Source organism: Amblyomma americanum, chromosome 8, assembly GCF_052857255.1.
Source record: "Amblyomma americanum isolate KBUSLIRL-KWMA chromosome 8, ASM5285725v1, whole genome shotgun sequence".
Lineage (NCBI taxonomy): Eukaryota > Metazoa > Arthropoda > Arachnida > Ixodida > Ixodidae > Amblyomma > Amblyomma americanum.
The window spans coordinates 103,117,326-103,189,414 of record NC_135504.1 but is presented as its reverse complement, the minus strand read 5'-3'; positions in this window follow the sequence as shown (position 1 = coordinate 103,189,414).

Genomic DNA, 72,089 nt, shown 5'->3' with positions numbered 1-72,089 from the left:
AATTTCTATAAACAAATCAATTAACCATCGGCCCTCAGTCTCCAGTGGCTGCGGAGGAACTGACCAAAGCGGCGGTCAGACCTGTGACGCAGCTGAGGGGGCTAAAATCTCTGGATCCAGGCATGCCGCCTTTGGAAACTGTACCTGGTAACGTTTAACACCAGAATCTTATCCAGTAAGGCTAGCCTAGCTGTGCTGCTTGAGGAACTAGCGGGAATTAAATGGGCTTTCATGGGGCTTAGTGAGTTTAGGACGACAGATGATGCGTACAGAGTACGAAAGCGCGGGCAGGTACTGTATTAGCGTGGATTAGCGGAGAAGCGTGAAATAGGTGTGGGATTCTTCATCCATCAATATATACCTGGCAGCATAGAGGAGTTCTGTGTATCAACGAGAGGGCGGCAGCTATCGTAATTAGGATTAATCAGAGGTAGAAAAATTGGAGTAGGCTTATGCTTCGCCTTTCAGAGTGCAACACGTCAGCGTGTTGCAGCGCTGCCAGGGTGTTACTCTTGTACGGACTAGAACACAAAAACACTTAGCGAAGTCAAAGACCACAACGCTTTCAGTAGCTCCACTTTTCAACAGGTCCACCGCCGCTGCGTAGCTGCGGCGTGGCGACGCAAAGCGCGAGGTTGACGGCGATGGAGAGCGCGAAAGGCTGTTCGGCGTGGTGAGCGCGAAAGGCTGTTCGGCGTGTACTCTCGACGCAGGTACTTGTCAATTTCCTTCGGGCGTTGGCCGAAGCGTGGTCGTGGGGCTTCAACAGCAAAATTTCGAAGACCGGTACGTCGGTACGGGCAGTGACGGTAAATATGGCCAGCGTCACCGCAATGGAAGCACAACGGCCGGTTGTCGGAAGTCCTCCAGGCGTCGCATTTCCTCGGGATTGAGCGTCGCTGAAAGGCTGGGCGGGCGGGAGCAGGGAGGCGGAGTTCGGGAATAAGTTCAAGTCGGAGAAGACGTAGGTGTTGTCATTAGGGCTGAGAAGTGCGTACTGACGCGGCGCGTCACGGCCTGAGGTTCTGGGGCCATTGGGGTGCCAAGTGCCTGCTGTACATCTTCCCGTACCACATCCATGAGAGTCGCTGCTTGCGGCTGTCGGGAGGATGGCAGTAATCGGCGTAGCTCCTCGCGGACGATTTCGCGGATAACTTCCCGCAAGCCGTCGCTGGTGATGGCCGTTGTGTCCGAACCGATTGCACAGGCAGAGGAAGGACGATTGTACTGCCGAGCTCGGACGTCGAGGGTCTTCTCAATCGTGCAGCTTCTTACATGAATTCCTCGAATGTTTTGGCGGCGGGCGGACGAGGCTGCCAAAGAGTTATTATTTTACGCCGCGCACTAAAAACTGAACTTTCTTTTCTTCGGTCATCTCAGGGTCGGCGCGGCGAAATAGGCGCTTCATCTCATCGACGTCACCGCGGACTGGCTCATTCGGAATCTGAATCCTGGACTCGAGGAGTCGTTCGGCTCTTTCGTTCCTCACGACACTGGTGAATAATAATAATAATAATGATAATAATAATAATAATTGGTTTTTGGTGGAAAGGAAATGGCGCAGTATCTTTCTCATATATCGTTGGACACCTTACCGCGCCTTAGGAGAAGGGATAAAGGAGGGAGTGAAAGAAGAGAGGAACAAATAGGTCCGTAGTGGAGGGCTCCGGAATAATTTCGACCACCTGGGGATCTTTAACGTGCACTGACATCGCACAGCACACGGGCGCCTTAGCGTTTTTCCTCCATAAAAACGCAGCCGCCGCGGTCGGGTTCGAACCCGGGAACTCCGGATCAGTAGTCGAGCGCACTAACCACATAGCCACCGCGGCGGGGCTGGTGAATACCTTCAATAGTTCTTTCTTGAATAGCTCCCATGTCGTAAGGGACGACTCGTAGTTTTTGTACCGCGTGCTTGCGAACCATCCAATGAGAAAAACACGTGTCCAATTTTTCCCGCATCATCCCACTTGTTGAATGACGCCACGCGCTTAAATTGGTCCAACCATTCTTCAGGGTCTTCGCCTAGGGATCCATTTAACGTTGGCGGCACCTGTGGCTGCTGCAGTATGATCGATGTCGACATCTTCGGCGAGGTTTCGGTGCTCGGAGCAGCGCCTTTTGGCTGTCTGGTGCAGTCCGGCAGGGTCGATGGTGGTGAACGTCGTTTCCGGACGGATAGCACTGGCATAGGAAGGGAGGTTGTATTGCCGAGCCCGGGCGTCGAGGGTCCTTTCGATCGTGCAAGCTTCTTGCATGAATTCGTCGACTGTTTTTGGCGACTGGCGGACGAGGCTGCCAAGAGTGGTTCTTTTACGCCGCAAATTAAGAAACTGAACTTTCTTTTCCTCGGTCATCTCTGGGTCTGCGCTGAGAAATAGGCGCTCCATCGCCTCGACGTAAGCACGGACGGGATCATTCGGAAGCTTGATCCTGGACCCGAGGAGATGCTCGGCTCTCTTTTCTCACGACACTGGTGAATACATTCAGGAGTTCGTTTTTGAATAGCTTCCATGTTGTTAGGGGCGACTCGTGGTTTTCGTACCACGTATGTACTGAGTCCTCCGGAGAGAAAAATACGCGCCCAATTTTCGCCGCATCATCCCACTGGTTGAATGATGCCACGTGCTGAAATAAGCCCAACCATTCTTCAGGGTCTTCGACTATGGATCCACTGAAAGTTGGTGGCAGCCGCGGCTTTGGCAGTATGATCAGGGTCGACAGCTTTCGCGAGGTTGTGGCGCTCGTAGCAGAGTCTTTTCGCTGTCGGGTACGGTCCGACAGAGTCTCGAACTCAGGCTTCTGTCCCTGAAGACGTCTCCTGGCTCGTCCTCCGGTGCGATCCGCAGAGGGCTGGCCTCAGGAGTTGAAGGGGGCGTCCGGAACCTGGAAGGCTACCCCGCACCTCCAACAGATGTCACGAAGGGGCGACTGCAGTCTGAAGAGCAGGAAGACGACAACGATGGCGCCTAAACAAAACTCTTTATTAGGGCTGAATTTCGCCCACAATGAACTGAATCACTTTGGCGGCGGCGTAGCAAGAAGCGCGGTCAGCAGTCGTCGAACAGAATGCCCGCAGTTCTTCGCCGTGCTCAATTTAAAGGTGATAGCGAAGTTTCGAGATAAAGCGTGCAAAGTTACTGGAAAATTCTGGAACAACGTAGAATCAGCTCTGTCTGGATGCGATCAATCGAGATAAATCTGGTTGCGTATTGCATTGCAAACAAAGCGATACAGCAGCGTTCCGGCAACTTCAAAGAATTAAAAAAAGAAACATTGCAAAGATTCGCGGCAATATCAATGATTATCATCGATACAAATGGAACTGAAAATCTACAGGATTGCACTTAGGTCATCTTCATGGCGGAAATGCGAACGCTTTTACCTTTCTTCTGTTTCTCCATTCATTTTCGCATTTCCATTTAGTTTTACTTTTTATTTGAAATTTTCATCATCATCATCATCAGCCTGACAGCACCTACTCCAAGGTAAATGCATCTCCCATGTCCCTCCAATTCGCCTTGTCCTTTGCCATCTGCTGCCAGCCTATGCGTACAAACTTCTTACTCTCATCCGCCCACCAAACCTTCTGCCGCCTCCTGCTACGCTTGGCTTCTCTTGGAATCAACTCCGTTACCCTTAAGGACAAGCGGTGATTTTCCCTACGCATTACATGCCCTGCGCAAGCCCATTTCTTCATCTTGATTTAGAATAGGATGTCATTAACACGCGCTTGTTTCCTCTCCCACTCTGCCCGCTTTCGGTCTTACGTTTTTATTGCTTTCACTCTTTCTTCTTTTCCTTTTGATTTACTACATTTCTTTATGACATGATTAAAAGTACTATCTATCTATATACTATGTATCTATATAATTTTATAATTTATTTTGACCCTAAGCAAACCTTCTCACGCACTTGCATCCTTTTCATCGAATCAGTCAGACAAATCCTGCTTCAAGGAGAATATTTATTTTCAATAATTCGATTTAATTAATTAGCTAATAGAATTTATCAACCAAACTCTTCACCATTCAAGATCTGCTCACGTACTACCTACCGCAATCAAACTTTTGCCCATTTCCCTCCACGCAACGACATAATCGTGCGGACAGAATTAGCTGACATTTTTTGGTGATGCGAACTAATATGCAATGCTTTCGCATTATTACTGCTCGCACCGGTTCCCTGACCACACATTTCCCAGAATTAGCAGCACACGTTGGCTACCGATGGAAAGAAAATGTCTGCGGGAGCGGAGATGATGAAGTGTGATGATGAAACCTCCTTGAGTGTAGAGTCAACGAGGAGGTGCGGCAGGCGCAGAAAAAAAACGAATGGAATGGGCACGGGTGCTCGTGCTTAGAACGATCAATTTGAAGCGGTAGCTTCACTATTGGACTTAACGGCCTGATATCGCCGTGTATTTCCCGTGACCTTCAAGTCTCACCCAAGGTCAAACCTTCTGTTTAGGTTTGGAGATCCAATCAAGTTCCAATGATAAAACCAATGGTGAAGGCATTGCAAAGGTGAAAGTTCATAGTCATTTCAAGGTGAATGCAAGGTCATCACGGTCACGAAGCTCACGTCAATGTAAAGTTAAGGTCAACCAATATTGGGTCATGTGATCGACTATTGGCTCGCCGATGAGCCGAAACGCGGCGTTTATGTGATAGGGCGGGACGTCGCGCCCTCAACCAAGTCTATAACGGGAGGAGCGCCGGCGCGCCTAGGAACGAACTCGACATGTGGTGTTAAGGGCTAGACGGGGACGCCACGGCCTCCTAAACACACAATAACAAAATTATTTCGGAGCCCTTCACTACGGCACCTCTTTCTTCCGTTCTTCTATCGGTTCCTCGTTAATCCCTCGTTTATCCCTTCTTTTACCGCGCGCTTCTTGTGTCCGCCGAGTTGTGAGACAGATACTGCGCCATTTCCTTTTCCCAAAAAACCAATCTTTTTAGCGGAAGGAGCGCCGGCGCGCCTAGGTAAATTGTCCACATGTGGTGTTCAGGTGCTAGGGCATGACGTCAGGCTTTCGGGCGAGCATGATAGGAGCAGCGGAGACGCCTAGCAGTCATAGCCATGGAGTCGGGCGCTGAAGAAGTATCACGCCGCACGAGGTATAGCCGACGCTTAGCGGCGTCTGACGATCCTGATGACGTCGCGATTTGGCAGGAGCGTCTGCAAAGAATACGTGAACAGAAGAAATAGAGATATAAAAACTTTGCCCAGGTAAATCATTGTGAAGCTACCGCTTCTCCCTCGGTTTAACCAAAGCTAAACCACCATCATATTTTTTTCGGCAGGGGTACATTGGAGCATGCTGCCAATGAAATTTAGTGGCTGGGGCAGCCCGGCTTCCTTTACTCCCTCTCTCTTCTTTACCCGACAGCGTCGGCCTGTGCAGAAGGCCTCAGCCAGAGAGAGAAAAATAACTTTATTCACCAAGGGATTTGGGACACATAGGTCCTCTAGGTCCCCGCACGATCCCACTGCAGTATATATACCACCATGAGATCATGAAGTTCTAGGACTTGAGTAGCCCGGTCAGTGGGGATCTTCTGCCTGGCCGGGTCTGTCGAGCGCATTAGGATCTCCCATTCCTTCCAAGTAGTAAGGAGCTCAGGCCACCGCGTGGGAGGATCCGCAGGGCATTCAAGGTAAGAGTAAGAGTAAGGTGGGTAAGAGTAGCGGGTTGGTGGGTGCACTGAGTACCGGAAGGAATGTGTGCTCCCGGTAGGATGCGAGAGCAAAAAATGGGGGAGGAAATAGTGTGGGTCTGAAGGAGGCAGCATAATCTTTGATGGTAACTGCATAGGGATTGTTCGGGTGGGGTATATAGCTGGCGTTCTGCCTGATATGCCTGGGTCAGCTCACTTGAGCAGTGCATGCGCTCCTGAGAAGAGCCCGACACCGACTCCGCCACCACCTGGTTGATAAGATCTCGGCCGTGGTCATTGACGGCTTCGTTGCCGCGGTTTTCAGATGGCGCAGGCGCGCAGAACAGCTGCACATGCCGGGCAGGGTATATGGGGGACGAGCTGAGTATGCGGAAAGCGGTCTGATGGGCTCGCCCTCGTGCAAACGTTAAGAGTACATATTTTGAGTCGGAAAGGACATACCGGGCATCAGTGTCTGTAACGGCATGCACAATTTCCGCCTGTTCAAGGGATTTCGGGGTGGATGTGGCAGAATGGTGAAGACTAGCGATTGGTCGGAGTACCTGCATGTGGTCACCGACTGCAATTGCCGCGTATTTGTCCGTGCAGGCTTCGTCCACCCATAGGGCGTCGGCTTCCGAACAGTAGTATTTTTTTCACGGGCTATGCTGCAGCCTGAGAGATAGGTTGCGTGGGTGTTCCGAGGGAAGGGTTTTTCTAGGAGTTGAGTGGGTATGTGACGAGGTATAGGCAGCAGTGTGGGGTCGGCTGCCGGCATGCTACTTTGGAGGGTGTCAACCCATAGCTAAAAAAGGCAGTGGTAAAAATGCATTTCGAACACATTTATTAATTTCATATTTATTTTTCATTTTTTTCTCCCTAAGCTTATATTTCAATGCGAATGTTTTCTAAGTACGGTCGGAGTAATATTATGAAAATTCTTATAAATTCGTCAGAAATACATTTTCTGTCCGCATAGTATATTTAGTACACATAAAGATATGCTAAATTATGCATTAAATACATTAGATATACTAGATATTTACAATGTTAGCGAAATTAGATAATAAAAATATGGATTAAATTAATTCAAAATACACAAAACATCCACAAGACACATTACGTTACATTAAAAATACATCAAAAATATACAGCTATACATTAGAAATATATTAACTTCGGCACGGCTTAAAAGAGGTGCGATAGTCGGATTGACGTGATAATACTGATCAATGTTGTCAACATCAGAAGTAATGACTGAACTGGTTATAAACATGAGGAGACATTTGTTAGGTTGGGGCAACCTATAAAGAATGAAAAATAATAGGCCCCTTCCTGCACCACTGATCTACAACAGGCTTAACGCAATCTTTAAAAAAATGAAAAGGCCCGATGGGCAAAAGGGAAAAAATGAGGGGGGTTGTAAAAGCTACATAGAGACCACAGACGGGGAGCGGGCCTGGGAAGATTACCCTGATCTCCCCTGGGTCATAGCGGAAGGGGTTGGATGAACGTGTTATGGGAATTGGGATGGGAATGGGGACAGCAATTTTTTGTTCTGATCCTTCATTTGTCTCGACTCCATTACTGACCTGCCTGATCAGGACAGGGAGACAGTCAAGATTGCCCAATTGTGCGGTCCCGCTCACGGGATTCCCGAACACCGACAAACGCAACGGGCTCCGACTGCTAGAGTTGAGTTGAGTTGAGGTGTTGAATGCTACAGGTGGGGTTAGCCTTGCTTATTCTGCCGGCAATTGTTCCACCGTAGTGTCCCTTCTAAGTAATTAATGTCCTAAAGCCTGCCGCATCTACCCCGCTATGCGCACCGTCTCTTATAATAGCACACATTCTCTCCTGCAGTCATCACCTATGTACACAATCACTCCACACAGTCCACATCACAGTCCACTCCAGAAGTCACCATCTATGCACATATTCAGTCACAGTAGAACATAGGCCATTGTAGTGCCACACTCCATATACACATTCACTCACAGTATAAAGTAGACCACTCCGGAAAACACCATCTACGCACACATTCAATCACAGTAGGCCATAGTCCGTTCCTGCTGTCACCATTTAAAAACAAGATCCCTGTTCTGCAGAAATGTTAAAAGAAGGCTTGCAGCCTCCCTTCTGCATGTCTGGTTTCCAATCGGGTAGACAATGTCCTGCACTGTGCTGTGACGGTTCCTGTCTTCTTGAAGAAAGCGAACATCACATGCCTTTCCGCGTTGTACTCAGGGCAGTACATAATATAATGTTCGATATCCCCGCACATACCACATAAAGAGCAGAGCGGAGACGATGTTATGCTCGTCTTATGCATCCAGGCAGGAGTGCGAGCAGAAGCCGTGCGAATTCGATGTAGAAGGGTCGCCTGAGATCTTCTCAGTCCCTTGGTCACACATGGCTTGTGGAACGCACTCCACAGGGTACTGAAGTGATCGAGCACCGTTTTCCTGTAGATACTTTTCCCATCTTGAGGTACTTTTTTTGATAGAATCCTTGAGAGAGCTTTATGGGCGAGACTGTCTGCCACCTCATTACCGTTGATACCTATGTGAGAGGGTACCCATTGGAAATATAGAGTAAAGCCTCTGCTGTAGAGATTCTGCATCTAGCGCAGAGAGCTTATAGACAAGGCATCAGGAGGGAATCCGCGCTCTAACCTCCGAAGGGCAGATTTTGAATCAGTTAGGATGACAACAGGTTGAACCGGACAAGACCCTAACTTCCGTAAAGCCGCCAGCAATAAAGGATATTCGACGGTGCAGAGCGCTCACATTGAAGAGGCAGCCTGCGAAACTCGCTGGATGATCACCACCGCATTTAGCGCAAGCAAAATTGTGCTTGCAGGTTTTAAAGTCTTGGTCTTCTCCGCTCCACTTACAGCGTCGATACTTTGTGCAAACTTTGGCCACGTCCCAAACCGTTGGCATCTAAAACACCGTGGAGGAGCTTCAGTGAAATCTGCAACTGCGCGTTTTGTTAATCGCAGATCAATTTTTTGTCGGGAGCTCAGAGCTGGGAGAGAATATGAACACGTTATAGTTGATAGGTTTCACAGCCAATTCTTTTCTTGGAGACTCCAAACGACGCATAGGTCGTTTCACTTCCAGAACACCTAGTGGTTTCAGATAATCAAGTAAGTCGCGTTCTGAATACCACTTTAATACACCCTTAATAACACAGGTGTTTATTATGTAGGAATGGGGCAACCGCACGTTAACTTTGATGCAAAAAATTTGAGAGCTCTGCAGGAGCTTGTCAACCTGCTCTTCCGTCGCGATATCCCGCTGAAGAGCCCTGTGCATGGTGAACCGACTACAAATCGGAGCTGATCCCAGCAGGGATTGAATGACCACAAAAAGTAAGATGGAAATCTTCTCTCTCTAATCAACCGCTTTTTCTGTGGGCTCAGCCACTACCGGGATCCCGACCATTCGTTGAAGCCCTGAAGCCCTCGTTGTCCACGTCAGCCATATCGGCCACTGACTCGTCACCATCCACAATCATTGACTCATCCCCACTGAACGATGAGGTCTCGCTGAACGGCTGGTCGTCTCCATGTTCTGGTGGATCCAAAGCCAGGGAAGCCATGACTGCCTCTGCCGAGCCAGCCTCCATAGATTGGCCTGGTGCCTTTAGGCTTACCGGCGCCGGAGCAGCCGTACTCTTCCAATAGGAACCATACTGCCTTGAAGATGCCGCCGTCCTCGAATATTTAAATAAAACTAGGTGAATTAGGTAAAATTAGGTAAAGAAACCGACCGGTCTTCCGACCGCCAGAGACAGAAAAACATAACCCGTCGTCAGCTACCTCGGGCCACTCCACGACCTTGAGGGTTTGTTTCGGACCTACCAGCTACTTGCCGTCGAGTGCTATTCGTGGTTTTTCGGACAGCGGAAGTATGTGTGGTGTGATATAACCAGTAGAAGCTTAGGTCGTGAGACTATGGGCCCTCTGCACCATGACCTAGCACCACTGGGGGACTCACCTGTGCTTCCAACCAACCAACCACGCAAATATTTTCTCCCGAGGCGAGCCTGTTGGGCTTGTTTGTGAGTCCTCCAGCAGTTCAGCTTATCGAAGAAACTCCGACCCCAGTATTTATAGGTATTTTCCCACATGGCAGCAAAATGGCTCAACAATCCGCAGCATTGTCCTAATTTCAATGCAAAATATTTCTTCTCGCGGGGAGCATGACAATACCCTCGGTTTACATAAGGTCATGAAGATAAGGTCGACAATATTGTTTACTCGAAGGCATTCGGCATAATAAAACTCACTTTAGCCATGGCATGCGTTTCATCGATCAATAAAACAACGTCCGAACAGCACATATCGCTGAAATATTATTCACTCTCACAGTACTGTGATGACCCCCATAATGCGCAGGTCCACACGGGACGGAGAGGCAAAGAGACACCGTATGGCTCAGTTTAAACAAACAGGTATATTCAATAATTACACATGATTAAGATTATACATCAGAGGCTGGGGCGTCCGAGCTTACGTGCCGACGACTTCATGGGGGCGATGGAGTGGCTCCGGAGTTGGGCTCGAGCGGTTGCTGGCAGAAGCTGCACGCCGTCAGCCTTCGGCGCTGAAGGCCCTCTTGGCGAACGATGTCGTCCTGAGCGTCCTTCTTCCGTACTGCTTCTCGATTTTTATATCCTCTTCTCCACACTCCCTACGGTGAGGACGCCCACGCCGGAGGGGAAGGAGGGGGGGCTAGGGCTTTCACTTGGGCGCACAAACATACCACCGCACTTATTGTCTCGCCCCCCTCACGTGTTTAGTCCGAGGGAAAGAAGGTTGTCTTCGCGGTAGCGCATAGCGTCGGCTGTGGTACGGCGCGCTCTGGCCCGCTGACAGTTCCCGCGGGTCACCGGCCTCCATTCTTCATCCATCAACTGACACTCGCTCCTCAAGGTAAGGCGCGCTCTGGATCGCTGACAGTTCCCTTGTCCTGGAATGTGCTCGGGAGGGCCGCCCCTGGAACCGCCACGCCAATTGGGGAGGATAAAGCCTGTTTCCCCGCGGCGGCGGCGGCGGGTCCGGTTGGGTCCGGTTGGGCTTAAACCCCTTCGTTCTGGTTGTCACTCTCAACGAGCATGGCTGGGTAATTGATGATGCCTGTCATCTGGGTCTCCGTCTACGCCGCGCCGTCGAACGTGGAACCTCGTAGCACACACAAGGAATGTACCTCGTAGCACACACAAGGAATGTACCTCGTAGCACACAAGGAATGTCACACTCGCTCACCCTCCAGAAGAATGTTCTCCGAACATTTGAGTCCCTGCAGCTCCCCTTGTCTTTCTGAATCGCCTCGCACAGTGCGTCCGACAAAACACTTTTCGCTGCACTCAACACCACTGCACAACACCATATGCCTCCGCTGTCATAACTGGCGTCTCCAGGGGCAGCACTGATCTTCTTTTACAGATAAACATGAAACTCAGCACCCAAGCCTCTCCTTTCTAGTCCAAACTGGACGAAATAAATTTACCACAGTTACAAAGGAGCTCCCACTTCTAGCACGATCACGGCACAGACAAAAATATAGATAACGAAAGGAAGTAGGGCAGGTTCTGCATGCGCTCCGCATGCTCTCCTGAGAAGGTGTTACTTAATGACAGAAAGGTTTAACTACTAACTCCGATAACTTAACACATACGCATATAGCAATGTTATGAGCTGCGGCATTACACAATTCTGACCAGTTCACAACTCCGCTCTGTTTACACCATTAGTCCGACTTAGCTTTCCGATTTCGCAGCGGATATCGGCCTTCATGAGTCATACTAAGTAAGTCTGTGACCCTTTGTCTGCTTTGGGACTCGCGAGGGCTCGTGGCAGGAGCCTCTCCTGGCGTTATCTGCGCGGCAACCTCGCGCGCTTCTTCTTCTAGCAATGCATGAAGTAAATCCGGTGGCATTCTGGCCGTCACCTCTGGAGTCTGCCGAACAAATGCAGGAGAGGGCGTTTCTTGCGAACTATCTGCGCGCTCCGCTTCACTTCTGTCCCCATCAAAATCCGCGCTTTCCCTTTCCTCATTTCGTGAATACTGAACCGGTGCCGACTTGAGGCGATTTGCGTGTATCCTTATCAAGCGCTGGTTCACGTCTCGGACTCTGAAGTTTACCGGAGAAAGCTTCTCGACAACCTCGCACGGTCCTCTCCACTTCGTCTAGATCTTACGAGCTAGCCCAATCTGCCTTTGGCAGATTTCAATGTACACGCTGTCCCCCACATTAAACGGCGCGTCTCTAGCACTGCGATCGTGCACCTCCTTCCTGCGCTTCGCCGCTTTCTTTAAGGCCTCCTTTGCGATGTCCCTCGCCACTTGCAAGCGCGATTCTAGCTCCACCTTATAGTCGTCCAGTGAAGCGTATGGGACACGAAGGGGGCCCTCTGGCACTTCACTAGGCTGGTCCGGGTCTCGGCCGTAGAGAAGAAAGAATGGCGATTCGCCCGTGCTCTCGTGTGCTGCGGAATTGTAGGCAAACATTGCATACGGGAGCCACAAGTCCCAGTCCCGCTGGTCGCGCGAAACAAAATGCGACAGGAACCCGGCCACGGTTTGGTTCAGTCGCTCCACCGCGCCGTTGCAAGCCGGATGGTACGGTGTTGTCTGCTTCTTAGCGATCTTAAGCAGCTCGCAAACTCTCCTCATTAGCTGCGACACGAAGTTCGTTCCCCGATCTGTCGAGTTGCCTCGGGGGTCCATGTCGGAGCACGATCTGTTCGACAAATGCTCTTGCAACCGTGTCTGCCTTCTGATCTGGGAGTGCTACCGCTTCCGCGTATTTTGAAAGGTGATCGACAAATACTAAAATGTACTTGTTTCCGGAAGTGGTCGTGGGCAATGGGCCCATTATGTCCATACCTGTCCGCTCGAAGGGAGCCGAAACCTCAGAGAACGGCTGAATTGGAGCTGGTCTTCGTCCCTTGGGTGTTTTTCTTTCGAGACAGGAATGACACTTCGCACAGTAGTCTCTAACATCCTGTCGCATGCCACTCCAAAAGTACAAACGCTCCACACGCCTGCGTATCTTCGCTACGCCAAAATGACCGGCGCATGGCGCATCGTGAAACGCGCGAAGAACCCTTTCTGTCCACGACCGAGGTATGACGACTCTCTCCCAAGCGGTTTTCTCTGGTCTCCCTTTCCTGGTTGGCCTCGTGCGCCGACACAGGGTGCCGTCTTTGTCAATGAAATAACCTAGCTGTTCGGGGTGAGACGGTGCGCCCTCTAAGCTTTCGATTATTCGCTTCAGGTCAGGATCTTTGCACTGCTCTCTGCGTAATTCGGCGGGGTCGACTACGGGGACAAACTCATCTATAGCTGCCACGGCAGCTGTGCGGCTGAGTGCATCAGCATTCAGATGTGTCTTTCCTGACTTGTGCTCAACTTCAAAGCAGTATTCCTGCAGGTGTAGATTCCATCTAGCGAGTCGCGAGCTAGGGTCCCTGACACTCATCACCCATTTCAGAGGATGGCAGTCTGTGACTAGCTTGAATTTGCGGCCGTAAAGGTAGCATCTGAAGTGCTTTACTGCCCAGACAACGGCGAGGCACTCCCTTTCCGTAGCTCCGTACTTTTGCTCTGTGGGGCTCAGCTGTCGGCTAGCAAAAGCAACGGGATGTTCTTTGCCCTCGATAACCTGAGATAGCACGGCACCAACTGCGAACTTTGACGCATCTGTGGCCATAACGAAGGGCAAATTAAAATCCGGGTGGCGCAACAGCGGTGCACGCTTTAGCTTCCTTTTCAGGGCCCCAAAAGCATTCTCCGCCTTTTCGTCCCAGCGAAAGGCGACATTTTTGGCTGTTAAGGCGGTGAGCGGCTTAGCGAGCTTGGCGAACTCCTCTATGTGCCTTCGGTAGTAACCGATCAGGCCGAGAAACTGCCGGACCTGGCGGACGCTAGTCGGGGATGGAAAATCCGAGACACACCTTAGTTTCTCAGGGTCCGGTCGCACGCCGTCAGCTGAAACAACGTGCCCGAGGTATTTCACCTCGTTTTTGAGGAATTGGCACTTAGAGGGCTTCAGCTTGAGACCCGCTGCTCTTAGTCGCACCAAATCCTGCTCAATATTGCGCAAATGGTTATCAAAACTGTCACTGTATATGATAATGTCATCCATATACACGAAGCACAGCCTCCCCAGAAGACCTGCCAGGATAACATCAGCGGTTCTCTGCCAGACAGCAGGGCTGTTGGCCAGACCCATCGGCATTCTTTTCCATTCAGAGTGCCCTGAGGGCGTGTTGAATGCCGTTTTCTCGGCATCTGCCGGATCCATTGCTATCTGCCAGAATCCCGCCGCCATGTCCACTACCGTGAAGTACCTGGCAGAGCCCAGCTGAGAAAGCGTCTCCTGTATATTGGGGATGGGGTATGGATCGATGCGAGTTACGGCATTTAGTTTGCGGTAGTCCACTACCAATCGATACGAGCCATCTGGCTTTTCCACCAATAGTGCTGGTGCTCCCCAGGGTGACTTTGAGTGTTCGACAATGCCGCGATCAATCAGGTCCTGCACCTGCCGCTCTATCTCCTCACGTTGGGAGTAAGGAATCCTGTACGCACGCTGGTAAACGGGCGATGAAGTGCCGGTTTCTATCCTGTGCTTTATAACGCCACAGCAGCCCAAATCCAGGTTGGACGCGGCGAATACTTCCGAGTAGTCGTTCAGCAAACCAGCCAGAGCCTCCCTCTCCCTGGATTTTACGTGAGAAAGATCGAACGACACCTTTGGAGCAGCCGAAGGACTAGCATGCTCTACAGTTGCGAGTACCGTATCGGTGGGCTCACGTTTCTCTATCGCAGAGGTGAAGAAAGCCAATGTTTTGTTCTTGGGAAGGCTCAGTGGCTGCTGGCTACAGTTAACCACCCGTAGGGGCACTCTTTGGGCGTCATTAACTGTCACGAGGCACGCGGCTGCCTTCAGGCCATTGCTGAGAGAGTCGACCGGCTCAAGCACTCCCACGGCGCCGCTCTCTACATCTGAAGGCACAAACGCGTACAAAATGTGCTCCGACCAAGGAAGGACGACCGCCTCATCGACCAGCCTGACGGCAACCCGCGAATATACCTTCTCCAATGATCCCGCTGTTTGACGGGTGTCAATATCGGTAATGCGAATCTCAGCCCCTCTCCTGTTCAAAAACGGAACTTTTGATCCGCCCGCATTAACCTCTTCCTCAGAGAATGAGACTACTACCTTCCCTTTTCTCAAAAAATCCTGCCCTAATATACCTGACACTCCGTTTGGCAGAGACACCGTGTCCGAGCATACGTAGCAGGGGTGCTCCAATGCAATTCCGCCGAGAGAGAAGTGTAACCGGTAGAGTCCACTTATGCCAAGAGGATCCCCCGTTATGCCTACAAATTTGGTTGCCATACCACCAGACGCTTCCAACACCTCGCGGTCCCCCTTCCTTCGAAGCGTGTTAAAACTGCTCTCCTTAAGCAATGTCACCTTTGACCCCGTATCTATCAACAATTCCATGCAACAACCATTTAACTGGCAACGCACAACAGGGCATGCCTCGTCGGCCACACAAACTACCACCACCTCATCATCCACTGCTCCCTCCCCACGCTCCTCAGGCTGGGGAGGACTATCTAGTTTTTTGTCTCGGTATCTGGAGCCCCGCTGTAGGCTTGCTTAGGGCGTGTCTCGCCTGCTTCTCTTTGTGGCTCCCCACGGCGCACGTTTTGGCAGAACCTGGCGATGTGTCCGCGACCCTGGCAAGCGAAGCATACGATTTCTTCAAACTCTCGCATACCGCGCCTGTAGCTTTGTGGCGGTCTCCGGTTTCCAGCGAATGGGCGCTGTTGAGCGCGCGCTTCAACCTGGCGTTCTACCTGCTGAGATAGCAGCTGTTCTAAGCGATCTAACCGCTCTGTCAAGAGAGCAACCTCAGGGTTGAGCACCGCTCTCTCTATGACGCGTACTCTCGCTGCGGCTGTCGTTAACGCCTCATTTTGTTCCTCATCCAATGCGGCCTCCACGGCTTGGTCGAAATTGCTCGGCTTGCGCGAGAGCACGAACCGGCGCACGGGGTCTTGCAGACCAGCCACGAACAAAGCGGTCATTTCCTCTTTAAGTATATCCTCCGCGTATTTCTTCTTAAGCTGGTCTCCTTCCTCCTCCCTGCTTAACGTATCGCGCGCTAAGCGCTGAAGCCGCGACGCAAACGTTCGCACGTCCTCCCCTACCATCTGTCCGGCGTCACGGAACCTCTGTACTCGCACGTGACGTGGTTCAGTGTCAAAATGCTCAAACGCGAGCTTCTTAAATTCCGCAAATGATTTTGTGGATTTTACTTTTTCGTCTCGCCATGCAAAATCATGAGCAGCTCCTGCCATCTTACACCTCGCCATTCCCAGCATTTGAGCATCGGACCATCCCCCCATTTTCCCAATCTCTTCTAGCATGGAAAAGAAATCGCAGATTGGAACCCCTGTCTTATCTCCCGTAAACGTCGGAATGACGCTTCCTAATGCCAGCATGCTTGCTCCGAGCGACGGCTGTGGAGTGGGAGCTCCCTCAGATAAAGACATTTTTTTTTCAAGCCCTCCGGTGCCTCAAGCCTCTCAAATGGGGGTAAAAGTTTCACAATCAGTCCCGTGATTACCTTTTGATTACAATTTTGAAGTCATGAATGTCGCAGCATTCAGAGGACATTTGCTTTTGAGACCCCACTTCTGACACCAGTGTGATGACCCCCATAATGCGCAGGTCCACACGGGACGGAGAGGCAAAGAGACACCGTATGGCTCAGTTTAAACAAACAGGTATATTCAATAGTTACACATGATTAAGATTATACATCAGAGGCTGGGGCGTCCGAGCTTACGTGCCGACGACTTCATGGGGGCGATGGAGTGGCTCCGGAGTTGGGCTCGAGCGGTTGCTGGCAGAAGCTGCACGCCGTCGGCCTTCGGCGCTGAAGGCCCTCTTGGCGAACGATGTCGTCCTGAGCGTCCTTCTTCCGTACTGCTTCTCGATTTTTATATCCTCTTCTCCACACTCTCTAGGGTGAGGACGCCCACGACGGAGGGGAAGGAGGGGGGGGGGGGGGCTAGGGCTTTCACTTGGGCGCACAAACATACCACCGCACTTATTGTCTCGCCCCCCTCACGTGTTTAGTCCGAGGGAAAGAAGGTTGTCTTCGCGGTAGCGCATAGCGTCGGCTGTGGTACGGCGCGCTCTGGCCCGCTGACAGTTCCCGCGGGTCACCGGCCTCCATTCTTCATCCATCAACTGACACTCGCTCCTCAAGGTAAGGCGCGCTCTGGATCGCTGACAGTTCCCTTGTCCTGGAATGTGCTCGGGAGGGCCGCCCCTGGAACCGCCACGCCATTTGGGGAGGATAAAGCCTGTTTCCCCGCGGCGGCGGCGGCGGGTCCGGTTGGGTCCGGTTGGGCTTAAACCCCTTCGTTCTGGTTGTCACTCTCAACGAGCATGGCTGGGTAATTGATGATGCCTGTCATCTGGGTCTCCGTCTACGCCGCGCCGTCGAACGTGGAACCTCGTAGCACACACAAGGAATGTACCTCGTAGCACACACAAGGAATGTACCTCGTAGCACACACAAGGAATGTACGTCGTAGCACACAAGGAATGTCACAGTACAATCAACACTCAACTATTGACGTTGCACTGGTAAAACAACGGAAGAAAAGACACAATGAGAAGAAAGGAAGGCACAATCATCTGTGTTGCATTCTTGCAGCGCTCTTTTAGCCATGAATCAGTATCAACTTGGAAACAACACTACTTTAATTATTCATATTACATGCTGGCGACCATCCTGCGAGTTTTCTCACTCACCAAAAACGGCACATGCCCATACGTGTGGTTGCTCGGATCACAAGAAACTCAACACCGTAATTGCCCACGTTCCCGATGCGAAAAGCCTCCCTTGTGACGTCGTGATTGCAATGCGGAAGACTGATGCCAGCCTACGCGACCAAGAACATTCTGCTCCTATCAGCGCACTTGCGAGGCTAAGGAAAGAAGACAGCGCACTCTCACGCCCTGAGCAAGAACCCCTACAACGATTGTAACAAAAGAACAAGCCAATCGCGATTCTTCTGGCCGACAAAGGAAACGCTACTGTCTTTTTCTTTCTCGAGTCTGCATAACATATATATATATATATATATATATATATATATATATATATATATATATATATATATATATATATATATATGTGTGTGTGTGTGTGTGTGTGTGTTGTGTGTGTGTGTGTGTGTGCGCGCGTGCGTGTGTGTGTGTGTGTGTGTGTGTGTGTGGTGTGTGTGTGTGTATGTATATGTTACGAACGTAGGTTGCGTTGGCTCCGCAGAAGAAAGATGTAAGAGAAGTGGGCACTTCTACAAACTACAAAGACACATTTATTTATCAACGTTTCGACCGCGGTGCGGTCTTCTTCAGGACTCTTCAGGCAGTCCTGAAGAAGACCGCACCGCGGTCGAAACGTTGACAAATTAATGTGTCTTTGTAGAAGAGCCCACTTCTCTTATATATATATATATATATCGAAGTATATGCTTCATTTAAGGAAACCTTTTTATTTGACTCGACGTTTCGATGGGAGGACGAATCTTTTTCAAGAGCGACCATACAGTGCATGGGCGTGTGTTCTTATAGCATGGGACTTGACACAAAGAAGGCTTAAAAAAAAGAAATAAAGAAAAGTAAAGGAAATAAAAAGGGGGGAGGGGGCGGCCGGGAGAACCGAGCACAGCAGACACCCATGGCATATTAGGCAAGCAAAGGTGGCGCGTCGCGTATCCGTGAACTCACTGCACACACACACACACACACACGCACACACGAGGCGAAAGAGGGAGGCCGGGCTGGGTGCGCAAGCGGCTACTGCGACAAGAAAAAAGAAAAGTAAAAAGAGAGAGAGAGAAAAGCAAAAGCAGAGAAAAAGGGAAAGCAAAGAAGAAACGTGGTGGGAATTAACAAAAGACGGGATGCGTCCGCCAATTGTGGGTTTCGGTATGCCTCTGGCCGCGTATGTGCGGCCCCGTGCGACTCCGAAAGATGGCCCGGACGAGGCGGAACAGGTTGAGACCGCCCAAAGTGGCTCCACATGGTGACACGCGAGCCGCTAAAACCAGATGAGCTTCCCATAGGAGGACCAGACGGAAAGGCTTGTGGACAGGAATGCAAAAAACAAGAGATATAGCACAGATTATTTCAAAAAATAAAAATATGAATAATGGCAAAAAAAGAAGAAAGAGAAGGGGACATATGGCCCTCGCGGGACCAAAGAATGAGTTGAACGGCAGATGGAAACAAGCCGAAACTGACATGCAACAGGGGTATGCATCAGACGACTCAGTCAGTGGTGGTACTTTGTCTATTAGGGTTGAAATTTTCTTTGGTTTCTTCCGTCGAAAGAGACGATAGGGTGCCATGGTTTTCGTTGATGCCCTTTTGCACTGTGTTAAATTTTAAAATAATGTATGATTCGCGTTGCTCGCATTCCCGAGTGTTTCTAAAGCTACTCTGCAATATCGTTACTTTAAGTTTATCAAACTCGTGGCATTTTTCGCGGAGGTGTCTAGAAAGTGGGAGGCCAGGGAGAGATTGAGTATGTGAGCTGTGGTTATTAAATCTTGATCGGAAGGAATTGTCTGTTTGGCCAATGTATTGCATCTGACATTCGCCCCACTCGAGCATGTAAACAACATCACTGGAATAGCAGTTTAAGTCATCTCGGATAACATGTTAGAAATCTGAATGGGTACTTTTAGTCAGTGCTGTGGTTTGTATGTGTTTGCAAACTTGACATGCTCTTTCCGCAAGGTGTGCAACCCACCGGGCTCGGTTTATTAACCGTTGAGTGCACAAGGTGGTTTGTTAATTTTTTGGCCTTCTGTATGTTACCTGGGGGAACAATTGAAAAATTTTTGAGAGCCGCTCACATCGTTTTATGATATTGAAGTGTTTTTAAAGGATTTTGTTAATATTCGGTAGATTGTCTCTGAATGTCAGTACTAGATTAGAGCGATGCGGTGTTGGCGGGGATTCCGCAGGGATGTGATTACGGTTAGTAACTTCCGCCCTTTTAATGGCATCGTTGATGATTGAAGACGGTTAGCGCTGTTTCTTTAGAATCTTGCCCATGTGATTAGCTTTTTTTTGAAAATCTTCTGATCAAGAGCAAATGCGTTTGGATAGGATCGTCTGTGAGTACGGAATTGAAGTTTTGCAATGAAGTGGGTGGCAACTGTTGAAATGAAGATACTGTCGTCTGTCTGTGGGTTTTTATAAACGCTTCTGACTAATACACCCCTGTCAACACGAACAAGCACATCAAGGAAGTTAATGCTATTAGTTGAGTATGTGTGTGTGAAAGAGATATTTGGATGTATGTTGCTGAATGAGGTGACAAACTGAATTAGTGTTTCCTCTGTTTCTGCCCAAATTATGAATATGTCATCAAGAAAACGTTTGTAAAAAGCCGGTTTGGTTGGATATGAGAGAAGCAAGTCTGATTCAATTTGGTTTTTAAATAGGTTGGCGTAACTTGGTGCCATTTTTCTTCCCATAGCCGTACCACTCGTTTGAAGATAATATGAGTTATTGAATTCGAAAGTATTAAGTTTAAGGACCAAATTTGCAAGCGTCTCGATGACACTTGGACTGGGAGAGTCTAGGATTCTGTGTTCTTTATAAGCTCCGACCATGACCTGTATTCCGGCGTCATGGGGGATGTTACTGTAAAGTGACACCACGTCCAGGGTAACTAGGAAAGCGCCATGAGGGAAGGTGACATCGGATAATTTTCTCAGGAAGTGGTTAGTATCTCGTATATAAGATGGATGTATCGCAGGTATATGTTTGATGAGGGAATTGACGTAATCGGAGATCGGTTATGTCATTGTACCGACACCAGAAACGATAAGTGGCCCCGGATGGTTCTCTTTGTGTATTTTCGGAAGCATGTAAAAGCGCCCCGTGGAGGAATTTTTTGGCGTCAGCGCCTTACATTTTCGCCATGGTAATTCACCTTCATCGGTTAGTTTATTCAGAGTTTTTGCTATGATTCTCGGAGTTCAGAGGTGGGGTCTGATGATAGTTTTTTATAGAATTTTGAGTCGTTGAGTGGGCGGTTGGCCTCCTGAATATAATCATCTTTGTCCAAAATAACTATACATTCACCCTTGTCGGCGGGCTTAATGACGATGTCGGTTCGTTTCCCGAGTGAGTCTAAAGCGTTACGTTGTTTTTTTGTGAGGTTAGGTGGGCCAGATTTTCTTGTTCCGAAGGCCTGCAATATGTCCTTCGGTACCGCTTTAATATATAGGTCTAGATATTTATCCCTGCCAGTTTTGAGCGTCCACTGTTCCTGAGATTTCGGGCACAAAGCATTATTTTGGCTTGTTTTTTCGAAAAAATATTCACGTAGTCTAAGTGTTCGTGAAAAGTCATCCAGATCCTTGAGTAATTGGTATTCATTATACTGCCCATTATTCAGGGAGAATTTTAGGCCGCGTGATAAAAGGGACTTTTCATCGGGAGTGAGTTGTGAGCTTGATAGGTTGATTATATTTTCCGGAAGGTGTGGCTCTCCAGGAGTTCGAACTAATGTGGTTGTATGTTCGTTTATCGTTTCGTTGTTATTGTCGAGTGGAGATATGTGCGTTGCCAGTTGCAAGAACATTGTGCATTCCATACTTGCCTCAACAACAATGCCATCACGAGAGAATTTTTTAAGTTTCTTTGTCCCAATTTGCTTAATTTTGCTGATCTGAAAGACCTCAAGCTCATCTGTCTCCGATCCTGAGAGTACCATGCTGTGAAGCGCCCGTCTCTCCTCGAGTATTATTGATGCTAACATCGGTCTAAAGTGCTCAATTGTTATTTTCAGAAGTTTTAAAGAAGCTATAAGTAGTTCTTTGCTCCATGATTCTCGATGGGATTCTGAAAGGTTACTCATGGATGGCGATAGGGATACGAGAAGTCCCTTCGGTACAGTTTCTGATTTCAGATATATTTGATAACATTTATGTGGAGCTCGTGCCTGATTAGCTTGTCAGTAATTTGTCTTAATTTTAAAAAAATCCTAGAGCGTGTGACATAAGCAGAAAGAGGGATGGTGTGCGCGTGAGCCTGGTCGGCCTGTCAGTTTTGATTTAACTTCATCCGTTGGGCTGAGCCACACCGTCGTCTGAGGTCATAATTTTGTTTCGGCGTGGCGGCCTCCCTCGTGACCGATGTTCTGCAGGGTGACGGAAGCTAGTTCAGAGCCCAGAGTAAAATACGACCACTTACCAAGCACTTCTACCCACGCCATCACACAGATCACCGCATTGCACCGTGTCTGCAAGCGCCACCGAACCACAAGAGTTCCGGCACCAGACACTACCACCAGCAACCCATACTCAGCACCAAACCACCCGACACCCGCTGTGGTGGGCGATATGTCACAGTTTGCCACTCAGACAAGCCCAGAATCACGGAGGATTCACACATCAGCAGCAACAGAACCAACTCTGGGCTCCCAACAAGCTTCCGTCACCCTGCAGAACTTCGGTCACGAGGTCGTCACGCCGAAACAAAGGTATGACCTCAGACGACGCTGTGGCTCAGCCCAACGGATGAAGTTAATGTAAAACTGACAGGCCGACCAGGCTCACGCACCCATAATTTCGCTTTCTGCTAATGCCACACGCTCAGGGAAGTTTTTAAAATTAAGAAATTTTACTGACAAGCTAATCAGGCACGAGCTCCACATAAAATCTCTTTAAATATATCATAAATCAAAAACTGTACCTAAGGGATTTCTCCTATCCCTATCGCCATCCATGAGTAACCTCTCAGAATCCAATCGAGAAGCATGGAGCAAAGAATTACTTAAGGCTTATTTAAACCTCCTAAGAATAACAATTCAGCACTTTAGACAGATGTTATCATCAATAACACTCGAGGAGAGACGGGCGCGTCACAGCATGGTACTCTCAGCATCCGAGACGGGTGAGCTTGAGGTCATTCAGTTGAGTAAAATTAAGCAAATTTGGACGAAGAAACTTAAAAAATTCTTTCGCGATGGCATTCTTGTTTAGGCAGGTATGGAGCGCTCAATAGTATTGCAACTGGCAGCGCACCTATCCCCACCCGACATTAACAACAAAACTATAAACGAACATACAACCACATTAGACCGAACACCTGGAGAGCCACACTTTCCGGAAAATATAATCAACCTATAAAGCTCACAACTCACTTCCGATGAAGAGTCCCTTTTATCACGCGGCCTAAAATTCTGCACGAATAATGGGCTGTATAATGAATACCAATTACTCAAGGATCTGAATGACTTTTCCCGAACACTTAGACTACGGGAATATTTTTTCAACAAACCAAGCCAAAATAATGCTTTGTGCCCGAAATCTCAGGAACAGTGGACACCCAAAACTGGCAGGGATAAATATCTAGACATATATATTAAAGAGATACAGAAGGACATATTGCTGGCCTTCGGGACACGAAATTCTGGCCCACCCAACCTCACAAAAAACAACGTAACGCTTTAGACTCACTCGGGAAACGAACCGACATCGTCATTAAGCCCGCCGACAAGGGTGGAGGTATAGTTATTTTGGACAAAGATGTTTATATTCAGGAGGCCAACTGCCAACTCAACGACTCAAAATTCTATAAAAAACTATCATCACACCCCACCTGTGAACACCAGAGGATCATAGCAAAAACTCTGAATAAACTAACCGATGAAGGTGAATTACCATGGCGAATAAGTAAGGCGCTGACGCCAAAAAATTCCTCCACGGGGCGCTTTTACATGCTTCCGTAAATACACAAAGAGTGTCATCCGGGGCGAGCTATTGTTTCTGGTTTCGGCACACTGACAGAAATGATCTCCGATTACATCGATTTCCTCATGAAACATATACCTCCGAAACATCCATCTTACATGCGAGATACTAACTACTTCCTGAGAGAATTATCCGATGTCACCTTCCCTCATGACGCTTACCTAGTTACCCTGGACGTGGTGTCACTTTACACTAACATCCCCCATGACGACGGAATACAGGCCACGGTCGGAGCCTATAAAGAACACTGAATCCTAGACTCTCCCAGTCCAAGTGCCATCGAGACGCTTGCAAATGTGGTCCTTAAACTTAACACTTTCGAATTAAATAACTCATGTTATCTTCAATCGAGTGGTACAGCTATGGGCACAAAAGTGGCACCAAATTACACCAACAAATTTATGAACAAAATTGAATCAGACTTCCTTCCCTCATATCCAACCACACCGGCTTTTTACAAACGTTTTCTTGATTACATAATCTTAATTTGGGCAGAAACAGAGGAAAAACTAATTCAGTTTATCTCCTCATTCAGCAATGTACATCCAAATATCTCTTTCACACAAACGTATTCAACTAATAGCATTAACTTCCTCGATGTGCTTGTTCGTGTTGACAGGGGTCCATTAATCACTAGCTTTTATAAAAATCCCACAGACAGACAACAGTTCCTTCATTTCAACAGTTGCCACCCTCACCAATGAAGAACTTCAATTCCGTACTCACAGGCTATCCGATTCAAACGCATCTGCTCTCGATCAGAAGATATTCAAAAATATGCTAAACACATGGGCGAAATTCTAAAGAAACAGCGCTACCCGTCTTTAATAATCAACGATGCCATTAAAAGGGCGGAAGTTACTAACCGTAATCACATCCCTGCGGAATCCCCGCCAACACCGCATCGTTCTAATCTAGTACTGACATTGACAGACAACCTACCGAATATTAACAAAATCCTTCAAAAACACTTCAATATCATAGAACAAAGTGAGCGGCTCTCAAAAATGTTTCCATTGTTCCCCCAGGTAACATACAGAAGGCCAAAAAATTACAAAACCACCTTGTAAACTCAACAGTTAATAAACCGAGGCCGGTGAGTTGCACATCTTGCGGAAAGAGCAGATGCCGATTGCAAACTCATCCAAACCACAGCACTGACTTAAAGTACCCATTCAGCTTTCAAACATGTTATCCGAGAGGACTTAAACTTCGATTCCAGTAATGTTGTTTACATGCTCGAGTGTGGCGAATGTCAGATGCAATACATTGGCCAAACGGACAATTCCTTCCGATTAATATTTAATAACCACCGCTCACATACTCAATCTCTCCCTTGCCTCCCACTTTCGACACACCTCCGTGAAAAAGGCCACGAGTTTGATAAACTTAAAGTAACAATAATGCAGAGTAGCTTTAAAAACACCCGGGAACGCGGAAAACGCGAATCATACTTTATTTTGAAATTTAACACAGTTCAAAAGGGCATCAACGAAAACCATGACACCCTATCGTCTCTTTCGATGGAAGAAACCAAAGAAAATTTCAACCCTAATAGACAAAGTACCACCACTGACTGAGTGGTGCGATGCATACCCCTGTTGCATGTCAATTTCGGCTTGTTTCCATCTGCCGTTCAACTCATTCTTTGGTCCCGCGACGGCCATATGTCCCCTTCTCTTTCTTCTTTTTTTGTCATTATTTATATTTTTATTTTTTGAAATTTCTCTGTGCTATATCTCTTGTTTTTTTTGCATTCCTGTCAACAAGCCTTTCAATCTGGTCCTCCTATGGGAAGCTCATCTGGTTTTAGCGGTTCGCGTGTCACCATGTGGAGCCACTTTGGGCGGTCTCAACCTGTTCCGCCTCGTCCGGGCCATCTTTCGGAGTCGCACGGGGACGCACATACGCGGCCAGAGGCATACCGAAACCCACAATTGGCGGACGCATCCCTTCTCTTGTTAGGCCCCACCACGTTTCTTCTTTGCTTTTTCCTTTTTCTCTGCTTTTGCTTCTCTCTCTTTTTGTTTTTTTTCTTTTTTCTTGTTGCAGTAGCCGTGTGCGCACCTATCCCGGTCTCCCTCTTTCGCCTCGTGTGTGCGTGTGTGTGTGTGTGTGTGTGTGTGTGTGTGTGTGTGCAGTGAGTTCACGGGTACGCGACGCGCCACCTTTGCTTCCCTAAAATGTCATGGGTGTCTGTTGTGTACCGTTCTCCCGGCAACCCCCTCCCCTATTTCTTTCCTTTTCTTTTCTTTATTTCTTTTCTTTTTAAGCCTTCTGTGTGTCAAGTCCCATGCTATAAGAACACGCGCCCATGCAGTGCATGGTCACTCTTGAAAAAGATTGGTCCTCCGTCGAAACGTCGAGTAAAATAAATATGTTTCCTCATATGAAGCGTACACTTTGATGTATATTTTTACGTGGTCCAGGCGGGAACGACGCGAGAACGCCCGGGCACAGCACACAGGTCAAGAGCACAGGGCGGCCCGCACAGAGCACTAGGCACAGAGCACAGAATCCCAGAGCACGCGCGCCTCCGAGAGTCTTCATTCATCTCTTCTTCTATCCGTTGCATGGCCCCCGGTCGCAAAAAACACCGTCTCGGTGGAAATTAGGGCGGGGCAAGGGATTGCGACACGTAGGGCTTGAGGCGAGAGACGTGGACTACGTCACTCTGAGATGCACCGGAGGTGGTCTCCGGAAAGGCTGGGACAATCTCGTAGGTGACGGCGGTGACCTGGCGGAGCACACGGTATGGGCCAACATAGCGGGACATTATTTTTTCGCTAAGCCCGACACGGCGTGTGGACCAAAGCAAGACGAGGGCTCCAGGGGAAAAAGTTACCATGCGGTGGCGGCGGTCGTAGTAGTCCTGCTATGAGGCCTGCGAAGCTTGTAGGCGGGAGCGAGCCAGCTGGCGGGCGTGGTCGGCGCGGGCAATAGCGTCGTGGGCATATTCAGAAGGCGGGGAAGGAGATGTCGGAAGCAGCGTGTCCAAAGGTAATTGGGGTTCACGACCGTACAACATATAGAACGGGGAGTAACCGGCAGTGTCATGACGAGAAGAATTGTAGGCGAAGGTCACGTATGGAAGGGTAATGTCCCAGTCCCAAACGTACATTGCCAGCATATCCGTGAGAGTGCTGTTGAGGCGCTCTGTAAGACCGTTGGTTTGGGGATTATAGGCGGTGGTCAGCTTATGTTTTTTTGAGCAGGAACGGAGAATGTCGTCGACAACTTTAGAGAGAAAGCAACAGCCGCGGTTGGTGAGAAGTTGGCGGGGTGCACCATGACGGAGGATGAGGTCGTAGAGGAGAAAATCGGCCACGTGGCCACGTCGGTAGCAGTACTGGTGGGGAGGGCCCGCGTGATGGCATAGCGAGTAGCATAATCTGTCGCAACGGCAATCCATTTGTTTCCGCAGGTGGACTCCGGAAACGGGCCCAAAAGATCCAAGCCAACACGATAGAATGGTTTAGGGGGCACATCCACAGGCTGGAGCAAACCCGCAGAGAGCGTGGTGGGACGTTTCCGGAGCTGGCACTGGTCGCAGGCACGAACATAGCGGCGGACGGACTGGTAGAGACGGGGCCAAAAGAAGCGACGACGCACGCGGGCGTAAGTACGCGAGACACCCAGATGTCCAGCAGTGGGGAGGTCATGGAGCTCGTGGAGGACGTCGTTGCGCAGATGCTTCGGGACAACGAGCAGTAGGTCTGGGCAGACGGGGTTCAGGCTTCTGCGGTAGAGTGTGTTATGATGAAGTACAAACCGGCGCAGGGCAGGGTCAGATGGAGAGGATCTGAGGCGGGAAATAATAGAGCGGAGCTCGATATCTCGCCGCTGCTCATCGCCAAGGTGAGTTTGAGCAGAGAGCGACAAGAGGTCAGCGGCGGAGTCACTTCCAGAATGATCAAAAGAGTCAACGGGATATCGGGAGAGGCAATCAGCATCAGTGTGTAGCTTACCGGACTTATATACCACGGGATAGTCGTAGTCTTGGAGGTGTAAAGCCCAGCGACCCAGGCGGCCAGTAGGATCTTTCAGTGATGAGAGCCAGCAGAGCGCATGGTGGTCGGTGACAACCGTAAAAGGGCGGCCGTACAAATATGGGCGGAATTTCCCAACCGCCCAGACAAGGCCTAAGCACTCACGTTCGGTAATTGAGTAATTGCGCTCCGGGGCGGAGAGGTGGCGGCTGGCGTAGGCGATGACACGGTGCTGTTCGGATTGCCTCTGAGAGAGAATAGCGCCGATGCCATAGCCACTGGCGTCTGTGCGGACTTCAGTGGGAGCTGTCACATCGTAGTGGGCCAGAACTGGCGTGGTAGTAAGCTTCAATATCAAGGTGGAAAACGCGTGTGCTTGGTCGGGTCTCCAGATGAAGGTGGCGTCCTTTTTCAGGTGGTCGGTGAGGGGGCGGGCGATGTCGGCGAAGCCTTCAACAAATCGACGAAAGTAGGAGCACAGCCCTAAGAAGCTGCGGACGTCGTTACAGGAACGTGGCTGAGGAAAGTCTTTAACGGCTCGGATCTTATCAGGGTCAGGGTGCACCCCCGTGTCGTCGACGACATGACCCAAGATGGCGAGTTGACGGCGCGCGAAACGGCACTTAGATGAGTTGAGCTGCAGTCCAGCATGACGAAAGAGGGAAAGGATCTGAGAAAGGTCAGTGTGGTGAGAGGAAAACGAGGGCGAAAAGAAAGACAATGACGTCATCGAGATAGCCGAGGCAGGTGGACCACGTAAAGCCTTGCAAAAGAGCATCCATCATGCGTTCAAATGTAGCTGGTGCGTTGCGTAATCCGAAAGGCATAACTTTAAATTGATAAAGGCCATCAGGAGTCACAAAAGCGGTTTTCCCAAGGTCCTGTTCATCTACAGCAATTTGCCAGTAGCCGGAGCGAAGATCTATGGACGAGAAGAATTTGGCACCATGGAGGCAGTCAAGCGCGTCATCGATACGCGGCAGGGGGTACACGTCCTTTTTAGTGATCTTATTTAGGTGAGGTTAATCAATGCAAAAACGCCGTGAGTCATCCTTTTTCCTAACAAGGACGACGGGTGAGGCCCAGGGACTGTGTGAGGGTTCGATAATGTTTTTTTTCTAGCATTTTAGTAACTTCCGCATTGATTACTTGACGCTCGGCGTGAGAGACCCGGTAAGGGCGGCGGCGCATGGGAGGGGCATCGCCTGTTTCAATGCGATGCCTGACGGCGAGAGTTTGACCCAGCGCGGTGTTGTTCACGTCAAAAATATCCGAAAAAGATTCGAGAAGGGCACGAAGCTTGGCAGTTTGATCGGGATGGAGGTCGGTAGCCATCATGGTTGTGAAGGTGTCGGTCGACAGAAGAGACTGCCGGCGCGGTGCGGTGGTTTCTGGAACTGGGGTAGCGGGCAACGAAGCCACGTGGCAAGGAGCGAGAGGAGATAGCGTAGCGACGCAGATGACGGACGGTAGCACTTGAGAAGTGAAGCCGAAGTTGAGGAAAGGCAGAGAGAGGGCGTTGGCTTGGATGGTGGCAATGGTATGAGGTAGGGCAACGTTACGGGTCAGGAGGAGGTCAAGATTGGGAGTAACGAGATAGTCGCCATCGGGAACTGGGCGAGATGGGGTCAATGGAACAAAAGAGGCGGTTCGGGATGACAGGCGAGCATATGCGGTACTGAACAGTCGCAGTGATACATCAAGTGGGCCTGAATCCAGCGTTGGAAGGGCGAGGTGTAGAACACCCTCCGAGCAGTCAATGAGGGAGAATGGTCAGTCAAAAAATCTAAGCCGAGGATAAGGTCATGTGCACAGGTGGTCAGCACGGTGAACTGAACTGGTATACTCTGGCCGGCAATAGTAACGCGCGCGGTACACATACCGTCCACAGCAGGCGTGCCACCATCCGCGTCACACACACGGGACGTTGCAGGCGTGAGGACTTTGCGGAGGCGACGGCGGAGGGCAGCACTCATCACTTATACATGAGCACCGGTGTCAATCAGGGCGCGCACAGGAACACGGTCGATAGTGACGTTCAGAAGATTAGGTCGAGTGGTCGAGAGAGGATTTGTAGTCCGGGTCGTTGATGCAGCGTCACCTCCGGGAGCTGCATCACTTAATTTTCCAATAGGGAGCGGCTGCGAAAAGGCGACTGGGGGGAAGGAGAGCGGCGGCCCTGCGGGGACGGAGAGAGGGAGAATCGGCGTGGAGGGGGTACAGCTGGTGCAGACGGTTCGGACGGGGCGCGAGACGAGAAGTTGTGGGATGAGGCGGGACTGTAGAAGGAGGGGAAGACGTTGCGGGGCGTTGAAGACCATGGACTGCGGCAATGACGGGCGATGTGGCCAATGCGAGAGCACCGGAAGCAAATGGGACGGTCGTCCGCCGTGCGCCAGTCATTGGGATTGCGGGAACGGGGCAGAGAATAATAGGTGCGACGAAAAGCACAGGAAGGGGGCTGGGGGGTGTCCGGGATTCTGATGGCGCACACTGCCGGAGCGAGGTTCAGATGAGCGAGTTCATGCCGCACGACGGCCTGAATCAGCGACACAGCGGGCAGGGTTGTATCAGGGACGGAGGGCGGGGATATCACAGGTGCGAGGGCCTCCAGTTCACGTCGGACGATCCGGGTGACTTAATCGGTGACGGCAGGGGTGTCCGAGGGCGTGCGGGATGGTGATCGGTGGTCCTCACAGGAAGATGTCGCGGCCGTGTTGGGAAGGCGAGAAAACGACGGCGAAATGCGGCGGCCTTTGACTTGCTGAAATCGACGGCACTCGTTTATGATGGAGTCAATTGAGATACAGTCTTTGCAAACAAGCAAGTGGAACGCATCGTCGGCAATGCCTTTGAGCACGTGGCCCACTTTATCGGTCTCACTCATTGCGGCGTCGACCTTGTGACAAAGCGCCAAGATGTCCTGAATGTAGGCCACGTAGCTTTCGGCAGAAGATTGTGCTCGAGTAGCGAGTAGCCAGCTGTTTCTTGGCGGCGAGCTGGCGGTCATCAGGTCTACCGAATAGCGTCTTCAACTTTTCCTTAAAGGTGTCCCAACTTGTTAGCTCTTCCTCGTGGGTCTCGTACCATACGCGCGCCGTGCCATTGAGGTAAAAGACGACGTCCGCGAGCATTAGCGTAGGGTCCCACCTGTTGTAGTTGCTGACACGCTCGTAGATGTTAATCCAGTCTTCGACGTCCGAGCCATCTGTGCCGGAAAACGTGCCGGGGTCGCGAGGAGAAGCCATGATGACGAAAGGAGTGGTAGTGGTGGTAGTGGGGCTCCTTGAGCGGCCGGGTGGAGCCATGGTGGTAGTCCCGGCCTGCCGAGTACTACGAAGCTGCGTGGTGTGCGCAGCGTAAAATTCGCACCTCCACCAAAGATGTTACGTGGTCAGGCGGGAACGACGCGAGAACGCCCGGGCACAGCACACAGGTCAAGAACACAGGGCGGCCCGCACAGAGCACAGAATCCCAGAGCACGCGCGCCTCCGAGAGTCTTCATTCATCTCTTCTTCTACCCGTTGCAATATTATTTTAAGCAGTCAAGTACCTCATGTTTTCGCAACAATATATATATATATATATATATATATATATATATATATATATATATATATATTTATATATATATATATATATATATATATATATATATATATATATATATATATATATATATATATATATATATATATATATATAGCTGTGAAAACATGAGTCTGCTTAAAATAATATACATCGAAGTATACGCCTCATTTAAGGAAACATTTTTGTTTGACTCGACGTTTCGATCGGAGGACCGATCTTCTAAGTCTATTGGAGATTAGGTTGAGGTTGAGGTGTTGAAGGCTACAGGTGGGGTTAGCCTTGCTTTGTCTGCCGGCAATTGCTCCACCGCAGCGTCCCTTCGATAATAACAATGCCGCATCTACCCCGCTAAGCGCAGTCTCTTATAATAGCACACATTCTCTCCCGCAGTCACCATCTATGCACAGAATCAACCCACACAGTTCACATCACAGTCCACTTCAGAAGTCACCATCTATGCACATATTCAGTCACACTAGAACATAGGCCATTGTAGTGCCACACTCCATACACACATTCACGCACAGTATAAAGTATTCCACTCCGGAAGACACCATCTACGCACACATTCAATCACAGTAGGCCATAGTCCGTTCCTGCTGTCACCATTTAAAAACAAGATCCGTGTTCTGCAGAAATTTTAAAAGAAGGCGTGCAGCCTCCCTTCTGCATGTCTGGTTTCCACTCGGGTAGACAATGTCCTGCACTGTGCTGTGACGGTTCCTGTCTTCTTGAAGAAAGCGAACATCACATGCCTTTCCGCGTTGTACTTTGGGCAGTACATAGTATAATGTTCGATATCCCCGCACACACCACATAAAGAGTAGAGCGGAGACGATGCTATGCCGGTCTTATGCATCCATGCAGGAGTGCGAGCAGAAGCCGTGCGAATTCAATGTAGAAGGGTCGCCTGAGATCTTCTCAGTCCCTTGGTCACACATGGCTTGTGAAACGCACTCCACAGGGTACTGAAGTGATCGAGCACCGTTTTCCTGCAGATACTTTTCCCATCTTGAGGTACTTTTTTTGATGGAATCCTTGAGAGAGCTTTATGGGCGAGACTGTCTGCCACCTCATTACCGTTGACTCCTATGTGAGAGGGTACCCATTGGAAATGTAGAGTAAAGCCTCTGCTGTGCAGATTCTGCACCAAGCGCAGAGAGCTTAGATACAAGGCGTCAGTAGGGAATCCGCGCTCTAACCTCTGAAGGGCAGATATTGAATCAGTTAGGATGACAACAGGTTGAGCCGGACAAGACCCTAACTTCCGTAAAGCCGCCTCAATAACAACACTTTCAGCCGTTGTGGAGGATACAACAGCAGTACAGCGTACGGACCACTTACAGTCCAAAGAAGGAATGTAAAAAGCCGCTGCGCTAGCTTGTTTGACCTTGTCCACAGAACCATCCGTGAAAATTTGAGGATGGCACGCATACTCTGTTTCCAAGTATTCCAGTACAAGCGAACCCGTTGCTGCCAAAGGAGAGCTGCGCTTTGCGCTCACATGGGGAATTGTGACCTTACAGTCGAGGGTCGGAAAAGACCAGGGTGGTTTCAACCGTTTCCTTTGCCTTCGGACATTAATGCCTAAAGAACTAGGAGTATTGAGTGCCAAGTAAGGCTACGACTCATATCTCTTGCAGAGCCGCTGGAGAAGGGATCGCCCAGTTGCCGTCTCTCCTAAGCGGTCAAGATGCATTAATAGTCTCTGAGAAGCGATAAGGCTACGAGGTTTCGATAGGGACTCATGAAGTACTGCCTTATTCGCAGCCGCCTGGGGAACTCCAATGGCTCTTCTTAGGCCCTTTCTGTGGACAGCTTCGAGACGCTCAAGTTGTGATGCCGAGGGGGAATTTAAAGGTAATTGATACATTAACCGGCTGACCACCAGCGCTTCATGAAGTTTGACCATTGAAGATGGATGGTTTTCCCATTTCTCACGTGCAATTATACGGATCATATTGAGACGAGAAGATATAGATGAAACAATCCCGTCTACAGCTTTTCGCCACTGTAGACGGGAGTCAATAATGACACCCAGGAAACGCGCGTGGTTGAATTGACGGATGCAAGAGTGACCGAGGTCTATCTTCAACCGCGCTTGACGTCTTCCTACACCTGGAAACAGAATAAAGCCGGATCTGTCCACTGACAAAGACAACCCCACACCTTGAAGGTAAGCTTGTGCCGAAAGTATAGCCTGTCGAGCTATCAGGGCTAATCGCTTGTGTTGGTAGCTAGTAATCCAAATACAGATGTCGTCAGCATAAAGTGACCTACGCACTTGCCTGCAACTTTTTTTTAACGAATCGGGTAGGCCAGCCATTTCGGCGTTAAAGAGCGGGGGGGAAAGAACACTTCCTTGAGGCACACCTCGTGACAGAACCCTTTCGGTGCTTAACGTACTCCCTAACCGTACACGAACCGCGCGATCACTTATAAACTTGTAAATGAATCTTAACATATGGCCCTGTATGCCCACGCCTTGCAAACTTTAGAATCGAGCTCTGAAGCACGCTGTCGTAAGCTTTCGCAACATCAAGAAAAATGGGTAAGGTGGAAAGGCCGAAAGCTCTCTGGTGTTCAGTGTGACTGATCATGTCTAAGACGCTATCTTGGGTACTAAGACCTCGGCGGAATCCTGTCGTACAGAATGGCAGTGCCTTGCTGTCCTCAAGCCACCATGATAAGCGTTCATTTACCAGCGTCAACGCCCACCTCAATGTCGGTGTCTCTCGGTCACCGCACCTCGACTACTGCTACGAGCTGGCTGCTTTGCGAGCAGCATTTACTTACATTTTACAATAATCAACTACGTGGGTTATTTTCAGTGACTCTCGGGCTTCACTGGAATCTTTAAAATCATCAAGAACCCTTCAGGAGCCGATCGTCAATGACTTAAACAGATTCCACTCCGAAGCCTCTGAGCTTGCTTACCGTGTTGAGCTGCAGTGGTTACCCGCTCACTGTGCAGCGAGGTCGGCGCATGGCGACACGTCCTTGATCCTAGCTATAACATTTACTCGAAGTGATTGCCCGAGATTTCTTGCTACAAAATCCTGGCAGATGCAGCGCTCTTTGAGGTGTGATCCGCAGCATCAATATAGACCCCTTCTTCGTATACACACTACTTGTTACTTCCGCATGCCACGCAGTATAGATCATCATCATCATCATCATCATCATCATCATCAGCCCTACTATACCCACTGCAGGGCAAAGGCCTCTCCCATGTCTCTCCAATTAACCCTATCCTTTGCCAGCTGCATCCACCCTTTGCCTGCAAACTTCTTAATCTCATCCGCCCATCTAACCTTCTGCCGCCCCCTGCTACGCTTACTTTCTCTTAGAACCCACTCCGTTACCCTTAAAGACCAGCGGTTATCTTGCATTCGCATTACATGCCCTGCCCAAGCCCATTTCTTTCTCTTGATTTCGACTAGGATGTCATTAACCCGTGTTTGTTCCCTCACCCACTCTGCCCGCTTCCGATCCCTTAACGTTACACCTTTCATTTTTCTTTCCATGGCTCGCTGCGTTGTCCTTAACTTAAGCTGAACTCTTTTCGTTAGCCTCCACGTTTCTGCCCCGTAGGTGAGTACCGGTAAGATTATGCTGTTGTACACTTTCCTCTTGAGGGAAATTGGTAAACTGCCACTCATGATCTGCGAGAATTTGCCATATGCGCTCCACCCCATTCTTATCCTTCTAGTTATCTCCCTCTCATGATCCAGATCAGCTGTCACTACCTGCCCTAAGTAGACGTATTCCGACACAATTTCTAGGCTCAAGCTGCGAATTGTGAAGTGTTGTTCCCTTGCTAGGCTGTTGAACATTACCTTGGTTTTCTGCATGTTAATTTTTAAACCCATCGATCTGCTCTGCCTGTCTAACTCTTGGATCATGATTTGCAGTTCACCTCCTGAGTGACTCAGCTAGGCAATGTCATCAGCAAATCTCAGATTATTTAGGTATTCTCCATTTATTCTTATTCCCAACTCTTCCCAATTCAGGCCTCGAAATACCTCCTGCAAACATGCGGTGAACAGCATTGGCGAGATCGTGTCTCCTTGCCTGACGCCCTTCCTTATTGGAATTTTATTGCTGACTTTATGGAGGACTATAGTAGCTGTGCAGTTGCTATATATATCTTCCAGTATTTTGACATAAGGCTCTTCTACCCCCTGATTACGCAATGCCTGTATGACTGCTGAGGTTTCCACTGAGTCGAATGCTTTCTCGTAATCAATGAAAGCTATATATAGAGGTTGGTTATATTCTTCGCATTTCTCTATCACCTGATTGATAGTGTGAATATGATCTATTGTAGAATATCCTTTACGAAAGCCTGCCTGATCATTTGGTTGATTAAAGTCTAACGTTGCCCTGACTCTATTAGCGATTACCTTAGTAAATACTTTGTAGGCAACGGATAGTAAGCTGATCGGCCTGTAATTTTTCAAGTCCTTGGCGTCTCCCTTCTTATGAATTAAGATAATGTTTGCATTCTTCCAAGCTTCTGGTACAGTCGAGGTCATAAGGCATTGCGTATACAGGGTGGCTAGTTTTTCTAGCAGGATGTCCCCTCCATCCTTCAACAGATCGGCTGTTACCTGATCCTCCCCAGCTGCTTTTCCCCTTTTCATTGCTTCTAAGGCTTTCTTTACTTCATCTTTCGTTACTGGCGGGATGACGCATTTCTGTGCACTGCTGTCTTTCTCATTAGCGTTCTGATTACATTGGCTACTGTACAGGTCTGTTTAGAGCTCCTCGGCTACGTTAACTATATTATCCATATTGCTAATGACATTGCCCTGCTTGTCTCTTAATGCACACATCTGGTTTTTACCTATGCCTAGTTTCCTCTTCACTGTTTTTAGGCTACCTCCGTTCTTTATAGCATGCTCGATTCTCTCCATATTAAACTTACTTATGTCGGCTACCTTGCGCTTATTTATTAACTTTGATAGCTCCGTTAGTTCTATTCTATCGGTAGTGTTAGATGCCTTCATGTTTTGGCGCTTCTTAATCAGATCTTTCGTCACCTGAGATAGCTTCCCGGTATCTTTTCGAACTGTCCTACCGCCTACTTCTACTGCGCACTCCGTAATTATTGATGTCAGGTTATCGTGCATCCAATGAACATCAAGATCGTCTTCCTCAGTTAAAGCCGAGTATCTGTTTTGCAGCGCTATCCTAAACTCCTGTGCTTTCCCTCTTACGGCTAACTCGTTAATGGTCTTCTTCTTTGCTAGCTTCTTCCGTTCCCTCTTCAAGTCTAAGCTAATTCTAGACCTTACCATTCTATGGTCGCTGCAACCCACCCTTCCGAGGACGGCCACATCCTGAATGATGCCAGGTTTAGCGCATAGTATGAAGTCCATTTCATTTTTAATCTCACCATTGGGGCTCTTCCAGGTCCACTTCCTGTTTTCACGTTTGCGGAAGAAGGTATTCATGATCCGTAAATTATTTCTATCCGCGAATTCGACTAATAACTCTCCCCTGCTATTTCTAGAGCCTATCCCATAGTCACCTACCGCGTGGTCGTCAGCCTGCTTCTTGCCCACCTTTGCATTGAAGTCGCCCATCAGTACAGTGTACTGCGATTTTACTCTATTCATTGCTGATTCTACGTCCTCACAGAAGCTTTCAACTGTCTGGTCATCATGGCTGGATGTGGGTGCGTAGGCCTGCACCACTTTCAGCTTGTACCTCCTATTCAGCGTAATTACTATAGCTGCTACCCTCTCGTTAATACTGTAGAACTCCTCTACGTTGCCAGCTATATCCTTATTAATGAGGAAACCCACACCTAGTTCTCGTCTATCCTCTAACCCGCGATAGCACAGTATGTGTCCGTCTTTTAGTACTGTATACGCCTCATCTGTCCTCCTAACTTCGCTAAGCCCTATCACATCCCATTTAAATGGGATGTGATAGTATAGACAGACGTTATCAAAGTTGACTGCACAGAATTCGCCTGGACGTTGCCTTCACAAAATCCTATTTACATAAAAGAGTGCATCAAGTAGCCCTCCGGTCCCCACATGTGGTCTGCCTGAGGATCTTCCACATTTTATCTTCCACTGCCCAGTCCTCAATAATCATCGCAAGGCACTTCACTTTTAAGTGCTTTAGGACTCCGACAGGACGGCCCCGTGCACCTGGAGCACGTCCTTGGACCCTGGAAGGACGCGGCTGCGGGTGTGCACGGGACAAAAGCCTTTTTAGCGTTTTTAAGAGACACGGGTTTGGTGGACATTCTTTGACAACCTTGAGTGTGTGTGTGTGTGTGTGTGTGTGTGTGTGTGTGTGTGTGTGTGTGTGTGTGTGTGTGTGTGTGTGTGTGTGTGTGTGTGTGTGTGTGTGTGTGTGTGTGTGTGTGTGTGTGTGTGTGTGTGTGTGTGTGTGTGTGTGTGTGTGTGTGTGTGTGTGTGTGTGTGTGTGTGTGTGTGTGTGTGTGCGTGCGCGCGCGCGCGTGCGTGTGCGTGTGCGTGTGTGCGTACTTTATATCACCATTCACCTTCTTTTCTTCTTTTTTCGCCATCCTCTTCTCTAATCTTTACTTCGTTCACTGTCACCTGGAGTAGCAGGCCAGGCAGACAACCAGGCAGACCTCTCCTGTTACAATAAAGTCCCTCCTCCTCCTATGTCACATTGGCGCCGCTCCTGCTACCTACTGTATACCAAAAGTACACAAAGAGGTTACGCCGCTTCGTCCAATTGCGGACTTTTCACGATCCCTGTTGAACAAGCTCTCCGGCTACCTTCACCGGAGGCTTGTACCGTGAGTGGGAAGAACATCTACGCACATTGGGACGCGGCCGACTTTGTTGGGAAGCTAAATAATGTTTTTGTTTACGACAGCCATGTCACCGTGTCGTTCGATTTGAAGTCAATGTTCACATCTATGCCTATAGATTTTGCGGTAGAGTGTTGCAAGAAAGCCCTGAAGGCAGACGCGATTTTCCTTGAAAGAACACCGATTTAAGCCAACGGCCTCTGCCGTGTCCTCAAACTCTGCCTGTCTAATACGTACTTAACTTTCAACACGATGTTAAACACAGAGACTTTCGGAATAGCCATATGGGCCTCTGTGTCTGTTGTACGAGCTAACCTTGCCTTAGAATCCATAGATTTCGCAGCGCTTTCCTTAATCAACCCCCCCCCCTACCCCGCAGTTTTTTTACTTTATGACGATGCTCCTCCTGCTTAACCAGCCGCAAGACGTGCAAAGGTTTCTCTCACACCTCAACACGTTCCAGCAAAGTATCCAGTTCACCCTGGAGGGAGAACTGGACGGGTGGATTGTTTCTCGTGACGTCCTCGTCGAACGCACAGCCCACTCTCTGGAAACCGTTGTTTATCACAAGCCCAAACTAAACTTTAAATCTATACTTTCGAACATCCCACCCCAACAGGCACAAGCGCTAAGTCGTTTCGCTCTGTTCAACTGCGCTTATAGCATATGCTCAAGTCCAAAGCGCAGAGCAGCAGAGGTAAAGCAGGTCACGCAAGACATGTTACGGAATGGCTATAAAGAACAAATACTACGGTCAGAGGGACAGCACGCCGCTGCCCGCCAAACCGAACTGTGACATGCACAAAGAAGCTGATGCGGATACCATATGCCCATGGCGTGAGAAAAAACCTTTTCTCATTTTTATTAACATTACGTTCACGTGGCCCACGTCGCTTCAGGTAAACTTCTGCAATGTCTCTTGCGGGTCAAGGATCCTATTGCCCAAGCTATCTACCCAGAGGGTGTGTAAAAGATTCACTGTCATGACTACGCCGCTTGATACTTCGGTGAAACAGGAAAACTCAAGAGGAGGCTGAGTCAACACCAAAATCATGTCGCCCAAGGCAGAACTCGCTTGTACACTTTAGCCTAACAGCATCAGGACGCTGGCCATGTCATCGACTGGGACGCGGCACGTGTGATTGCAAAATAAAAAAAATCATTGCCATAATGCCTCCTCATAGAATCACTGTAGATTCAGCCAACACTACATACGATTAACCGAAACCGTGGCACTCTCCCGGAGATATACTTCCGCTCTTTTCACAAAATCGGCCATATATAGCTATGTTCACGTCCATCACTTCATTGTGATCAAGGCACCCCTACGGGAGTCGAAAAAACAATTTTCTTGAGGTTTTTCTACACCTTTGGCGAGTGTATGTTTTTGGCAAGTCAGTATATAACTTATATCATATAACAGCTTCGATAGCGTTACATGAAATGCGGATGAGCAATTTTCTTCTTTTTCTCAGTTTCTGTAGAGGCTGACTTGGCTTAATTCGGAAAGGAAGGCCTCACATGAAGATATCAAGCCAGTGTCAAAGAACTTCGAAAATATGTGGTGCCCTATGTCGCAGTGACCGTGACAGAGAGACATACAGACAGACAGACAGACAGAAAAACTATTCAGCAAGTGAGTTTTAGACCCATCTGGGTCCCTGGGCCACTGAGCGGTCCCGCACTGCATCAAGTAGGTCATGCCGTCGGCAGCCCGAGTCACCGCAGCAAGCTGCGATGTCGGGTCTGCAGACATAAGCAGGACCTCCCAGTCCTCCCAGATCGAGATGGCGTGCTATATCCGCGGGGGAGGGTCAGCAGGGCAGCCGAAAAGGATATGGGAGAGTGTGGCGTGGGGGTCACCGCATAGGGAGCATGCAGGGGATGTGCCGCAATAGTGGGATAAAACCAGAGGGGATGACAGAGAGCGGGTCTGGAGGCGTCTGAAGAGGATCTGTTGGGAGTGCGTAAGAGAGGGGTGGGGAGGAGGGTAAGTCCGACGGTCCAAGCGGGGTATTTGCGTGAGCTCCGCTAAGGTGTGCACCCGCTCTCTCGAGAATCCTGGATCGAGACCGTCCTGAGCCCGGCAAATCAAACTTCGGGCCAATTTATCGGCAGCCTCATTTCCAGGGTTCCCAGAGTGAGCCGGCACCCACTGAAGCTCTACCCTGCGCGGTAAATTTTTGGTAGGGGGTGTTCAACAATAACCAGGCAGGGGCGTGAATCTTGCCTCTGGTAAAGTTGTACAGAGCCGTTTTGGAGTCGCTGAAGATGTATTGGGCGTCCGAATGTGCAAGGGCTAAGGCGATGGCGGTCTCCTCTGCCTCCTCAGGCATAGAGCCCGAGGGAAGACGGTGAGTTAGGAGGTGAGGTAGGGTTGGATTGTAGGCAACTGCTAACGCTTCATGCGCTGTACATGCGGTATCTACCAAAACGGCATCGTGGGCTTGCCCATAATACTTATGGAGGGCATTAGCGCGAGCTACGCGGCGAGGGATGTGATATTGGGGATGGACGTTTCGAGGAAGGGGTTTCACTACGAGAGGTGTATGGATGTGTCGAGGGATGACTATAAGGGTTGACTGGTTAACGTGTATGTTGATGCGAAGGGAGGAGAGTATATGGCGGCCAGTGGCGCTCGTGGCAAGTCTAAGGTACTGTGTCTGAAGGTGCGCGTCTACTAGTTCCTGAGTGGTGTTATGCATGCGTAGTGCAAGACGTTTGGCTGTGCTAGTGCTACGAGGTAGGTTTAGGGCTGCCTTAGTCGCAAGGCGGATCATTGCGTTCACGCGTTCGGTTTCCGTGCGGTTCAATTTGAGTTATGGGGTTGCGTATACAATGCGGCTAAGCGTAAATGCGTGCACTACTTTATTGTTGTCCGCTTCGTCTAAACCCTTGTTAAGGGAGGACACTCGGCGTAGAAGGTGCAACACGGATTGCGTGGAGGCCTTGAGCCTTTTAAGGGTATGTTCATTTCGTCCAGATTCCTCCAAGTGGAGGCCAAGGATGCGGAGGGCGGGTGTGATGGGGATAGGAGATCCTTTTAAATTGATTTGGATGGGCGAGTTAGCGCTAGATTTTGGCCTAATTAGGAAGAGCGCGGACTTAGATGGGGAACATTAGAGCCCGATGGATGACGCGTGAGAGGAGATGGTGTCTGCTGCTAACTGAAGAGTTTCCTCAATTTCCCCGTCAGAGCCATGAGTGGTCCATGTGGTAATATCATCAGCGTACAGGGTATGCTTTAGGTGTGGGATTAGAGCCAGTTTGTGAGCTAGCGGGATGAGAGCAACGTTATAGAAAAGGGGAGAAAGGACCGCCCCTTGAGGGGTTCCGAGCTCTCCGAGTGTATAAGGGGATGTGGTAATCTGATCTATGTGCAGGGAAGCAGTGCGGCCCGAGAGAAACGCGCCAGCGTAATTGTAGGTTTTAGGGCCTACCTGTAGAGCCTGCAGTTCCAGTAAGATGGCATCGTGTCGAATTCTGTCAAATGCCTTCGTGAGGTCAACTGCTAGGATAGCTTTAGTGTCGTGGGGGATAGTATCATCAAGCACGTCATGCGCAATTTGAAGTAGAGCGTCCTGCGCAGATAGATGCGCACGAAAACCGAGCATACTGTGGGGGAAAAGTTGGTTGTCTTCCATGTACGCTGTTAGCCGAGCAGGAACTATGTGCTCGAAGACCTTGCCTAGACAGGATGTAAGAGAAATGGGTCGGATGTTGTTTAGGGTTATAGGCTTGTGGGGTTTTGGAATAAAAATAATTTTTCCATGCTTCCACGAGGCAGGGAGAGTACCTGCCTCCCAACCATCGGTAAAGTAGTTGACTAAGTCAGAGATGGAAGCATCGTCAAGATTTCTGATAGCTGCATTGGTAATTTGATCATCTCCGGGAGCGGTATTCCGTAATTTCAATAGGGCGGCGCGAAATTCTGATTCTGTAATAAGGGCGTCAAGCTCGGGCTGGGGTGGGCCTGCATAATCAGGATACTTGCAAGGGAGACCGGGGGTTGTATAGGTGCATTTCACCTGGGCGAGGAAGGCGTCGGTGTCCTGTCGATGGTTGTGAGCGAGGCGGCGAATGCTAAGGCGCGTCTGAGATTTGGATTGCGTGGGGTCTAGCATGTGCCGTAACAGATGCCAAGCGCGGGTTGTGGAGAGATTGCCGTGGAGACCGTCACAAACCTGAGCCTAGTTAGCTTTGCAAAGAGTTTGAGTTTGAGTTTTTGCAAGTTTGAGTTTCAGTCTCCTATTGTGCTTCTCAGTCTTCCACCTTTGCGTTATGTTGTCCTGTGCTTGGAGGAGGTGGGCGAGCTTGCTGTCAATAACAGGGGTGTCTGGCGTAGAGTCGAGCGTTTGAGTGTGTTGGCGAATGTCTTTTCGCAACTGAATAATCCAGGTGTCTAGGTCGAAGGGGGCCTGTGTTGGCTGCGCTTGTATAAATTTGCGGAGCGCGTCCTAATTAGTGTGCTTAACGGTAAATTTGCGCTGAGATCGGCGACAGTTTAGCGTTATTCGAATTAGGTGATGATCGCTGGCTTATGTGGAAAGCATTCTTTCCCACTGCAGGTGGTCCAAGTTTCTACCAAGCGTGAGGTCTGGGCTAGTATCGGCAGTAACACTGTTACCAATCCGCGTTGGTAAGCTGAAATCATTAAAGATGGTCAGGTGGAGCGCCAGCGTATTATTGTATAAAACTGTGCCTCTGTGGTTGGTGCGCCGATAGCCCCAGTCCACGTGAGCGCAATTAAAATCTCCGGCAATAAGTAGGGGGTTTGATCCGGCCAACTGGGTTGCGGATTTGAGAAGTGAGGGGAGTAAGTTAATTGGCTGACGTGGGAGAAGGTAGCAGTTAAGAAAGAACAGGCTTGATTTTGCAGGGGTGGGCGGTAAGACTTCAATAAGGCTGTTAGCGATAGGGGAGGTAGTTACGTACTCCACGTAATGCAAGGATTTACTGACATATGTGACCACCCGAGGAAGATCACTGGGGTGTGAGGGGATAAACGCGTATCCTTGCAGCTGCCTGCAAACATTGGCGTCCTGGATGGCGATAATGTCTGGTGGGGATGACGAACGTCCGATAATTCGCTGCAGAGGATCGCGCTTTCGCCGAAAGCCCCTGCAATTCCACTGAATAATCTGTAAAGAATTAAGGCCCGTCGGAGGAGCCATGTTGTTGGGTAGTGAGGGGAAGGAGGGGTGTGGGGAGTGGGACTGTGGGAGGATAGTCCGTTGAGAGTCCAGGAGTGAGGCCAGTTAAGCGCTCCTCTACCTTGGTCATGATGCTACATATGACACTATACATTAGACGGGTAATGGTAGATTCAATCATAAGCTGGCACTGTGCAGTGAGCTGCGCAGTAATGCGATCTGTGAGCCTGGCTTCCAAGTTTTGGGCGAAGGCCTGAAATTTGGCGTCTAGGTCTATTGGTTCGACTGGGCTCTCATCAGGCCTTCTTTTTTTAGGGGGAGGTTGGGCGGGTTGCATGCAGCGATGCAGCGATGGCGTAGATGTAGAACATCCGCCTCGCGTGCAGGAGAACCGGGGTTCAAATCCTGGTGCCGCGCAATTCTCCACCGGGTTTAAAGAAAAAAAAACCACGTGTCGATGGAATTGCATAACCAGGCCTGGAGTGCGGCCTTATCTCGGTGACCAGAACCGACAACGCACTCTCTCACCAGAACAGGATTTGGCCACCCTGGTGTAGTACTTGGCCACAACCTTCTATGATCAAACCAATTAACCCTCGGCCCTCAGTCCCCAGCGGCTGCAGAGCAACTTACCACGGCGGCGGTCAGACCTGTGACGCAGCGGAGGGTGCTAAGAATCTCTGGCTCCGGACAGGCCGCCATTGGAATCTGAACCTGGCAACGTTTAACGCTAGAACTTTAGCTAGTGAGGCTGGCCTAGCAGTGCTGTTCGAGGAACTAGCGGGAATTAAATGGGATGTGATAGGGCTTAGCGAAGTTAGGAGGACAGGTGAGGCGTATACAGTACTAAAGGACGGACACATGCTGTGCTATCGCGGGTTAGAGGATAGACGAGAACTAGGTGTGGGTTTCCTCATTAATAAGGATATAGCTGGCAATGTAGTGGAGCTCTACAGTATTAACGAGAGGGTAGCAGCTATAGTAATTAGGCTGAATAGGAGGTACAAGCTGAAAGTGGTGCAGGCCTACGCACCCACATCCAGCCATGATGACCAGGCCGTTGAAAGCTTCTATGAGGACGTAGAATCAGCAATGAATAAAGTAAAATCGCAGTACACTGTACTGATGGGTGACTTCAATGCGAAGGTGGGCAAGAAGCAGGCTGACGACCACGCGGTAGGTGACTATGGGATAGGCTCTAGAAATAGCAGGGGAGAGTTATTAGTCGAATTCGCGGATAGAAATAATTTACGGATCATGAATACCTTCTTCCGCAAACGAGAAAACAGGAAGTGGACCTGGAAGAGCCCCAATGGTGAGATTAAAAATGAAATCGACTTCATACTATGCACTAAACCTGGCATCATTAAGGATGTGGCCGTCCTCGGAAGGGTGCGTTGCAGCGACCATAGAATGGTAAGGTCTAGAATTAGCTTATACTTGAAGAGGGAACGGAAGAAGCTAGCAAAGAAGAAGTCCATTAACGAGTTAGCCGTAAGAGGGAAAGCACAGGAGTTTAGGATAGCGCTGCAAAACAGATACTCGGCTTTAACTGAGGAAGATGATCTTGATGTTCATTCGATGCACGATAACCTGACATCAATAATTACGGAGTGCGCAGTAGAAGTAGGCGGTAGGACAGTTCGAAAAGATACCGGGAAGCTATCTCAGGTGACGAAAGATCTGATTAAGAAGCGCCAAAACATGAAGGCATCTAACACTACCGATAGAATAGAACTAACGGAGCTATCAAAGTTAATAAATAAGCGCAAGGTAGCCGACATAAGGAAGTTTAATATGGAGAGAATCGAGCATGCTATAAAGAACGGAGGTAGCCTAAAAACAGTGAAGAGGAAACTAGGCATAGGTAAAAACCAGATGTATGCATTAAGAGACAAGCAGGGCAATGTCTTCAGCAATATGGATAAGATAGTTAACGTAGCCGAAGAGTTCTACACAGACCTGTACAGTAGCCAATGTAATCAGAGCGCTAATGAGAAAGACTGCAGTGCACAGCAATACGTCATCCCGCCAGTTACGAAAGATGAAGTAAAGAAAGCCTTAGAAGCAATGAAAAGGGGAAAAGCAGCTGGGGAGAATCAGGTAACAGCAGATCTGTTGAAGGATGGAGGGGACATCGTGCTAGAGAAACTAGCCACCCTGTATACGCAATGCCTTATGAACTCGGCTGTACCAGAAGCTTGGAAGAATGCAAACCTTATCTTAATTCATAAGAAGGGAGACGCCAAGGACTTGAAAAATTACAGGCCGATCAGCTTACTATCCGTTGCCTACAAAGTATTTACTAAGGTGATCGCTAATAGAGTCAGGGCAACGTTAGACTTTAATCAACCAAATGATCAGGCAGGCTTTCGTAAAGGATATTCTACAATAGATCATATTCACACTATCAATCAGCTGATAGAGAAATGCGCAGAATATAACCAACCTCTATATATAGCTTTCATTGATTACGAGAAAGCATTCGACTCAGTGGAAACCTCAGCAGTCATACAGGCATTGCGTAATCAGGGGGTAGAAGAGCCTTATGTCAAAATACTGGAAGATATATATAGCAACTGCACAGCTACTATAGTCCTCCATAAAGTCAGCAATAAAATTCCAATAAGGAAGGGCGTCAGGCAAGGAGACACGATCTCGCCAATGCTGTTCACCGCATGTTTGCAGGAGGTATTTCGAGGCCTGAATTGGGAAGAGTTGGGAATAAGAATAAATGGAGAATACCTAAATAATCTGAGATTTGCTGATGACATTGCCTTGCTGAGTCACTCAGGAGGTGTACTGCAAATCATGATCAACGAATTAGACAGGCAGAGCAGATCAATGGGTCTAAAAATTAACATGCAGAAAACCAAGGTAATGTTCAACAGCCTAGCAAGGCAACAACAGTTCACAATTGGCAGCGAGAGCCTAGAAATGGTGCCGGAATACGTCTACTTAGGGCAGGTAGTGACAGCTGATCCGGATCATGAGAGGGAGATAACTAGAAGGATAAGAATGGGGTGGAGCGCATATGGCAAATTCTCGCAGATCATGAGTGGCAGTTTACCAATTTCCCTCAAGAGGAAAGTGTACAACAGCATAATCTTACCGGTAATCACCTACGGGGCAGAAACATGGAGGCTAACGAAAAGAGTTCAGCTTAAGTTAAGGACAACGCAGCGAGCCATGGAAAGAAAAATGATAGGTGCAACGTTAAGAGATCGGAAGCGGGCAGAGTGGGTGAGGGAACAAACACGGGTTAATGACATCCTAGTCGAAATCAAGAGAAAGAAATGGGCTTGGGCAGGGCATGTAATGCGAAGGCAAGATAACCGCTGGTCTTTAAGGGTAACGGAGTGGGTCCCAAGAGAAAGTAAGCGTAGCAGGGGGCGGCAGAAGGTTAGATGGGCGGATGAGATTAAGAAGTTTGCAGGCAAAGGGTGGATGCAGCTGGCAAAGGATAGGGTTAATTGGAGAGACATGGGAGAGGCCTTTGCCCTGCAGTGGGTGTAGTAGGGCTGATGATGATGATGATGATGATGGGCGGGTTGGGTGGGTGAAGGGGAGGGAGTAGGTGGATGGGGAGATACAGCACAGGTGGCGGTAGAGAGCGCTGCACTGAGCTGATTTACCTCCTCTCGCAGAGCCCTCACGTCCGGGTCCTGGGAGGTCCTGGTGTTCGTCCCGGCAGCCTTGGAGGCTCATGTTGCAGTAGACGGGAGGGTCGTTTTCAGCGGAGGAAAGTCGTTCTTGTTAGATTGCAGCGGAGGAAAGTCATCCTTGTTAGGGGGAATTGCCTTCTGGGGCGATGGGTTGCGTGGTTGGGCGATGCGATTTCTAGCCATGCACGAGCCGGTGCCCGTGAGGTGCTGGCCTCCACAGAGAATGCAGGTAGGGATGCAGGAGGGCACATCTTGCGGTCCATGCTTGTCTCCGCACCGCGGGCAGAGACCAGTCTTGGGGTGCGGGCACACGTCATACCTATGGCCCGGCCGACGACAGTTCGTGCACGCGTCTGGACTTCCCTTGTACGGCGTGCATCTGTACACTACACTCATGTAGCGGATGGTATGCGGGACTGGTCCGTGCGCAAAGGTGATCAGAACGGAATGAGTCCTACCCATTCTGCTGGCTGCAATGATACCAGCGTACGGGTTACGGGTCTGGAGGTCCCGTAGCATCTGCTCCGGCGTCTCCTCCCAGTAGGCTTGAGAGATGACTCCACGCACAGCAGCCGGCGGCGGTGCAATGCAGGCTGCGACAGCGTAAGCGGTCTCTTGGAGGACCACTTCCCTGAGCTGGACGAGGTGAAGGGCGGTTGTCTCGTGCGGGGTAGCGACCGTGAAGGTGTTATTCGTAGGGTTGATCCTCAGGTGAATATCCCCGAAGTCACGGCCAGCAGCGCTGACTTGCAGGGCTTGCAGGAGTGGCTGAGCCATGGTGTCTTTCAAATAGAGGCCTCCTCTTCGTCGGTAAACTACCCGTATAGTGCCGGGAGGGAGTGAAGCAAGTTGTTTGCTTCGGTGTGCGACTGCGTGCGTCGCGCGCAACTGTTCTTGTTGAGGCCTATATGTAGGCTTGAAAGTCGCAGGGGTAGCGGACACAGACGCCGTAGACGTAGATGGAACAGACGCTGCTTGATGGGATATGGCCAGCGTTTCCGCGCTTGAGAGTGAATGTATACAGTTGCTAACCCTTTACGAGCGCGCACCAACAAGGACAAAGAAGGATGCAGACAGCACAAACGCTCTTGTTGTCTGCGTCCTTATTTGTGGTTATTAACGTAGGTTTCGGGCCTTCGCGCGACGCCCGGCGGTGGCCACCATTGACCCTGAAGTGGGGTCAGGTGACATGACGTCACGTGATGATGTCCCACAGGCTGCAGATGGGGCCTCATATCGCGCCGTCGGTCGCCTCCCGGCGGTGGCCTCCACGCTTCGGTTCGCGCCGTCGCGCCCGACGCTGCGGCGGCGCCACCATCGCTGCATCACGTGATATGTGACGTCACGCCAGGGATGAAGCGGCGCGCGCCCGCCGTCGCGTCAGTCTCTGTGCCCGCAACCGCGCCAGCGTCTTTGCGCCGGGCGTGTATGCGGTCAAGATGCCTCCAAACGCTAAGGACAGCCAAAGTCCACGACTCATTGGGGAAACAGTTTAGACTTGGTGTTGTGTAGAAATGCTCAATGTCAACAGAATAAGTGACGTGCAAACCAAGAGTCATGCATTTACGGACCATAAGAGTGTGTTTGTCGGGCTGCAAATAAAGTACGACGATTAAACTAAAACCACGTCTCCGTTACTGAGCCCCATCCACACTGAGGCAGCTGCTTAACATGCTTCGCATCCACTGGTCTTATCCTTGATAAGCCTCCAATTTTTTGTGCGCGCTCGTATACGGACTGCAATGAAACACCAATTCGCCCATCAGTCTGTGCATGCATACAAAGTTTCGCTGCGTGCTCAGCTGCCGTTTTGGCAAAATAAACAACCCTCTAGTGCAGTTTGTTCTATGCCTTGATGGTGTCTTTCCAACAGTCTGCTCAAATCTTAAGGAACAAGTCAGGTTCTCAAACCGCTGTTACATGATCAGTTTCCGTTTCTGCACAGTTAAACTCCAGTTAACCTCTCGAAATGATAATTAGCTAAATGAAAACTGGTTGACGCAACACGACACACTTCGGGGAACTCAATTTTCAACCTGCTTACGTGATCGCGCTGCATTCTGGTAATTTATTCACGAAATTTAGAGCGAAAGTACTGCTCCAGTCTTACCAAGCTCGAACAAGAATCTTGTCTTGTGCTCCGCACTAACCCGAGCTTACCTGAGTAAGCTCGGGTTAGTTCGGAGCAGCGTCGCACAAGCTGCAGCCAATGGGAGCAATTTCGGGTAAGTTCGGATGAGCCTGTGGCCAAGGGGAGGAAGGCGCCGCGCCGCCTACGTCAAGTAACCGTATGGCATCATCACCACCCGTTCAGACAGGTGACACTTAAAATATAATGATTGGTTACGAGAGGTTGCTCGGGAAGGGCAACATACCTTATACGATCCCTGCTGGTGGATCTGATAGAAACAGCCACCTCCTAGTGAAGTGATGCATCTCTTAACCGCTTTGCCACTAGAGTGGTATGAGGACCCGACGATAGCTACGAATTTCAAGTAGAAAATGACCAGGAATGCATATATGGGCATCATCATCATCATCATCATCATCATCAGCCTTACTACACCCACTGCAGGGCAAAGGCCTCTCCCATGTCTCTCCAATTAACCCTATCCTTTGTCAGCTGCATCCACCCTTTGCCTGCAAACTTCTAATTCTCATCCGCCCACCTAACCTTCTGCCGCCCCCTGCTACGCTTACTTTCTCTTGGAACCCACTCCGTTACCCTTAAAGACCAGCGGTTATCCTGCCTTCGCATTACATGCCCTGCCCAAGCCCATTTCTTTCTCTTGATTTCGACTAGGATGTCATTAACCCGTGTTTGTTCCCTCACCCACTCTGCCCGCTTCCGATCTCTTAACGTTACACCTATCATTTTTCTTTCCATGGCTCGCTGCGTTGTCCTTAACTTAAGCTGAACTCTTTTCGTTAGCCTCCACGTTTCTGCCCCGTAGGTGAGTACCGGTAAGATTATGCTGTTGTACACTTTCCTCTTGAGGGAAATTGGTAAACTGCCACTCATGATCTGCGAGAATTTGCCATATGCGCTCCACCCCATTCTTATCCTTCTAGTTATCTCCCTCTCATGATCCGGATCAGCTGTCACTACCTGCCCTAAGTAGACGTATTCCGGGACAATTTCTAGGCTCTCCCTGCCAACTGTGAACTGTTGTTCCCTTGCTAGGCTGTTGAACATTACCTTGGTTTTCTGCATGTTAATTTTTAGACCCATCGATCTGCTCTGCCTGTCTAACTCGTTGATCATGATTTGCAGTTCACCTCCTGAGTGACTCAGCAAGGCAATGTCATCAGCAAATCGCAGATTATTTAGGTATTCTCCATTTATTCTTATTCCCAACTGTTCCCAATTCAGGCCTCGAAAAACCTCCTGCAAACATGCGGTGAACAGCATTGGCGAGATCGTGTCTCCTTGCCTGACACCCTTCCTTATTGGAATTTTATTGCTGACTTTATGGAGGACTATAGTAGCTGTGCAGTTGCTATATATATCTTCCAGTATTTTGACATAAGGCTCTTCTACCCCCTGATTACGCAATGCCTGTATGACTGCTGAGGTTTCCACTGAGTCGAATGCTTTCTCGTAATCAATGAAAGCTATATAGAGTGGTTGGTTATATTCTGCGCATTTCTCTATCACCTGATTGATAGTGTGAATATGATCTATTGTGGAATATCCTTTACGAAAGCCTGCCTGATCATTTGGTTGATTAAAGTCTAACGTTGCCCTGACTCTATTAGCGATTACCTTAGTAAATACTTTGTAGGCAACGGATAGTAAGCTGATCGGCCTGTAATTTTTCAAGTCCTTGGCGTCTCCCTTCTTATGAATTAAGATAATGTTTGCATTCTTCCAAGCTTCTGGTACAGTCGAGGTCATAAGGCATTGCGTATACAGGGTGGCTAGTTTTTCTAGCACGATGTCCCCTCCATCCTTCAACAGATCTGCTGTTACCTGATCCTCCCCAGCTGTTTTTCCCCTTTTCATTGCTTCTAAGGCTTTCTTTACTTCATCTTTCGTTACTGGCGGGATGACGCATTGCTGTGCACTGCTGTTCTCATTAGCGCTCCGATTACATTGGCTACTGTACAGGTCTGTGTAGAACTCTTCGGCTACGTTAACTATCTTATCCATATTGCTAATGACATTGCCCTGCTTGTCTCTTAATGCATACATCTGGTTTTTACCTATGCCTAGTTTCCTCTTCACTGTTTTTAGGCTACCTCCGTTCTTTATAGCATGCTCGATTCTCTCCATATTAAACTTCCTTATGTCGGCTACCTTGCGCTTATTTATTAACTTTGATAGCTCCGTTAGCTCTATTCTATCGGTAGTGTTAGATGCCTTCATGTTTTGGCGCTTCTTAATCAGATCTTTCGTCACCTGAGATAGCTTCCCGGTATCTTTTCGAACTGTCCTACCGCCTACTTCTACTGCGCACTCCGTAATTATTGATGTCAGGTTATCGTGCATTGAATGAACATCAATATCATCTTCCTCAGTTAAAGCCGAATATCTGTTTTGCAGCGCTATCCTAAATTCTTGGGCTTTCCCTCTTACGGCTAACTCGTTAATGGTCTTCTTCTTCGCTAGCTTCTTCCGTTCCCTCTTCAAGTCTAAGCTAATTCTAGACCTTACCATTCTATGGTCGCTGCAACGCACCCTTCCGAGGACGGCCACATCCTGAATGATGCCAGGTTTAGCGCATAGTATGAAGTCGATTTCATTTTTTATCTCACCATTGGGGCTCTTCCAGGTCCACTTCCTGTTTTCTCGTTTGCGGAAAAGGTATTCATGATCCGTAAATTATTTCTATCCGCGAATTCGACCAATAACTCTCCCCTGCTATTTCTAGAGCCTATCCCATAGTCACCTACTGCGTGGTCGTCAGCCTGCTTCTTGCCCACCTTCGCATTGAAGTCGCCCATCAGTACAGTGTACTGCGATTTTACTTTATTCATTGCTGATTCTACGTCCTCATAGAAGCTTTCAACGGTCTGGTCATCATGGCTGGATGTGGGTGCGTAGGCCTGCACCACTTTCAGCTTGTACCTCCTATTCAGCCTAATTACTATAGCTGCTACCCTCTCGTTAATACTGTAGAACTCCTCTACGTTACCTGCTATATCCTTATTAATGAGGAAACCCACACCTAGTTCTCGTCTATCCTCTAACCCGCGATAGCACAGTATGTGTCCGTCCTTAAGTACTGTATACGCCTCACCGGTCCTCCTAACTTCGCTAAGCCCTATCACATCCCATTTAATTCCCGCTAGTTCCTCTAACAGCACTGCTAGGCTAGCCTCACTAGCTAAAGTTCTAGCGTTAAACGTTGCCAGGTTCAGATTCCAATGGCGGCCTGTCCGGAGCCAGAGATTCTTAGCACCCTCCGCTGCGTCACAGGTCTGACCGCCGCCGTGGTCAGTTGCTCTGCAGCCGCTGGGGACTGAGGGCCGAGGGTTAATTGGTTTGATCATAGAAGGTTGTGGCCAAGTACTACACCAGGGTGGCCAAATCCTGCTCTGGTGAGGGATTGCGTTGTCGTGTTTCGTCACCGAGATCAGGCCGCACTCCAGGCCTGGTTATGCAATTCCATCAACACGCGGATTTTTTTTTTTTTAACCCGGTGGAGAATTGCGCGGCACCAGGATTTGAACCCCGGTCCTCTTGCACGCGAGGCGGATGTTCTACCTCTACGCCATCGCTACAGACATATATGGGCATTAGCCCACTAATCCGATCGCGTCATTCCTACGTAACTACAATTCCTACGCAAGTTCTGTGCTTTTATAGCGGCGCCTTCAATTACACCGCGGCTGAACTCGACACAATGAGGCAATTAGTAAAGGCATGTACGGCCCGACCTCTTCGCCGTAGTTTTTCAGGTCTAGCTTCGCGAGTTTGTGTGTTTGCACTAATACGATTTTTCAAGGTGTTAGACTGCCACTTCAGCCAGGATAAAAAAACTTTTGGCGTGATTTCATGACTCACTCGGCCAATACGGCGGGTCCGTAATGCTACCTTCTCAACTTAGCAGTTCACCTGCGGCCCGCAATCTCCCTCAGACTCAAGTGCCGGGAGAACTTAACGGCAATTAGCACAGCCGCGTAACATCTCTAACTGCCCTTCAGTTGACATATAGAATGCAAACCAACAGTCACCGGAATCAAGAGCACAGGAGGTTTTTTAAATTTGCGGTGTTCAGTATTAGGACGTTAGTGCGTAATTGTTTATATAGAGGAAATTGACTAGAAAACAAAAGAAAAAACAACTACTACCCTCTGATGGGATCCGAGCCAAAGATCTCTTAATTGCGTGTTCGGTGCTCGTCTCACTGAGCTACGGCGGCGGCTGGCGAATCTTCTGCTTTCAAGTGTCCGTCATGTATTTCATCTCTTTTGCCTCCCCTCCTCTTCAGTTAAATGGGCTGTCAACTCAACTGCTGATTACAGAGGGCGTGTAACTATAGTAGCAATACTGCAATGGCTTACAAATGTTACAAGCAGTGTTCTCCACCTACCGGCCCTCAAAAAGCACGCAAGTCTTAGTTGATACGATGACAAAAGTGGCTCCGCAGGCACGAAGAAAACAGGGTTTACATAGGGCGGCTGACCTGGCCGGTATATTGAAGCCAAAGGGGCTTATGAAAAACAGAGCTTTGCATGCAGACAGAAGGTATATAGGCAGCCTAAACAAAGACAGAAATTGACAGCACCACAGTTCGCGGAATTCCACAGAAGGTCATATCGTGCAGGTCTCACTCAGCTAACGCGCTCCCCGTGAAAAAATGTCGCATCCACTTTCTTCGCAGTTCGTTTGTAGCTTTTTTAAGCGAGGTTTATTGCCTCAGGGCATCGATGATCGGCGAAGGTATGATGAAAGATGTGAAATAATTTATTGAATGAGAAAGGCCAGCTGATTTGATGAAGTTCAGTAGAGAGCGATGGTACGCTACCTGGGTCCAGGCAATATAGGAAGTCGGGTTGCTTGGTGAAAGACCGGCTGCGTTCAGGCGCAGGTTTGCTTGTAGGCTTGAGAGCTGGGCAGTCCCACAATAAGTGATGAATGTCGGTTCAATGTCCTCGTGTTTACATTTCGGACACCCTGGCGGAAGAAGAAAATCTCGGTACTGAGGCCACTTCCGAGTGACGACTAGTGTGAGGGCAACCCCAACCCGGATCCTCCAAAGCGCAACCTCCTCTGAACGGGTGAGACCGCGGGGAGGGTTACCGCACACACAGAGATGAGGCACGTGTGCGGCACCGGAGGAGTTCTTTTCTTGAGGAAAGCAGGGTAAAATTGTCCAAATGAAAGAGCCGAGGCAGTGATGAGTCTGGATTCGCAAGGCGGGTCGCAAAATCTGCCTGGCTTTGAGAGGTCAGCAGATCCCGTGGAACCCACTCAATACGTACTGGCTGCAGAATACGTGCCGCGAGCCGGTGGATGTCCTGACATATTGTTGGACAGCAGCTAACAGGTCGTAGCAACCGGACTACTTGAAGGGCGTCAGTGCGGTTGACAACGTGGGCCGCAGGGAGCATAGTTATGGCAGCCACGGAGCAGAGTGCGTCTTTAACTGCAACGAGCTCAGCACAAAAGAACGAATGGGGTTCATAAGCTGAAAACAAAGGTTTGATTCAAGGCAGATCTGCACGGGCAGTGGATTGCTGTTGTTGCTTTGCAGGCTTGGATGTTTCCGTCTACGTAGAGAAGAATGGATCCTTCAGGCAGGCAAGCATTAGCAGATGTTGGTCAGCGATTATCTGTTGGCTTGTTGTTGCTGAGCTGTACAAACGTTCATGGGGGAATAACTGGCGTTGGCGGCTGAAGGATGGAGTTTGACGTTGCATAAGTGCTCAGTGCACGCGTGGAGTGCCGTAGACTGCCCTTAAGGCTGTGAGCTTCACGGCGCTGCAGCACCAGCTCATCAATGCTATTGAGCTGCGCTTTTTCTTGTAAATATATGACCGGTGTGATGCGTGGAAGGCACGTAATGGCCCTCATAGCCTCTCGGTTCACGGCTTCAAGGCGATCCCATTGGGCTCTTGTAAGATGTTGAAACTGGGCTTGATAAACAATACGTGGCTGCAGAACTGCCCTCACTAATTGCCGTGCAACGAACGAGCCTGCGCAGTTTTAGGAGCAATTCTTCTAATCAAACCCAAAATCTGAATAGCTTGCCTTTTTGCCTGAGAAATCCCCGCAGTCACTGATCCTGATTGGTGAATTGTTTGCCAAGGAATTTTACACTCGGACTTTCCTGTAGTCTGGTGCCTGATAGACAAAAACGGATTGGACTTGCAGCATGTTTATGGCGTCCCCAGTGATTGGCGACCGACGTGTATGCTGTTTTATGCATGGAGAGCTGAAGTCCGAGAGATGATGCGTTAATAGAGGTAACATCCAAGGGAGATTGAAGGGCAGTCTCCTGAGTACGCAGATCCTGGTGAGTACTCGGCACAGTGATGTCATCAGCGTACTACAGAAATTTTATGTCACGGATGCCATGTAAGTGCCAAGCCAGCGGGATGAAAGGCATATTAAATAACTTAGGCGACAATACTGATACCTGGGGCACGCCGCAGAGAGGTACAAATGATCCGACCGCTTCGCCGCTGAGGCGTTTTGGAAATTTTCTGCCTTCCAAAAATGATTAGACAAAACTACGCACTCTCAGAGGAAGATGAAGCGTGTGCTAACTTCTGTATCCATTCTGCAAAAGTCCCAGCGCTGTGTATCAAGTATCCCCTGCCACCTTGTGCTCGGTAAGAGCCTTAAAACAGGGCATGAAATGCTACCAATGAAAAATAATAACACATCCACACCTTTTTGATTAAGCAGTGTTCAGCGTTTGCTTATGCGCGCGTCCTTGAGCGCGCACCTCAGGGTGTTAACGCCATTATTTTCTCCCCTGCATGATCACAAGCTCGAATGTGTTGAGCTGCACTCTGACCTGTTGTCAACGTTTCGTACTATATCTTTCGCAAGCCGGAACCGGTGAGCCTTGACTCAACCAGCGCTTGTGTTCGTGAGCGCCTTGGTGAAGGTGTTGTCATTCTTCCCTTTCTGACTTCACCATATTTTGCCTACTGATCTCACCGATGCCTATATTTTCAGAACTTGTGTTAGGACGCAAAGAACGCAGCCAAGACGACTGAGACTACCCTTATGTCTTCGAGCTGTAAACATATTGTATTGCGTGACGCGTTCAACGCAGAGGCGTTGCCAAAGCTGTTGACAAAAAGAAAAACAACCGGCCATGTTTCTGACAGTACATTCCTGAATATATATAAACAATGGATGGCTCAAAAACATTAAAATGAGATTGTGTATTCTATGAGGAATACAATTCACAGCCATCTAAACTTTAAATGTAAGAAAGCAGTCAAACGTAGATGAAAGTGATGCCCAGCATCGATTCCGTAGGACTGCACAACGATGCATTATACGCTAGGCTAACATCTCAGAGCGCGAAGACTGCTTCATTGTGCTTTGCTATGAGCAGCATAATCATACTGGAACTTGTGAACACCGCGCGATTCGCACGGCCCAACCCGTAGATGATTACAGTAGCAGAGAGCAAAGAGTTCTATTCAAAACTAGTAAACTGTTCATATGCTGAATGCAGTGTAGGTAATGTAAACAAAGCCAGTGTTGAAAGGAACTGCGCACATCAAAACAGAAAGAGAAAAGCGCTCACCTTTACTTGAAGCATGACAGAAAATATTGGAAACAAATTAGGCAGGCATTGGCGATTTAACATGAAGCATTAATTTCGTATAAATACTTCCAGTTTGTCGTTAATTACCAGTTTACTTAGAAATTTTGACAAACTCCATATTTGTTTTTGTATGTCAGACACATAACTAATCACGTATCACGTAATTCATGCGCATAGCTATTAAATAAGGTTCTACTTAAATGTACAATATTAGTTTTTTAGGCTTGGCATCATGAGCGTTATTTTTTAGGAGGAAAAACACCTGAGACGTGATTTGATTCTCTGAATACCTCCCGTTTCGGCATAGACATTCGTATAAGGGACTGTATCAGTTCTTTCTCACAAGCAGATATTCTTAGTGGAGAAGCACTTGTGCTCGCACTCAGAAGGCATTCAATGTCGTGCAATACTGAAAAGTGAAACTACGGGAAAAGGGGCTGTTTTGATATATCTTTGCTTGCGGTTCCTCTACATGGCGACGTATTCTAACAGCCACTGTACTTAGAGGAAGACATGTGCAATGGGTTCCATCGCGAGGAATTTGACCTTTTAAGGCGGTGACGTCAAAGGCCACGGATGAACTTTTTTCCCCTTTGAGCACTTCGTTATCTCGGTTAAAGCTTTTTCTTCGGTGGCGCTCTGCGAAATAATAAATCTCGTTTACAATGCACTCTTCACAGGCAACGGTCGGCTTTCCTAACTTCCATGTCGTGGACAGTTGACCGACTGAAGCGCTAATAGCGCTTTTCTGGCGCTTCATCTCTAAAGAGTACCATTTACTTCCAAACAACGGTTTTAATGAAGTGAAATTTGAGGCCATTAATCCAGCCAATTATTGGAAATTTCAAAATAAGATCTGAGCAACTCTATTCTGGAAGTAGTTTTTTAATCTAAATTTGCTTTACTCTGCAACCTAACCGCTGGAATATTTTGGGGTACATCGAAATGCCACATCCAATGAAGCGATCCCTAAACATCTGAAGTGAACTAAAAAGAAAACGCAAACAATCCGTCCTTTCTGCCTGTCGTGCATAGTCTGCCTGCTGTGCAGTCTTTTACGATCTTGATCTATTGTGCCTCTTGCTGTGGTTTCTGCGTCCCGTGTAAGCTGCTTCGAGCGGAATATGTCCAACCTTCATGAATGCCGGAAAGAAAAAAATGTTTGTACTGTAATGCAGAAAAATACAAAATCATCAAGCATGAAAAGGCAAAACCCTGCTATCCGCGCTCTCAAATATTAATTAGATCACGTCACAAGGGAAAGGGAAGTACAGTCTGGTAAGTGATCATAAACGTATTACACTGAAGATCGGGGCCCTGATCCAAAGAGAAGTTCAGGAATTACAAAAAGTAGCCGCCGCGGAGGCTCAGTGGATAGAGCGGTCGGGTACTGATCCGGAGTTCCCGAGTTCGAACCCGTCCGCGGCGGCTGCCTTTTTATGGAGGCAAAAGGCTAAGGCGCCCGTGTGCTGTGCGATGTCAGTGCACGTTAAAGATCCCCAGGTGGTCGAAATTATTCCGGAGCCCTCTACTACGGCACCTCTTCCTTCATTTCTTCTTTCACTCCCTCTTTATCCCTTCCCTCACGGCGCGGTTCAGGTGTCCGCCGATATGTGAGACAGATACTGCGCCATTTACTTTCCCCAAAAGCCAAATAATATTATTATTATTATGTACAAAAAGGAAGCACAAAGATAAACAATGAAGCAATAGCACTAATAGCTGCGGACGGTGTCGACGAAAAGGAGAATCGACCCATGAAAAAGTGGGATTATAATTGAACAACTCTTCGGCACCACATTCAAACATGCAAAAGTTGAAAACCGCTGGAAAGCAAAGAAGCCATGAAGCTGGAGGAATAGATAATTAAGGAGGCCATCGAACAAAGACAGTTGTCATCAAGGAGTCAGAGAGGCAAATGTGTAGGTATCTCTAGCGGAAATAGACAAAAATGGGAATCTTATTGAAAAAAGAACATGGAAATGAAGGTCATCGTCTAAAGCAAAATAAAGCAGTCCAATGATCGTTCGATGGATGAAGTTCGCGTTGCAACCAAAGATGGCCCAAAGAAATGTTGGAACTGTATCAGCGGTCTGGGCAAAGCTAAAGAAAGCAGGAACGGTGTCAAGATGCCAAGAAGCTTTGAAACAAACTACATAAGCTAAGTCATTTAGGATACACGACAGGGTAATCTCCCCGAATGATGAGCTACACAGGACAGCATAATAGAAAGGAGCTAAGAACGGACCGATCTCAACTGAAAAAAAGGCATCAGAAAATATTCGTAAGTGCACTTCCGCAGGGATAGGCGAAATTTTGTTGAAGCTGGTTAATAAATTTGGTCCATGAAGCAAGGAAATTTTGTTAAAAACATAAAAAACATTCATAGAAAGCAAGCAAAATTCCTGATAGCTGGCGACAGAGTAGAACAAATTTTATTTGTAAAGGGGGTTTGCCCTTTTTAAATCAAATTTCATTCCATGAAGTTTCCATGATGTGATCCGCTATTCGAACTTCGAATTTAGTTCACCTAGGTTTAAAAATATACTGACACTGCACACTGCGCCCCTAAGACAAGTCATCACAATCACAGCAAGATCGGAGCAAGCGATGTGGCTCACATGGAGACTAGGTGCCGCAACACCACTGATCGTTGGCACTTACGTCCGAGCTTCAACATTACGGTTCACGGCCATCAATTTAGGAGAATCATCCGACAGGCACCGATGCGGTCAAAGTCATCGGCTTGTAGCCGCACCCTGACGCTATCCGCCATGTGAGAGCAACAGTCTCCTTTTCTCCGGCACGCCTCTATGTCGCATATTTCTGACGCCGGCAGGCGGGATCCAGGCTAGCAATCCAATGCCGAAAATCGCGCCCATATGTCATTAGGACACTTATTCGACCGCAGCGCATATCAAAACCACCACGCCACCCTCCTCTTCCCTCAGGTCGCCGTAGTGCATTGCGAACAGGGAGGGACTAGAATACTTTAGAGGACAAAGCACGACATCAGTGGACGGGATAAAGTAGAAGAAACTCTCCAAAGCGAGCGAATAACTTAATTCCCAAGAGTCTAATGAGAAGGCGCTCTTGCAAGTGTGCACAATGGTGTTGTCGATCTCCAGCTTGGTCGCATGCCCTTTGCGACCCGCAAATGTGAATGGTCCTTAAAACGCTACCTGACAGCTAGCGTCATAGAGGTTACATGTTGTCAGGTAGTAGCAGAGCGAAACGATAGCTCCCAACGCAAGAGCGGATGAATAGAAAACCGGAACCCGGCTGCCAGGGAAATATCCTGGACAGAGGATAGGAGTGTAACGAACCATTTGCCAAAGGTGGCACGTGCCGTATGAAGCGCTCCACTCAAATTTCGCATTGCTGACTAAGCAATCGTCAGTGGTAGTAAATTCAAAGATGGTTCTTTGCCGTTTCTTCGGAGGGGCACAAGACCTCTCCAAACGTGAATTCGACAGTGTTGAAGTAGCAGACAATGATTGACTCCAGATGATGAAGAGAAAGAGAAAATATATTTACAGGATGTACAAGGGCAAACTGCGTTACAAGTTGAGTCGAACAGACAGTAAACTGTAACTTAAAAGAAATGATCTCACACAGCGAAACTCGACAAGACATTACTCATCGACCTGAGGTCAGAGTCTAGGTATGCACAATTACGTGCCACTGCACGCTGCCTCTAGCTCAACTAGACAAGACTGCCCTGCAATGATTTTACATGCAATTTTAAAGCTTTTGCAAACAAATTAGGGCGGTCATATATCGAGGCCCGCCCTAAGCTTCGATAACCAATGGAGTTAGCCACAGCGCCTGTAGGTTGGGCCCAACTTCGAGCCCGGGGCTAGGCTATAAAGAAAAAGAAACACATACAGAAAACATTGTGAAACCCCTCGCCCCGAGGGGAGTTCTCGGACTTAGTGCTTGATGCTTTCCCTTTCCCTGCCGCACCCGCACGTCGCCTCGCGAAGGATGAAAAGTTGTTTTTCAGCCAACTGCGGGGCCAATGATCCACTGGCTCGCCGCAGGAATGTCAGACGGCGGAGAACCGCTACACTTCGGTGCCATCGAGAATGCCGAAAAAAGAAGAAAAGAAAGGGGCCCATCACGGAATTTATTTTATTTTATTTTATTCAATACTGCCAGCCGCCATTTGGTAGCCAAGGCAGGAGTGGAAGAAACATCGTTGATATAATGCGATGCAACAAAGCAAGCACGTACAAAATAAAAAGCGAGCAAAGAAGCAATATCAAACACTCTGCGCTTCTTAAGAAAACAAAAATGCAAAAGTAAGAGCATGAACAAACACACTGCGTCTATAACAGCGACACGACAGCAGATAAGAAGGAATCTTGGTTTGTCAAGCTGACCACGTCATGCGGAAGCCCTTTCCATTCTGATATTGTTTTTGGAAAGAAAGAAAACTGGTAGGCTTTAGTTCGGCATCGCGGAACTACTGTAGTCGAGCTGTGTTTGCCGTGTGTTCGGCGGGAGGTGTTATATTCCATGTAAAAGCCGAAAATAATGTTTGTTAAATTATTAATAATACCATGCAGCAGCTTTAAATGGTGTAACTTGCGGCGGGATTGAAGAGTCTGGAGTTCAGATTGCCTTAGTAGATTAGTGACAGACACGTGCCCATCATATGCGTTGTAGATAAATCTTAGTGCTTTTTTTGAACGCCTTCGATGTGATTTATATCTACTTGGGTGTGTGGATCCCAAAGAACGTCTGCATATTCCAGGAGTGGGCGTACTAGTGCAGTGTAGGCTTTTAATTTTGTTTTAGTTGTGCAGTGCTTTAGGCGATTTCTTAACAGCCAAAGCCTTTTGGACGCCTTTGAAACCAAATGCCCGATATGCGAGCTCTAGCTTAAGTTACTGCGAAATACAACCCACAGGTACTTTTATTCATTTACATGAGGAATAGCTCGACCGTTAATTTTATATGTGTAATTATGAACCTGCTTCTTGCGTGTAATTGTGATTTTTGCACACTTTGAGGTGTTTAAAGACATTTCCCAGGACAGACACCACTTAGAATGATTCCCATACTATGATCCTGAGCTTTTTAAATAGGTAGGTATAAAACGCAGTCGTCTGCGAAAAAACGGCATCGCACTGGGGAATGGAAAGTTAAGTCATTTAAGTAAATAAGGAACAGAAGCGGACCAAGCACAGAGCCTTGGAGGACTCCCGAAAGAACTGCAGCTGGCGGAGAATTAGGACCAGAGATCTGGACGTACTGGTGCCGTTCAGAAAGGTAGGAGTCAAGCCACTGAACAAGACACTGATTTTGCAGTAGATGTCGGGGTTTTACCATTAGCTTACAGTGCGAAACACCATCAAAGGCCTTCGCGAAATCTAGAAATATTGCGTCTATTTGCCCACCGTTATCCAGGCATGCAAAGAATTCATTGGTTGTGTGAATTAGTTGTGTTACAGTAGATAGGCCACGCCGAAACCCATGTTGACTACTAGAAAAGAAATTGCTACTTTCTATAAAAGAACTCAAGTGCATGAAAATGAAATGCTCTATAATCTTACCCGAAGTACATAATAGTGAAACTGGCCTGTAGTTACTTACACAAAGTTTATCGCCGGATTTGTGAATAGGGATGACCTTCGCAACCTTCCAGTCATTTGGAACTTCGGAATTTAAAAGCCTTTCATTATAAATGACCACAAGGTATTTAGCACACCATTCTGCGTAGCGGAAGAGAAACGTATTCGGGATGGCAACTGGTCCGGGCGACTTCCTTGCGTTTAAATTAAACAGGGCAGCAACAACTCCTTCGAGAGATATTATTAAGTCTGGCAAGATAAGGCACGGAGACTGAAAATCAGGGGTGTGCGTACTATCCGTTGTAAACACTGAAGAAAAATAATCATTGAAAGTTGATGCAATGCAATAAGGATCATTAATTTCCCTGTGATTTGAACGAATTTTAGTAACTGGATCCTTCTTCTGTGTTAAGTGTGTCCAAAATTTTGCGGGGTCTGTAGTGAGAAACATGCATTTTAACATTAAAAAAGTTATACTTAGATTGTTTTATTTTCATGCGCGGCTCTAAGCGAAGGGACTGCAAAGAAACGCGACCTGTTCTAAATCGTGTGGATCCTAGGCGCTTGATGCGACGTTTAAGCTGGATCACTTCACGCGTAATCCATGGACTAGTGAGATTCATTTTTCTATATTTCTTCGACACGTATCTTGCTATACATTCATGTACAATAGTGTTGAAGTTCACCCATAGGTAAATGACATTCATGAGACCAGCCGCATGTTTATCGATGAATTGATCGTAGTCTTGTTCCAATAAATCTAAAATACTTTCGTCTAGGGCATTGTTAAAGTCAAGAAACGGTTTTCTTAACTCAATGGCAGGCGGCCGCAACATATTAATTTTGAAGAGCACTGCTTTGTGGTTAGGAATACCTGGTATGATATCAGCAGAGAAACCGAGTCTCTCAATGGCATCGCTAATAAACACAAGATCAAGAACCGAGCTTGCACCTGATGCAATACGAGTCGGCCCCTGCACGACCTGCTTTAAATTGAATGCAATGGCAATGTCAAGCAAAAGATTGACATGCTGACATGAAGATATTTCCGCCATAAGCTCCCAATTAATTCTTGGCAAGTTAAAGCCACTACACATCATTATATGAGTATAATGTCTACGATGTTCTTCCATAAAATCGTGCAGACGTTCAAGAACCGAAATGTCAGCATCGGGGGGCCTGTACGCAGAACCAATAAAAATGTTCAGATGACTAAACTGAAGCAAAATCCAAACCATTTCAATGTCTGTGCTATGAGGAATAACTGTGTAATCTAATTCTTTTTTTATCGCTATAGCTACGCCCCCTCCCCTTGTGCTGCGATCAACCGTACTATCTCGTGGGGGTTGGGTACTACTTCTGTATCTGGAATTGCTTCGTTCAGCCACGTTGCCATTATGATTGTGACGTCTGGGTCATGTGTGATAAGGAGAGCGTCTAGGTCATCGCGTTGATTCCATATATTTCTGGCATTGATATTCAACAAAGAAAAAGAAAGAGGGCCTGCAGTGTGGTGGATATCCAGTCGTTGGCTGGGTAATCCCGCTGTCTGCGCATGTCCGTCATATTTACGAGAGACCCGGCAGGCTGGTCATTCACCACTTATGGCCACCCTCTCCTCACGAGTTTCGTCCCATCTGAAAAGTTTCCCGTTTATCTTTATCTTGTCGAAAAACAGGCCGACCTTGGCACCGTTTGCTTTCTGCTGTTAGTGCACGTTAAAGATCCCTAGGTGGTCGAAATTATTCCGGAGCCCTCCTCTACGGCACCTATTCTTCCTTTCTTCTTTCACTCCCTCCTTTATCCCTTCCCTTACGGCGCGGTTCAGGTGTCCAAAGATATATGAGACAGATACTGCGCCATTTCCTTTCCCAAAAAAAACAATTAATATTATTATGTTGGGCGCTGACCCAGAGCTTCTTGCGTGTCGACTGAACCCTCGGCGAAAAGTCTTCAGAGATGCTATATTCCGTTTTTTCAGTTTGCTGCAGTTTTGAAGAATCCTACCCTTGTCCCTTCCGTCCAACAACTTAAAGATTATTGGGCGGCATTTGTTTTCAACGGGCCTTCCAATTCTATGGATTTGCTCGATGGATGCATTGGGCACCTGCAGAATGTCACTAAGAATTTTTTTTGAGACAAACGCTTCTAGATCCTGGTGTTCTTCATTTTTTCTCTTCACGCCATACACAATTAAATTGTTTCTCCTACTCCTGTTTTCTAAGTCACCAACTTTCCGGAGCAAAGTTTCTACAGTGTTTTGCAGTTCATCGACTCTCTGGGAATAATCAGTGACAGTTGAGGTGAGTCCGTCCAATTTTCTTTCGATAGACGCCATCCTGTCATTTGTTTCGCCTAGTTGTTGACTTACAGACTGTGTGGTTTGTTTCAGTTCACTAAGTTCATCAATGAATTGTTTAAGCATAGTTTCAGTAGTATTAGGGCCAGGATTAGGTTCCACATCGCCACAAGAACAGAGCAAGTCTACGAAACAATGCTAAGTTGCTAGAATCACTCCGCACACGAGCCGTGGGCATGGCAGAAGCAAAAGACAGACATCGTCACTGTGGTAAGCGTGAACAGGAGGGTTGTCCCTTACCTGAATGAAAAACAAGAAGGGGCTTCTGAGACGCATAATCCCTGAGCTTCCGCCGTGCCCACTGACTGCACAGCATGGGGGATCCATATATATAGGCATCGGAGCTGATGACGTAGACGATGGCGGCTCGCGATAATCAGGAAGCCGAAGTTTCCAAGTGCGCAGGTCCGGATTTTCTGTTCCGCAGATGTTGTCCATTGACTGGCTGGTCCAGGGTACGTGTTGCTCGGCCGCTTCGACAGGAAAACTGAAGCATTTTTGGCCAGATGAACGCTTTGCAGCGATGATGTGCACGGCGTGAATGAAAAACAAGAAGGTGCTTGTGAGACGCGTAATCCCTGAGCTTCCGCCGAGGTGGTTCGCATTTTGCATGCGAGGTGGTTCGCATTCTGCCGCCGTGGGAATGCTGCCTGAGACCAAGTGGCACCACGTGCTCGCTGTTCGCGCCTCGCATGCTTTCTTGGCGCCAGGTGTCTTCGGCCGTCACAGTGGTGCTGACAAGCAGCCAGTGCCTCCTGCGCTTCTGGCGGGGGTAGGGGGGGGGGGGGGGGTAGGAGGGGAGCGTAGACCGGAGGCCCGCAGTGACCACAAGCTAAAGGAATAAAAAAATATGCACGTTGATGAAGCGCAGCCTTACACGTCCCCCCTAAGATGCTAAATGAGTTTGGAGTCCGCTCATTTACGCAAAATCAAATAAAGGCTGCAATGACCTAAGCCTGCACGGTTAGCTTTTCATGCGACAACTTCTTGCCACAGCGGCACACAAATGCGTTGGTGCGAGCGTTATAGCCACACACACTAACAACAAAAAAGGAATACAGAACACTAGAACATAACGGAATACAAATCCGGACATGGCGCAAAAATGTCACATCAGAATAACTGGCACGCAACACACACACACACACATAAAAAAAAAACAATTTGGGAGGGGCGCACAAGTCCGTTAACATTAGCACAGCACAGTTAGGCGCAGACATCCACGCACACGAAGCACACCAAAGTCCACTGTCGTGCAAGTGTCTCGATACCCATTTTTGGCGGCGCTAAACAGTTCCGTGCACGTCCCCCGTTTGGTGAGCGGGAACGTTCACGCCGGAGGAGGCTGGCCTGGCTATGGCTCGCGATCTGTCCCAAATATAGATCGCAAGGCTTCCTGTGCTGCGGTACGGCATGCGCGGCCTACACGGCAGCTCGCGAGTCGATACTGACTGGTAAAGCTGTTTGTCATAGTGCACGACAGGGGTTACGTTCTGGCTTTCCCGTGTAAAGCGGTGGCCTGTCGACTTTGCGCACTCACCGCGCTTTTCGCGCTGCAGCACAATTGGGTGCTCTGGTGCATGTGGTATCCCGCTGCCACATTCTTGTCTGATCTGGTTCTGCTCTGATGGAGACGCAGTTGGTAAGATTAGTTCGCACTCGAACCTTCCCCCTAGCGGCAGCGGATTGCTAAAGCTCCCCCTTGCGGGCCTTCTATCGTAACTGATCAGGGAACCCGCGGCAAATAACTCCCCTTTACTGGGCTCTAGCCCTGTTAGGCCATCATCCTGCACCGGGTTGTTCGAGTAGGAGACAATTAAAAGAGCATCGCCTGCGCCTTCTCTATTTCTCCCTTTCTCCCACAGCTGCTCTCCTGGGGTTCTCACGCGGATCTCAAATAATGGCGCTTCGCACGTTCCCTCTGTCTTATCACCTCGCTGTGCAAGGACATAACCGCCGACAGCGGAGTCTGCGTCGCTGCCGCCAACCTCCGAGGGCTTCCCCCTATTGCCAGCTTCTGAGTGTAAGAGGCTCTCTTCCCGAAGTCCCATTTTCGCTCCTGGCTTCTGCTCTTCCGCGCTCACCGCGGTGAGATCAGCGTCGACTGTCTTTGCAAACGACGGCGGAAACTGGTGGGTAGGCATCGCTGGAAATAGTTTCGAAACCTCTTTCGGTTCCTCGCGATTTGCCGTTTGCGCCACTGTGGTGTTTGCACAGTTGAGCTCGTCCTCTAGTGACTTTTGCTGCTCTTGCTGAGCCTGGGGAACTACGCTGTCAGTCTCCGTCGAACGCTGCAAAGAACTTGCCGTACTCTGCTCGTCCTGACTTAGTGCATTCGTCGAATGCTGGGAGGGGTCGCTCTCTACCGTACTAGTGGAATATGCCCTGGGGCCTAGGTCTCGTCGCCGCTGCTCATTAATTACGGGTGCAACGTCGGACTGCCCGCCGCCTCCATGCAGTGTCTCGAGTGCTATCACGGCCTCTATCTGTGCTGCACCCCTTGCCACTAAGTTCTCCGAATGCGCCTGCGGCCTTGCGCCGCGAGCCGCTGCTCTTCTCTGGGATGAGCTGCTAACATTCTGCCGACGCTCGTTCTGAACCTCCGTCTGGGAGCGAGACAAGTTGCCGCCTGCGGTAGAGCGCACGGCAACGGGGCCTAGGTCTGACCTGCGCTGCGCCTTTGAGTCGGGCGCAGTGGAAGCCTGCCTGCCGCCCTCCTGCGCCGCCTAATTGCCTTCATTATTCTATCTTCCTCTCGCAAGATCTCGAGTTTCTTCCGCTCGAATTCGAAATCGAGCCGGTGCACTTCAATTTCTTCTAATTCGAGCCGCCGAATTTCAACTTCGACTGTATCGGCAACAGCATACGGGAACTCTATCTCGCTGCGGCATTCATCTCGAAATCTTAAACACCTACACCCTCAAATCCCTAACACAAGCCAAGCCAACATCGACCAGACGCGAGAAATCCCACTCACCCGGCACCAGCGTCGCTGCAGGTTGTAGCCCAGAGCCCGGATGTCACGCCTTGGCTGGTCGTCCTCGAAGGTGGCTCGCACAGCCGTCCCTTGGTTGCGGCTGCCGCCCGAGGTCTTCTTGCTTGCTTTTGGAAGGATGCCGAATCCTGTCGTGACTGCGCCAGTAAATTCAAAGATGGTTCTTTGCCGTTTCTTCGGAGGGGCACAAGACCTCTCCAAACGTGAATTCGACGGTGTTGAAGGAGTATACGATGATTGACGCCAGATGATGAAGACAGAGAAAATATATTTACAGGATGTACAAGGGCAAACTGCGTTACAAGTTGGGTCACACAGACAGTGAAGCTGTAACTTAAAAGAAATGATCTCACACAGAGAAACCCGACAAGACCTTACTCATCGACCCGAGGTTAGAGTCTAGGTCTGTACAATTACGTGCCACTGCACGCAGCCTCTAGCTCAACTAGACAAGACTGCCCTCCAATGATTTTACATGCAATTTCAAAGCTTTTGCAAACAAAGAAATTACGGCGGTCATATATCGAGGCCCGCCCTGAGCTTCGATAACCAATGGAGGTAGCCACAGTGCCTGAAGGTTGGACTCAACTTCGAGTCCGCGGCTGTGCTATAAAGAAAAAGAAACACATACAAAAAACATTTTGAAAACCCTCTCCCCGAGGGGAGTTCTCGGCCTTAGTGCTTGATGCTTTCCTTTTCCCTGCCGCACCCGCAGGTCGCCTCTCGAAGGATGAAAAGTTGTTTTTCAGCCAACTGCGGGGCCAATGATCCACTGGCTCGCCGCAGGAATGTCAGACGGCGGAGAACCGCGACGCTTCGGTGCCACCGGGAATGCCGAAAAAAGAATAAAAAAAGGGGGCCCATCACAGAATGCGAGGTGGTTCGCATTCTGCTGCCGTGGGAATGCTGCCTGAGACCATGCGGCACCACGTGCTCGCTTTTCTCGCCTCGCATGCTTTCTTGGCGCCAGGTGTCTTCGGCCGTCACAGTGGTGCTGACAAGCAGCCAGTGCCTCCTGCGCTTCTTGCGGGGGTAGGGGGTGGGGGGGGGGGTAGGAGGGTAGCGTAGACCGGAGGCCCGCAGTGACCACAAGCTGAGGGAATAAAAGAAATATGCGCGTTGATGGAGTGCGGCCTTACAGTGGTCTTTCTCAGTGAGGTATGACTCCACTCTTTCCAAAATATTTATTTTCTACTCCCGCAGTTCCGTCTTTACTTATACCGCTCCCAAAACGATGTCGCCGTCGATCTCAATGCCTTGCTCTTAGTCTTGCTCTGCGGAAAGAATTTTAAAAATTCGGAGGACGCTTAATCTTCGCGTTAATAGCAGACACGGCAGCGCCTTTTCCTTCTTTTTCCTTTTTATTCCTTTTATTTTTCTTTCCTCAGCGACTGCCAACCCACAGTGACCTTACCGATAGCGTTCATCGTTTACAATCACAATTACCGCTCATGTTAGCAATTATCAGTAACCAATCAAAAATGTCGATCAACAATCACTAATCACTGTGTTGGTTAAAGTGAATGATGTTTTACGCCACTACATGCTCTTACACATACACACCATTTGTTTCAGTGCAATGAAGCACCATAAGAGCGGTTTTTCATTCCGCGCAATTTCTAATGCCTAATTGGCATATTAATATTTGGTTGTATTTTTTTACTTTAACATCAGCGCACATTTTTCTTTAGGATAGGAAATGACGCAGTAACTGTCTCACATATTTCTGTGGACACCCGAACCGCGCCCTTAGGGAGGGAATAAAGGAGAGAGAGAAAGAAGAAGGGAAGAAAGAAATGCCATAGTGGGGTCTCCGGAATAATTTCGACCACCTAGGGATCTTTAACATGAAATGGCACCGCAATGCACACGGGCGTCTTTTGCGTTTTGCCTCAATCGAGCCGCGGCCGCCGCGGCTGAATTCGAACCCGGGAGCTCAGGTTGAGTAGAAAGGCGCCCTAACAACTGAGCCACCTGTTCTCCCTATTCTGTTCACGCTGACTGAATAAAGAAGTAAATAACTTTTCTGGAGTTACGGACCATTCCACTCCGTCACTGTACGGTTTTTCTTGGAATAACTCTGCAGTCTATCCTGAAGAGAGGTGACGAAAGTTGTGATTGCGACGTTATTTCATGTACTGGTTTATTGACAGGCTTTCCTTTCTTTTCTCGACAATAGTGTATTGGAGCGCGTGCAGCCAGTGTGTGTTAAATCGACTGAAAATACTTTTTTAAGATTCACGCGTCAATCTTACCTCTCACAAAGCATGGCTTCGTGAAAACGGATTTTTATCCCCATGATCATTGAACTGTCGCCTCTTTTAGCATCCAGAAACTATTGATTACTGCTTTGTTTCTGTCGTGATGTCATGTATCTTTTTCGGACGTTCTTCAGCGAACTCTCAAGAGACATTGTGATTACGCCCTATACTATATTACTTTTTCTTAAAATGCAAGGTTCTCGGGTTTTATGTCATCTTTTAGTGGTCATGGGACTGTTTAGCGCGTGGAAGAGCCGCATGACAGATCGCTACGCAAAGCCACCACATACATCGAAGTCTCTGCTCAGAGAGCAGTGTGCTGTGATGCGGGGATATATGCGGCGCAGGATTGACATCCTGCCGGCCTGCCTTTACTCGACGCATGTGTGTGTCTCCCGGAGATTTTATGTGCGGGAAAAGTGAGGTGAGTGCGCTGGTGTTACTTTGTATGACGGGAGGCTAGATGCGGGATGCGACTTGGTTATATCGGGCTTGAAGCCTGTCAGCGTGGGTGGGATTCCATACAACCAAGAGAAAAAAGGCCCTTTGTGGAATATGCGTTGCTTGGCCATCAGGCGTGCAAAGGGTCTGCTTTCAAACCCCCATGACGACGAATTTCGTTTTTATTTGCAACTTCTGTGAATATTTCTGCCAGGTTTCGGGGGCCTTTCTGTCAATCCTAGGTCATGGTCACGGCTTTGCGACCGAAGAAACTGTGTACGCTTTCACGTAATAGGTGCATAAGCCTGTATGGCGCAGATGCTTCGAATTCGGAGCTGTATGAATTACAACACGTAATTAGTAGACATTGCATTGACACGTAAGCGTCTTGAAAATATCATATATGCGGTGTATTTTTTTGCGCGGAACACCGCAAACGCGGTCCCGACGTTGAAGCGTGTTAGGGAACTACTTCTTAATGTAGTTAAAAACTAATATGACGCGTCTTTATCAACACAAGGAACTGCCGTTTGGCATTAACTACCAGGTTTTACTAACCCATAAATAACCATGAAAATCCGACATATAACTGCTTAATTCTGATATTGCGGCCCCCGCAGTTGACACATTTTTCGTAAAAGATCTTTCTTTTCTGACTACACTTTATGTGATTCTTTTGTTACCATGCCTATGCAATTCGTTTCATTTGAAAAATGGTGTCAACTGGCGTATTCTGCGCGATCCGTGTAGATTATGAATAATTATAGTCTATGAGTATGTTGCGAAAGAATCGTAATTCTGTTTCAAACTTGGAAGAAGAAGAAAGGGAATTTTAATGAAAGAAAGGCGGAGAGGTCGGCCGGTGGTAACAGGGCCCTGGCCTGCTACTCCACACAGGGGAAAGGGAAGAGGAGGAAAAGGAAAGTGTGAATGAAGGCTGATGATGGCATAATACAATGAGTTTCACGGGTGATGTCTATGCACACGCACACACACACACACACAACACTGGCTGGCGCTCGCATCGCGGTTACTGGACACACATAAAACTCAAAACTGGTGTCTGCAACACAACACCGAAACATGTCATTAACCATGTAGGTTGTGCACAGGCGGTCACAAACGAGTATCCAGGCCTGTTTCACACAAAAAGTTGAGCAGGGCTTGTGTCACACGCCACCAATCAGAACGTCTCGTCCTTGCGCCCAGAAGAGTTTCCTCAGAGAGAGGGCGAGAGTCCAGGTTTTTCACGGTCGCCTCCAATGTTGTTCTTTCAGAAGTATACTTCGGGCACGCGCAAAGAAGGTGTCCAATAGTCTCTGGTGTGTTGCACTGTGCGCAATTTGGGTTACTTTCGATGCCGATCTTGTGAAGATAGTGTTTGGTGTAGGCAACGCCAAGCCGTAGCCGGTGGAGTAAAGTCCCATGACGTCGCACCACCACAGATGGGAAATTTAATCGTGAGCCAGCGTCAAGCTTACACACGCGGTCCTGTTGATGACTCGGATCATGCCAGTGCGACTGCATTGCCGCCTGCATTAAATGCGCCAACAAGGCTCCAATGTCTGATCTTGAAAAGGCGATCTCAATGAAAGCACCATCACTATGTGCCATCCGAGCCTCGGCGTCAGCACGCTCGTTTCCCGGTATGCCGCAATGGCTCGGTATCCATTGAAACTTTATGATATGGCCGCGGTGGAAAGCCTCGGCTAACAAAAGCACAATCTGTTGAACCAGCTGCTCGCATGCTCTTGGTTTTAAATAAGTTTGTACGACCTGTAATGCCGATCTCGAGTCGCAGAATATAGTCCATTGTTGCGCTGGCTGGTGACCAATATAAAGGACGGCTTCTCGTATGGCTGCCAATTCGGTTGCCGTAGAGGACGTTTTGTGCATGAGCCTGAAACGGTGACATGAGGCATTTCCTGGCACTATCACCGCTGCAGCTGAAGAAGTGGTC